This window comes from Pinus tabuliformis, chromosome J, assembly GCF_031772625.1.
Source record: "Pinus tabuliformis cultivar Carrire ecotype Pingquan chromosome J, CPIR1, whole genome shotgun sequence".
Lineage (NCBI taxonomy): Eukaryota > Viridiplantae > Streptophyta > Pinopsida > Pinales > Pinaceae > Pinus > Pinus tabuliformis.
The window spans coordinates 462,766,106-462,838,194 of NC_142295.1; positions in this window are offsets into that span (position 1 = coordinate 462,766,106).

Sequence of the window (72,089 nt, forward strand, 5' to 3'; positions counted from 1 at the left end):
TGACATGGAACAAATCATAATGAAACCAAGAACAACTCCATGCTAAATGCTTCAATCCATTTATTTCTTCAACGCATAAAATTTCAATTGTCATAAGAAAATTAAATGAGGTGCTTCCTGGTTACATTTTTCACGACCAGGTAAAGGTGATCATAATCAAGAAGCTTGCTTCTCTATCGTTCCTATATGGGTGATAATAAAGATGAACTCATAATTTAAGGTTAATATGAAAAATGCAAATCCATTTTCATGAAGTCCATTGTAGTTTAGGGGTTTTATCTATGAAGAAGATAAATTTTTGAGGAGAAATAATCATTAAAGATTATGCATGCATATTTCATTCAATGTGTTAATTTAAAGGTTTAAATTTCTTTGAATTTTTAAATGACATACATGAAATAAATATAAATGTAAATTTAAATGATATGTATGTAAGTGAAAATATACTCAAATTTTAATAAGCCATTATTAAAATTAACTTTGTTAGAATGAGATTATGAAGCTTACAATGGTACCACATACAAGTGACAGAATATGTAGCATATTGAAATAACATGTTCTCTCAAACCATGAATGCTAGAAAGATTTGGCCACTATATAGATCTTCATGAATACCTAAAGCAGCTAGAGAATGAGGGATATTTCATCTAATTGATTTTCATTATGATATGGATTCCCCATCCCATCCTTAATACAATGGGATAAAGGAAAACTTTATTTGGATACTTAGTAGAATCAATTTGATAGTCATATTTAACTTCTAAGGCATGCTATGTTGATATCAATCAATACTTCAGTAAGGATCAAGGCCCTACTCCTATACTTGCTTGTTTGAGTTTGTAACTGCTGTCAATGGTCCATAAATTATTGTGGATATTCCACTGGGCTATTTATGACAACATATTTGATGAAATTAAACTTAAAACCCAAATTCTACACTATGAGGGTTAATTTCTCCTTAGGTTTGTGGATTAGTTAATTATTCTGTTAATCTTATGTATAAAATAGATAATATATGTAGAAAATATGAAACCATGAAATAAAACTCAAAATCCACAATTGACAGAAGATATAACCTGGGAAACCCTTTCAAGAGAAAAAAAAACTGGAAGGTGAGGTTTCTTTACTTTCTTTCTCTTAATCTAAATGAATTTAAGTACAAATAAGTGAGTCTTGGGACTTGTGGGCTACTATAGTGTGCAAAACCTCTCTATTTTCTCTCTCCCTATCCAGTCTAAACTACTCCACTCATTTAGGAACAAAATGAACTCAAATAGAATGGAACCCATTTTCTCGCTAGTGGCTTGGCTATAACATAACTCGATAGCCTGCTAGTTTTTAAGGTTGACTGATTCAACTCTTAGCTAGATTTACAATAATGGGGGTTGGCATTGTAACACCCCCTCCCTAGTCTACCAAAAGTAACCATGCCAACTGGGGTAAACATGAGAAGAGAGGCTACTATTATTGGACTTGATCTCCTAGGTGACCTTAAGGAAGTGGAATCAACAAAACAAGACCTTACAGACCTCCCTTAGGTGCTTCAGGACCCCCAAGAGCCAATCCACCACTCCAAGTGCCCATTCCCTGAGTAAACCCAACATATTAATGAATTAGACCAAGAGTTGCTGTCATGACAAGGCATGCATGTGACTGTAAACCTATAGTGTCTCCTAGAGTGCTTACAAGGGAGAGATTGCAATCTCTCTCAGCTAGTTTTGTGTTAGATACTGCGAGATTTATGCCACTTTTTCAGGGCTAGTCTCCAAACCAATGCCTAGAACTTGATGAGACTTTCCAAGACATTAAATGACACCAAGGCAAAGCATATAACACAAAACTTGATCAAGGGCTTGACGTAACCAAGCCTAACCATGACAGACATTTTTCCAAACATTTAATATATATGTAGCCTATAGGTCTATGATACAAGACATAACATAAATGACTGAAACAACTTATGAAATATTACCAGAAGGATGAGCTCCTTCTCCAGTGAACTACTACATCATCAATTAGGTCTTGCGTCCATCCATTTAACAGTTACAACTAAATACATGAAATAACCATGACATGAACCAATCATTTAACCATGCTTATAACTAGCACAAAACCATGTAAATATCAGAGACAAGACATCCATTCAATCCACATATAAATTAGTGCAAAAGTAAGAGAATCTATCTCTTATTAAACGTAGGCAAGTCAGACCAGGTTCAGAACTTCCACGTACCACCAAACCATAGACATGGTTGAACCAAATCTCTCTTTCAGCCAGTCACCCTTGTTCCATATTCTGAGGATGAATGTGGGATCTCATACAACAACTAATCCAAGGACAATCAAGGGAATCTAGAGGTTAAACCACCTCCACCCTCATCAAGCCATGATCACACCAAAACTGATGCTTTTATCACAACCGAATAGAACTAGGAATGCCATATGGAATGCATCACTGTCCTTGAGGAATTTTCCATCTCCCTGTCTCTCAGGATTTATTGCAATCCAAACACCGATCAGTAGGCCGTAAACTGAGACTGCTCCCTCGGGCTTTACCGTGTATTCCACTAAAACGGGTCAAGGGATTCCTAGGCCTTTGGGAATGAACCTTGAGACCACCTCCACCCTGAAATCTGAAATACATTTGGCAATTCCAAAGCTCAAAAGCCGAAATAACATCCCAACACACCATGACATCCAGAAAAAGGGTAGGTGAAATTGAAATCCATTGTCATAACCCAACAAAACCATGACCCTGAAAATGAGAGAACCATACACCAACATTCAAGGCCATGTATGTCCAAACAAGGTAGGAAATCACACATGTGAAAGGTTACCTACAAGCATTCTTGTTGAAGCTTCTTGAGACTTTCTTTCCTTTCCTTGATCCTTGCTTTCTTTTCCTTTCCTTTCCTTGCTTTCCCTTTCCTTTTCTCCAAACTAGAGTGCTCCAAGAAAACTTTAAGTGACAAAGAGTGATAGAGAGAGAAGGAGAGAATAATGAGAGAGCTCCAAAGTGGAACTAGAAAAATCTTAGCACTGAGTAAGCCTAACATTGAGCAACCTACCAAATAATCCTCAGAAGCATTTTTATCAATGAGGCCTCTAATTTCTTCATTTTCCATTATTTTCCTTCATTTTCCTCCTCACATGAAACACATGACCTTTTACCTTCCTTTTCTCCTAATTTCCTTTATTTTCATAAATAAATGTGCCAAAAATACCTTTTGTTCCTTTTAATGCCTTTGCCTTAGCCTTTGCCAATTTTCCTTAGCCAAAACATGCATCCAGTGGTGCCCACTAGGATATCTTTGCCCAACATTCAACTTGGAATATTTTTCCCTTACTAGTGAGCTTGTTTTGCCTTTATTTACTTTATTAAATGAAAATTTCATGATGGCTATTACAGAACCCCCCCCTTTGGGGGAACACCGCCCTCGGTGTTAAACCACACCAAGACCTCAACAAAATTGCTGAAATGCAAACATACTTCCCATGGAGCTTTATAACTTAACTCATTGCAGTATTTACAATGAATGGCCTGCTCAAAATTAAAATATCATGGAAACATGACTAGATAATAACCATATTGCATACTGGAGCTTTTTAACACAACCCATTACAGTATTTACAATATGCACATTTTCTAAAACAACAAATAAAAGGATATGATGCCCGTATCAATCAACAGGGGAATCAAGAGGATCACACCTCCACCCTCAAATTAATACCAGGATTCACCTCCTTCCTAGGAAGTCCAAAATCCATTGTCACAGTCAAAGTTGCATCCAATGTCCAATGCTAGAGTCCTGTGCCACTTGTCCTCTCAGTCAACAGTTACCGACTCATTGTTCCAAGGCACACTCCTAATGTGCATTTGATTCCATTTCCAGTCTAATTACGAAAAGTAATATATCTACAACCTTCCCTTCTATGTTACAAAATCCCTTGGAAAATCTAATCACCACATTCTGTGCAGTCACTCACCTTCCAAGTTCCCTGGAATCCCTTATCCTAGGTGATCCATCCCTTGGCAAGGCTTCCTCGCATCAAAAGAGACAAAAACCAAGGCATATACCTCAAACCACCATACCAGTCATAGCATGCTCATGGCAATCAATGGACACTATTGGGTCCTAGTGTCCCACAATGGCCCTGCTCCTAAAGTACTCTGCTAGCATACTTATGAATATTCCAATTTATTTCGTTGATGTTGTTGATTGTTGTAGTCGATTTAAACCAACTAACTAGGCATGTTTATGCATTCCTGTTCCAAGCACATAATTTCCATTAGATTCAAATAAATCGAAATAACCTTAAATCATACCTCAATGGTAGTTTGTCAATAAGGTACATTTGCAATTCTATTCGCTTCCTATCACAACAAGTCAAACTAACTGTTTGATAAAAACATCATGTATAAACATATCCCATTTGGTTAGCTCAAAACAAAACCATCATAGATGAACATCATAAATCATATGTAACATTCATAAACTAGAATCATAGATCACATATAATGATCATACACCATAGTCAAAAATCACATCCATAATAAAACTGAAAAGAAAATACGTATTCAGATCCTTTAATCAACCCTAAGCTTCTACCTTTGTCCTTATTCTGTAAGCACTCTGGAGCAGTTACTACACCTGATAAACACCCAGTGCCGTCTTCTCAACCATGTGCACATACACATAGTATTGTATGTACATAACACAACATGTATGACATGTACATAATACCACATGTACACCGGTGCCATATGTACAATATGTACACAGTTCCACCTGTATACTAGAACACCTGCACAATGTGTGCACAACATCACATTTACATGACACCACTTTCACAACGTGTACACAACACCACATGTACACTACACCACCTGTACAACATGTACACAATACCACATGTACATAGCATGACATGCACGACATGTGCATGACACCACATGTACATAGCATCACATGCACAACATGTACACAACACCACATATACACTACACCACCTGTACAACGTGTACATAATACCACATGTACATAGCATGGCATGCACGACATGTGCATGACACCACATGTACATAGCATCACATGCACGACATGAACACAACACCACATGCACATAGCACCACATGTAGAACAAGTACACGGCACCACATGCTCAAAAAACCACTTGTACAATCATGTACCCAACACCATATGTACATAGCACCATATGTACAACATGCATAGAACACCATATGTACATAGCATTGCATATCCAACATGTACATAGCATCATTTGTACACAGTACTACATATCCAACATGTGCACAATACCATACGCACACCACACCACATATCTATCATGTACATAGCACCATCTATACCCAACACTGCATATGCAATATTCACACAACCCTATCTATACTATCTTGTACATAACATTGCATAAACAACATGTACACATGCTATGTATACACAACACCTGTGGCGCAACATCATAGATGAAACATGTACAACATATAAAAAATATGCACAACAATAGTAACTCACATCCAAAAGCACAATGTCTCTACCAAGAAACCTTGCTTCTAGTGTCTTATCCATGCTTGTCCCAACATGGTGCAAACCCCACTGCTTAATTTTACTTATGTGTCCTTCCACATTACCTGTCATAACATAAACATGGGCATAATAGAAACATACAATATCAATTCATATACACATGATATTGGCCTCATATATTTGTCATGACTACTCTTCCCACTTGATTCCTCATGAACCAAGAACCTCTTCCTATCATTCGCCTAGATAATCAATCGTTCATTAACAAGGACGATTCGTGATGACCCTATCAAACAATGACATAGATACATACATACATACATGCATATATAATCATTAGCATAAAAAAAACATCATCCTGTGAGACAACGACATACATACATACATGTATACACATATAAACATCAACATACTCATGATCACAACCTAATCACCATATAGCAGAAGATCTAGGTTAATATAACTTCCTTATCTGTGCACATCATGCACAACATTGCGAACCATAGTTCCCAAATTAGCCATGACATATGACACCTCAGATCCATTTACTTTACCTTTTATGGTTACCCTTCTCATGTTTTTATTTCCACCATCCATTTACCATTGTGGGCCAACTAGTCCAACCAACTGTCATAGTCTTACCATTCGCTATGCTTAGTCATGCACAGAGCTTCATCTAAGTCTTACCTTACCTGTTGGGTACCTTATGACTCTCCTCAAGCTCCACTAACTTTCCTCTTTCCTAACCAATTCCCAAGACTCAAAACATAAAAGGAAATACCAGGAAACAAATAAGAAGAAAATCATTAAAAAACATAACAACAATACAACACCGCACCAAAGTGGCATAGTTATGCACCAGACATGCACAAAATCATAAATCAAGTGCAACAATAGAAAAGGACTAAAAGCACAAGACTAAAAAAAACACAATCACTCGATCCCAATGGTCCCCAGTGCTTCCAAAGGAAAGCTCAACCTGAGCCTTCTTCAATATTCATGGAATCTCTCTTGCCATCCAACTCCCTGCATTATACTGCCATAAACACATAATTTCAGTGCATAAATAAGCATAGAAATACATCAATTACCTTATCTTGTCGTGCCAGGCTTGTTTTGTTGCAACTAAAGACATCCATACCATCTCTCAAGGGATTCCAATTATCTTGATGGATCCACTTGTAACTAGAGACTAGCTAATATAGCTTTCAAGTACATGTTCACTGTTATCACCAAAAAAAAGATCATCTAGCCTTAATTTACTATACGGATCGAAGTAAATGTAAGGCCAATTTTACCAAAGTAAAGTTGCTTTCACTCTAATAAATTACTTAATAAACCGCATTTATTAAGTAATTTATAATTGAACCCATGAAGAATAATTAAATAAATCACTATTTTTTAATTATCTTGTAGGAATAATTAATTAAACCATTGACTAATTAATATTCCTTGTCATATTTTCCCCAATTATGAAAAATAAATAGATAAATTATTAATTATCTTATTTTTCCCTAGGAATAATTAATTAATTATTATTCCTTGTTAAGTTTGACTAAATCCCTTAGGAATAATTAAATAAATCATTATTTGTTTATTATTCCTTAACCATACTTCTTGAGACGATAAATAAATCATTTATTTATTTATTATTTCTAAATAAAAATTTAATATTTTTTTCCTCCTAACCAAATATAATAAAATATTCCAAGTGGTTATTCCTAGAATGGGGTTAATAATATTTTATTATTGCTCATTATTCAAGGATAACTCAATATTTTGTTATAAATAGAAGGGTTTTCCATTCATTATTCACTTTTGATCATTTTCATTATTGCACTCACTATTGTAACTCTGATTATTATCACTGTCGCACACCATTTTTATTTTTCATTTGAGTTCCCATTGAGCTCAAACATTTTATTTGCTGGGTTTACACATTATAAAGGAGAGAGACTCTACAAAAGATGAAGGAATTTGATGATAGCCAAGAACCCATCTCATAGAGGGGGACTCGTAACATTTATTTGTTCACTTCACAAGTGTTGTTTAATAAAATATACTCTTTGTATATCTGGTTTCCATTGGATTATTAGAGTTACCCACATTTTTTAGTATTTCATTTTGTTGTTTAACTATGATTGTGGAATAGATTAGGAATTTAGCAGGTTTTGTTTCTATCATTGGTTGCAGATCTACAATGTTCAGTGACCATTTATATTGTTGAGATTGTTTGTCATCCACAATCTTAGGTGATATCTTTCCTTACACGTTTGAGAAGAAAACACTATAACATTCATGAATCTAGCACATATTGATTCGAACTTAAATAGGAACGCAACAACTTATAGATATAATCGTAAACACAAAGATGCAGCAGAAAAACAATTCATTTCATTAATAGAAAAGTATTGAACTATGCTTACAAATATAATGGAAATAAGATAGTTGTGGTGATGGTAGCTTATCTCTTAGAAGAGATGTGGCGGCTACATGCCTCCGAACTGAGTTAAAATGAGGGTCAAGGGCCTTTTTATTATTGAACAATAAGAGAAAACCCTCAATAAACAAAACCCTAACCCGAGGAGATGTGACACCAAGAGTTTATGGGCCCCGTTGGGGTTAGTTGGGCAGCCAACTTCCTCGGTGTGTAATTTGATCATATTATCTCTATTTTACATGTATGATACCTCGTTGGAAAGATCTCTCTAATGACTACAACAATTGGTGTGATTGCCATAGTAATATCTAGACAAATTTTTCCAAAAGAAATGTCGTTTAGGGCCTTAGAATAGCTCTGGAAGTTCAGGACCTGAAAAATTACCAGAAATAGTAAATTGTATTACAATTAAGGAAACTAAAAAACTGAAAGGAACAATGGTGAGGGTCCAAGTCGAATAATCAGGTGGCCACCAGTATACACCTATATTAGTTCTCCCCCCATAGGAAGCAATGGTCGCCATTGCGTTGAGTTCCTCCACAAGATGAGGAAACTTCTACTGAACCTGGTCCCTAGTGAGATGTTCTATAATCTTTGATGTGTACAGTAATAGTGGGAAGCATGGTCGAGGGTGGTCGACATTGAACTCTCGCTAAAAGACAAGGAATGGAGGAATGTTGTGCACCAAAGAATTGTTTCCCACATCCTTGGTAATGGTGTAAGGACCATATGGAAGTGGTCTGAGTTTTCGATGGGCTCTTGTAACACGTTGTTTCTGCAAATGCAACTAGACTTTGTTGCCCACCTGAAACTTGTGTGGCACCCGATGTTGATCATGTCGCTGCTTGTACTTGGCATTTTACACAATGGAGCAATGATATATCAACCCGTTGGGTAGAGTTTCTTCAAGAGTCAACTCAAACAAATGCTTGATCTAATAATGCAATGGTAAACCTGTGGTGAGGGGGATATCTTCGTCTATTCTTTCATGACCATATCCAACTGCTTCTCCTGCATGGAGGAACCCTTCCCAGGGGCCATGGATGTGGCTATTATCTTCCCCTTACATTGAGAGTGAACTAGAAAGAAAATAAATTTCCTAGTCTAGGAGATGATCTTATTGCATTTCTTGGTAGAGATCAAAGAGGTGGCAGTAGGTGGGGTTACCACTAGTATCCTGTATAATGTATTACCCAAAGAAATAATCATAGAGTGAGGTCTAGACTCATATACAGCATGTCGTTTCCATAAGTATGATTGTCCTAATAATACATCACAAACATTGAGAGGATAAACATCACACGATACCTCATCTTTGAAGGGCTTGATGCTATAGGGAAGGCGACACTACTGGTTGACTCTAAGACCTGGTTTTTGGTGAAGCCACCCAATGCTATATGACTATAGGTGTGGTATGGTCAGTAGGCCTAGCTGCTTCATGACCTTTGCTGAAATGAGGTTCTTTTGGCTGCCACTGTTGCCCATGAATTGTAGCGGCAAACCCTTCACCCACATTAGTGAGTAGAAAAGACGCTCCCCCTCCTCTAAATTGTCACGCTCATTCTTTTGGATCTTTACGATGGCAACAATGATGCTAGGCTCTGCATTAATAATATACTTTCCGTTGTCATTCCTCTTGTCAGGTTTTGACTTAGGGTTGACACATGCATCTGATTTTGAAGCCTCTAACTCGGTTACCAGCAACTGCTTGGTCTGACACTCACTTGTGTTGTGAGTGGGGCTCTTATGGAACTGACACCACTTTCCCATGTCCTACTTTGACTTCATGGTGGTGTTCATTTCTGGCAGCTTCAACAGGTTGTCTTTTGTCACCCCACCATCGCTTTGTCCTTTTTTCTTTAGATTCACAGATCCAAAGAATCTCTTCTTTTGTTTAAACTTATGCTCAATCTTGACAACATATTGGTACACTATGCCAAGTGAGAAGATGTCCAGAAAATCCATATCATCCAGGATGTACCTGTGTAGGCAGCCATAGTATTTAAGTACCAAATTCCACTCCGAATCCTTGATACCAAACTTTGTGTGAAGGGTATGAAAAATATTGGTAAACTCTGGCACATCTTGGTCCCTTCCTTTCTGTAGTGTGGTCCACTTTATGTATTTATCCTCATAACTTCCAACAACATAGTACTGATCATTGATGGCATCTTGGAATGAATTCCAAGTGGGTGCAACTAAAAACAGTGAGGCTATACTTTCATCCTTCTGCTCGCAGTAGGTTTCCCACTAGTCCTTGACATGGGGGGTAGCTTTGAGAAGTGCAAAAGTGATCTTTTCCCGACTAGAAAAATCATGAACAGAAAAATATCCTTCTAGCAGATTTAACCATTTATCTAGAACATCTGCATTTATCTGACCCTCAAATATGGGAATGTTAAAATTAACTTGTACCTCAAAGGGTTTGGTGCTTCTAAAGTAGCTGTTGGAAGTAGATGTGTTGCCCCTAGGTAGTCGCTGAAGGATTTGGGCAAAGTTGTCCATCATCATGATCCTTTGTCGCTCGAGGGCTCCTTCGAGCAATATTTTGATAGGATCTCTTGCCCCCTTGTCTTTATTTTCATCTGCCATGGGAGTTCATTGGGATTTGTGAGGCTGATCTGGCAAAGATTCAACCAGATCGAGCCCTAACTCCGTATATTTTGACCTCGTTGGGGACATGCAAAGAAAAATAGAGAAAGAGAATATTTATTTGATACCACTAATCTGAACTTAAATAGGAACACAACAACTTACAAATATAATCATAAACACAAATATGCAACAGAAAAGCACTTCATTTCATTAATAGAAAAGTATTGAACTATGCTTACAAACGCAATGGAAATAAGATAGATTGGGTGATGGTAGCTTATCTCTTAAAAGAGATGTGGCAGCTACATGCCTCTGAACTAAGTTACAATGAGGCTCAAGGACCATTTTATTATTGAACAATAAGATAAAACCCTAAACAACCAAAACCCTAACTTGAGGAGATGAAACACTAAGAGTTTATGGACCCTATTGGGGTTAGTTGGGCAGCGAACTTCCCGGGGTCATAAGTTGGTCATATTATATTTGTTTGACGTGTATGATACTTCGTTGGAAATATATCACTGAGGAATACAATTACCATTGCAACTTCCACAGCGATCGCTGCACAAATATTGCCAAAAAAATGTCGTTTAGGGCCTCAAAACGACTTCGGAAGTTCAAGACCCGAAAAGCTACAAAAAATAGTAAATTTTGCTACAATTAAGGAAACTAAAAAACAGAAAGGAACAATGGTGAGCATCGAAGTGGAATAGGTAGGCGTCCACCAATATCTACTTGTATCATAATGTCAACAAAATCAAGGTTAAGAAGACTCCTTGTATGCAAAGCACTCATTTGTTTGGAATTAGGGTTTCCAAACCTAGCCAAAGAAATTCTTTCCCAATTCCTTTCTTTTGCCTTTTTCCTTGCTGTAATCGAGGCTTACTATGTGATATCACATCACCCAACTATTAATTATATACACATATCAACTATTACCTTGTCACACTAATACCAAGCATGTTTCCTGCAACTGATCACACATGTCAACCACATGTTCCACAGATCATGACAATCATATCTTTCAATTCGAAATCAACCTTTATGAGGACTAACAATCATGGCATAATCCATAGTCAACTCATAGTCATCAGTAATGATACATAATGCTACAACTATCAACTACCATACTCAAGTACATGTGAGTTGTCTCAACTCATATGTATTAGCCCAATCATCTTAAAACAAGATCATTTGAACACATACTCATATTGTGCAATTCATCAAACATTCAACCAACTTGCAACATACCATGTTAAATAAATCAACTAGACATCAAACACTCAAACACCAAATAGATGTCATAATCAAACAGTCAAGCACAAGGTAGATGACATAAACAAGTTCATACCTTAATGTATCTCAAGGGAGGCAATATTGTCTATACAATCAATCTATTCATCATGATATAACTTCACGAGATATTAACTCAAACATAGATAAGATCATGATACCCAAAATAGTCACTAGCTGACATGTTTACATCATAACTCATACACAATTATCATTCACACATATGCAAAGTCAATCTATATTAGTACAACACCTTGTCACAAATATGTCAGCTCATACCTAAATATCATAACCATAACCATCTACATAGGCTAATCCAATTTAGCATGATACATATAACATCAAGGTATAAATGCTATAACCCTAATCATCAAGTTAACTATCATTCTCATCAACAACATATAACCTAATCATTAAGCTAACTGTCATATAACAACAACAAGTTAACCTATAACATACTCTTCAGCAACATATAACATAATCATCAGGCTCTCTAATATAAAACAACAATAGAAATACATACAACAATAGGTTACTATCATTAACAACTATTCGACACATGTGCATATGACTATACTAATCAACTATCATCTATCATGTATGTAACCATAACATCGAAAAGATGCACATAAACCTCACGTATATAAACCTAATGCATATAACAATCCTTAACTTACATACCTGCATGCCAAACATATAATACTTGTATGATGATCTGCTCCTACACCAGATTCTAAAGATGCAACCTCATTATGATGATATGCATCTCCTGTTCTATCTCAGCCAACACATTAGCATCATAACAGACCAATATCACCTTGATGACCTAAATTTCATACCATGACTTCACAAGGCATGTTTGACCTACTATTCATGCATAACTATAATTGAGACCATACATGCATGACCACAACCATTACTCCATTGTACACATTTCCTCATGCAACTATCAACTTGCAATTGCAATGCTTAATCAACTACACATATGCATAACTGAATGTAGTCGAACATAAGTGATCAAATCTTGTCATCAACCCCAAGACTGATGCATGTAATCAAATAACCAAGAATGCAACCCAACATACAAGGATTTAATCAAGATGCATATACTCATGTAACCATTCATATATTCCTGACGGTGCATTCCATAAAATAATAATCAAGTACCTCATTAAAACCTTACTACAACCATGATCAATCATTATGCAATTCAACAAGTACATGGAATGCAAGTGTAAGAGACACGTATGCAGCTAACATGCATGCATGACCAACACATTCACCCAAGGAGAGTGCAACCACACTCTGATACCAATTTGTTACACCCCCTCCCAGGTCTAACCAAAGTAACCATGCCAACTGGGCTAAACATGAGAAGAGAGGCTACTATGATTGGATTCGACCTCCTAGGTGACCTTAAGGAAGTGGAATTGACAAAAGAAGACCTTGCAGACCTCCCTTAGATGCTTTATGACCCCTAGGAGCTAATCCACAGGTGCCCATCCCCTGAGTTAACCTAACATTCCAATGAATTAGACCCAGAGTCACTCCCATGACAAGGCATGCATGTGAGTGTAAACCTATAGTCACTCGCACAATGCCTACAAGGGAGAGACTGCAATCTCTCTCAGCGATTTCTATGCCAAGTACTGCAAGATTTAAGCCACTTTTTCAAGGCTAGTCTCCAAACTAATTCCTAGAACTTGATGAGACTTTCCAAGATAGTAAATGACACCAAGGAAAAGCCTCTAACACAAAACTTGATCAAGGGCTTGAGCTAACCAAGCCTAACCATGACAGACATTTTTTCAAACACTTAATAAATATGCAACGTACAAGTCTATGATACAAGACAAAGCATAAATAACTGAAACAACTTATGAAACATAACCAGAAGGATCACCTCCTTCTCCAGTGAACTACTACATCATCAATTAGGTCTTGCATCCATCCATTTAATAGTTACTAGTAAATACATGAAATAACCATGACATGAACCAGTCACTTAACCATTCTTATAACCATCATAAAACCATGTAAATATCAGAGAGAAGACAACCATTAACTCACATATAAATTAGTGCAAAAGTAAGAGAACTTAGCTTTTATTAATCATAGGAAAATCTGACTAGGTTAGGACTTCCACATACCACCCGACCATAGACGTGGCTGAACCAAATCTCTTTTAGCTAGTCACCCCCGTGCCATATTCTAGGCATGATTGTGGGATCTCATAGCACAACCAATCCAAGAACAATCAAGGTAATCCAGAGGTTAAAACATCTCCACCCTCATCAAACCATAATCACACCAAAACCAGTGTTCCGGTCACAATCATCCCAAACGTGGAATTCCATCTGGAATCTATCACTATCCTTGAGGAAGTTTTCGTCTCCTTACCTCTCAAGCTTTACGACAATCCAAACTTAGATCACTGGGCCCTAAATTGAGACTGCTCCCTCAAGCTTTGCCATGTATCCCACCAAAACCAGTCAAGGGATTCCTAGGCCTTTGGGAATGAACCTTGACACCACCCCTGTAGGTTTTAACCTCATACAAAAGTTACTTGCATACGAATTCTAAACCACAGAAAATAAACAATGTGAGAGCATAACACATAAAACACATATACACAGAGATTTTCTCCTGGATCACAAAATCGGGTCTCCCAACTTGATTTTTCAGTATGTTCCTTTCAATGTTACAATACATATTTAGACATGCCGAAGCATCCAATACCATGTTTGAAAACCATGCACAAAACCATAGGTACCTCCGCCCAGCCTAATATATGATCCAAAAAAAAATTTCCCTTGGGCAATGCCCTAGACCCCGTAGTGGGGGGCTACCCGCCCTCCTCAAACACCCTGTGACCTGCCCTCTAACCATCTGGTTAACTGCATAGGCTAGTCATGGAAAGAATATAACACAGCCCAACAACCTCCGCCCCATATTCCAAAATCCATTTGGAAATTCCAAAGCTCAAAAGCCAAAATAACATCCCAACATACCATGGCATCTGGAAAAAGGATAGGCTAGGCTAAAATCCACTATCATAACCAGGCAAAACTATGTCCTCAATAGCAAGAGTACCATACACCAACATGCATGTCCAAACCAGTTGAGAAATCACACATGAAAAAGGTTACCTTCAAGTATTCTTGTTGAAGCTGCTTGAGTCTTACTTTCTTTTCATTGATCCTTGTTTTTCCTTTCCTTTCCATGATTTCCCTTTCCTTTTCTCGAAACTAGAGTGCTCCAAGAAAACTTTAAGTGACCAAGAGTGAGAGAGAGAGAGAGAAAGAGAATAATGGGAGAGCTCCAAACTTGAATTAGCAAAAGGTTAACACTGAGCAAGCCTAACACTAAGAAACCTGTCAACTGATCCTCATAAGCCTTTTTATCAATGAGGCCTCTAGTTTCTTCATTTTCCATTATTTTTCTTCATTTTCCTCCTCACGTGCAATCTATGACCTTTTACCTTCCTTTTCTCCTAATTTATTTTATGGTCATAAATAAATGTGCGAAAAATGCCTTTTTCCCTTTAATGCCTTTGCCTTAGCCTTTGCCAATTTTCCTTAGCAAAAACACACATCCAGTGATGTCCATTAGGATATATTTACCCAACAATCAACTTGGAATACATGTCCCTTTCCCATGCTCTTGTTTTTCCTTTATTTACTTTACTACATGAAAATTTCACCAGGGTTGTTACAGGCATGGCAACCTCTTGAAGCATGGTGGTAAAAATATGAAGGTCAACTTCTAGGTGGAATAACTTTTGCATAGGTACTCCAATCAAGTTGATTCTTGCATTGTGGGAAAGGAATTAGTGTGTATAATAGTTTTAGAGATTGCAATTCTTAATGAGAAAATTTTACCCCCCAAAAATGTCATTTGATGCCTCAAATTTATTACGAAAGGTTCTTGATCCTAATTCTCCAAACTAGAAGCCATCAATAAAAAACATCTTGTGGGTTGATTCCTCATTTTTTTCCACTCTAAAAAAATCAATATGGATGATAAATAATATAATTATCCAATCAACATCACACCTCTTCGTTTTTGGAGGCTTTCAGTCCCCAATATTGTCCGCTAAATGAGGCGAGGAAATATTTTGTCCACCTTCTCTCATGTGTACAATTTAGCTTTTCTTAGAAGATGTTGATGGACCTCCAAAATAGGTGAATCATAAGGTCCATCAATCCATTCTAGAACACATAAAAACTATGTTATCCCCACCTTTTTCATTTAATGATATATTTTCATAGCTTAATGGGTTCTTAGCAGAGTAAATGAGCTTTTTCATATTTTATCAGCCTTTACATGTTTATTATGTAGGATTTTATGAGATATTGCACATTATTCGAGAGATCAACCACTGGATATATTCTTGGGAAATGTACCTTGCTGTGGGAGAGCCTCAACTCAGTTGAGGGTATTTAGTGCTCCTTCATATTACTATGAAAATGACAAGGAGCAAGATCCACTTTTTTGGGTATTTTTGGAGGGAAAATAAATCCTCCTCTCAAGGAGGTTTCTCCTCAATCATTGTATAAATAAAAGGCTCAAGTAGCCCAGTAGACATGTAAAAATGAGCATGGAGAATAAGAGGAAAGATAATATTTATATTTCCAAACAAGTTTTGTAATTTTGTAATGTAAAAAAGGTTTCTTAGTTAATGGAAGTGGTGTTCTATTTCAAATTCTAGTTTGGATTATCTAGATCTTGGGGGGAGGCCCCCAAGATTTGAAAAATTGAAACGCCAGAAGAAAAGGAGGAGAATGCCCAATAAACAAAACCACAAATACAATTTTTATTAAAATGAAGAATAATTATAAAATGCTACATTGTGGCGGACCAACTGTCCTTTTACAAAATGTGACTTGTTACTTATAGTATTTTTTAGTTACAATACCACGAGTCAATTCCATGGGTGAATGAATACCATGGGTGGATGTCACAATACCATAGGTCAATTACATGGGTGAATGAATACCATGGGTGGATGTCACAATACCATGGGAAAATATTGTGGGTCAGTGAATACAATGGGTGGATGTCACTTAAAATACCATGGGTGGATGCCACATACAATACCATGGGTGGATGAATACCATGGGTTGATGCCATTTTCCATTCGGATCATTCCTCCCTCCTTAAGAAACAATGGTCCCTATTGCGTGAAGTTCCCTCCTGTGAAGCCTTTGTTGAATATGAAGAGCCATTGAAGAGAAGTGTTTTATGTGGTTAACCCATAACCATGATGAATGAAGATCCAAGGATAGAGATACCCTATAATGCTTGTGACCAGTTGTGATAGTGACAGTGTGCGACCTACCAAATGGACTTCGATGAAGTGTGGGTTTGTGAATGACCCATAACCATGATGAACAAAGATTTGATGAGAGAGATACCCTTTAATGCTTGTGACCAACTATGATACTAACAGTGTGTGGCCTAGAAAATGGACTTCGATGAAGCGTGGGTGTGTGGATGACCCATAACCATAACAAACTAAGATCTAAGGATAGAGCTACCCTGTAATGCTTGTGACCAACTGTGATACTAACAGTGTGCAGCCTAGCAAATGGACTTTGATGACAAGGATTTTGCGCGGTTGACCCATAACCATGATGTTGGTTGTTGATGAAGTAGCAAGTGCCTACATAGCCTGGGGTGGGAAGGCATGTCTCCAAATAACCCAAGCCAAATGATGTTATGTTGAAACTAGTGAATGTGAAGCAAATGCCTACTAAAGTGAGGTGGAAGGGCATGTCTCCAACGGGAACCCACTCTAAATGCAGCTCCAGAATTGAAATGGACATAACTGTGTCAATATAACTCAAAATATTTATTATAACCCACTTTTGGAAGTAGAAGGACCATTTTTCATCTTCCCATGTGTTGGAAATCCTTATCTGGACACTCTAGAATCTCATATTCGCTGCAATTTTTCCACCATCACAAAAGTTATGAAAAAATAGTTGATTTTAAATCAGCGATATCTCCCACATCTGAACTATGATTCAACCCATTTGTTTTTTGAAATTGGGTGAATTTTCAAGAGGATCTCAGATATACAATAATGTTTCTGAAATTCTCCACAAAAACTTCAAAAAAGTATAGGAGAGTCGTTGTCCACCAATTGTCGCCAGAAAAACATTCTACAAGATAATTGATTTTAAATCGTCGATATCTCTCTCATCTAGACTTTGATTCGACTGATTTTTTTTTTTGAATTTTGGTATTCTTCCATAAGGAATCCAGATATGTTATTTGTTTTTGTAAAAATTACACTAAATTTTTTAGACCCGATCTACAAACTCGTTGCCCAAAAAAGAAATCCTGCAAAAAATGAAAAAATAGAAATTCTTTCTTCTTGGCCCAAGAAAGTGCTCTATAGAGATCGCAATGCAGGCTTGAATTTTGTTGAATATTGCTGCAAAAATTTGAAATTGAAATATACATGAAACCCTCATTCCCATGGAATCATAACCTTCTCTGATACCACTGATCCAGATCTTGGAGGGAGGTCCCCAAGATCTAAATATTGAAATGGATTTTGGGCGAGAGGCCCCCAAGATCTGAAAAATTGAAATGCCGGAAGAAAAAGAGGAGAGTAACCAATAAAAAAACCACAAATAATTTTTTGATTAAAACGAAGAATAAGTGTAAAATGCTACATTGTGGCGGACCAACTGTCCTTTTACAAAATGCGACTTGTTACTTATAGTATTTTTTAGTTATATCACAGGTCAATTCCATGGGTGAATGAACACCATTGGTGGATGTCACAATACCACTGGTCAATTCCATGGGTGGATGTCACAATACCATAGGAAAATACCATGGGTCAATGAATACCATGGGTGGATGTCAGTTACAATACCATGGGTGGATAAATACCATGGGTAAATTCCATGGGTGGATGAATACCATGGGTTGATTCCATTTTCCATTTGGTTCATTGGATTTCCTCTAAGGTGCTCTAAGTTTTCTTGGGATGGGCCTACCTTAGGAGCTCCAAATCTCTTCTATTTTTTTTTATTAGTCTTATATTTTTATTTATTTTTTCAGCATTTATGAATGTTATGTTTTGATAGCACTCATGTATGGTTAATTTCAAGGTTTTCATGAACAACTCTTTCTTGCAAGTAATCTAAGTGTTTGGTTGTAGTATTGGCATTAGTTAATGTCATTTCCAATATTCATTTACTTCACTTTTTTTGATGTGACACATTTACTATTCATTGTTATCTCATTTACTATTGATTGTTTTCTTTTGTTGCGTAACCAATTTTGCAGCTATAGGAAACACACAGAGTTTAGTTTTTCTTCTAGAAATATGGTGATAGAATTGCAACTACTCAAGAAATTTAATCTAAATAAAGAGACAAAAATCTACTCTACTGCTATGCAGAAATTAATTCATCATTTAGAACAAAATTCAGAAACATGCATCAATCACATACACAAGTACACAAATTTATCTAGGGGAAACCAACTAGTAATAACCCCTTAGGCATGATTACATTAATTAGGTGATCGGAGAATGTATTACAATTTCGTTACCACTCTAAGTTGAACCTGCAAGTGAAAAAATGTTCTTACTATTCAATGAAAAGTTCTGACCCAGACAATTTCTACCTCCACCTAAGCTCCTATTCCTTGTGAAAATCATGAGGAAATTGACCTGTATTATTTAGGAATTTCCTCCAAATTGATTACATGTTCCCAAGGATTGATCAATGATTGCATGCAACACCTTTACACTTAAAACTAGTCTACAACTGGTGTTACACTGCGTTATAATCTCCACCATAGTAGAGCAATTCGAATTCCTTGCATGATTGAGCTATTTTTGGTTGATTGATCAATTAACTGGATGATATCTGAGTTAGACTTTTGTCCCATTGTGGAACTGACCTCCAACTAGTTCTATTAATTGTTAGAACTAGTTTAATAACATATAGCTTGAAATAACTAAACTGGATTGCTACAAATTAGCAATAAACACATTTAAAATGAACTCGAAGCCCACTAACTAGAATTTACTAAGCTAACTAAGTGACAAGAGCCATGCCACCTCAGTTAAATTCCTCCAAGTTGTTTACTAATGTGGAAATTTCGAATTTTCTGAATTTGACCAAGGTTAAGTTAAATTAGGTCATTCTTGCTACACTTCTCAACACTCCCTCTTAGTAAGAAAGGGATTGTCAACCACCCCTATCCTACACCTATGGAATTTGAACATCCCTCTTGACAAAGCCTTTGTCAAGACGTCAACATCTTATTCCTCTATTAGAATGTATTGTAGCAACATTATCCTCCTCTACAAACAATCTCATAAATGATGATATCGAATATCTATATGCTTGGATCGATCGTGGAATATCAGATTCTCAGAGAGCTTAATGTAACTCTGATTATCACAATAGGTCACATTTAGATCTATCTCTTCACCGAACAATCCCAAAAGTATCTCCCTTATCTAGATCACCTCACATGTTACTTGAATTACAACCATGTATTTAGCTTCTATTAAGATGAGCGCCACAGACCTCCGCTTCTTGGCACTTGCTCAACCAGGAAATTATTGTGGACCAAACACTAAAAATCCAACCTGATGTACTCTTTCAATTGGATGGATGTTGTTCCCAATCTGCATCTATAAAGCCACATAAATTCACTCCCTCTTTCCATTTGTACCATAATCCTATTGGAAATAATACTGAGAGGGGGGAGGTGAATCAGTATTATCAAGTCAATTATTTCCTTTTTCAAATTCAGATCATATACGCTACTTCAGTTAGTGAAAACCGCGTATATACGCAACTACGTATAAGGAAACCTGCGTATACCATGCAAACTTATAATTTACTTTATCTTACGGATGTTGATCATTAATCTGTGTATCAGAATCAAATAAACAGTAACCAGAAACAGTGAAACATAGCAGAAGACAATCACACACAAGAACACAGGATATAAGGTGGAAACCCAATGTGGGTGAAAACCACCTGCTGCAATTCGTCTCTATATTCTTTCTAATTAGAAACTTTTTTTACAATGATTCTATACTGGTGCAGTCCTTTACCAGTACGTAGACTACAACCTGCAGAGAGCTACAACCCTCTCTTATTCTCCAGCTTCTCCTGGAAGGGAGCTACAACCCCCTTATCTCTTGCACTAGCCAAGATACTAGTACATAGGTGTTGGCCTACAGAAGGCTACAACCTTCTCTTTCTTCTAGGGACCATGTTTCATAAATTTTTAGACTGGATCCATGAACATCAATCAATCATCAATAATTTCTACATCAGACAATTTCCTTTTCACCAATTAGAACTGAATCAAGTAGACACTTCTCTGGTAGCTATACCCAAAACACAGTAACAGTAACCATACACCAAATTCTGAACCCAGAACACTGCAGCAATAAACAGAAGCAACTAGAACACAACTCAAGAGATGTACGCTACTTTAATAACTAGAAACCTGCATGCATACGCTTCTGTGTTTGAACCAACCTGCGTATACGTCGTTTTTACTCACAGAACCAGCGTGTATACGCGCCTTCGCTTCACTGAACCTGCATATAGATCTATAAAGGATAATTCACTCTTTCAAATATTCAGACATTAATTAACCCAGATTACCAGATTTATAGATCAAGCATGCGCCACATATAACGGATCAAAATCATACAAAGATACTATTATTCAAGCCTTAATATTATGACCCATCAATATAACTTATCCTTCTCTTTGCGCTTAGGTTCCTCCTTCATTCAGATCAAGATCTGCACCATAACCCAATCACCCAATCACCAATATTCTAGATCTAGAACTTTATCAGATATTCAATAATTCTGATCATACTTTGCCAAAAGATCTCCTTCCTCTTTTATAGTCTTAGGCCTTTCACAATACCATGGTCCAAAACCATAATAAAACAATACCATGGACCCAATACTTGGGATCAAAACTTCGGATGAGATACCATGGCCCAAAACCATAGGTTCAATTACCAAGGACTAAATACTGCGGACCAAAAATAAGTTCTCCAACATGTACGCGCTTTTCCTTGCGTGAAAGTGCGTGCATATGCATACGCGACTTCGGAACGTCTAACCCGCGTGTATATGTGTCTTCTTCTAGGTGAACCTGCGTATATATATTTTTCTTCTTTTTGAGTGCCTAAACTATGATCTGTCACCAGAGTGAGTTGCCATCAAGGACAACACCTGTGCCATAGCTCCAAACCTGTGCCAAAATGCCAAAAATCTCCCCCTTTGGACTTGATGGCAAGCCCAAGATCCTCAAAGTCATTCTCCCCCTTTGTCATCAAGGGCAAAGGGTGGTGCTCCCCCTGAGTACATGCTGAAATCTCTGCGCTGCCGTGCTAACCATGCTCCGCCTGACTGTAGGAAAGATCTACAAAAAGTTGTTCTTCAAGAAGAACCATGACTTATACATCATAAAAGACCTTCGTTCACCAAAATACTCCATACATACATACATCACCCAACCATGTGGGGATCATACACCCAACCAAGTTGGGATATATCAGAAATTTACATATGACAACCAAGTATATTACATCATTCATCCCAGGCATAGTGGGGAAACCAAAATAGGTTGTTACATGACCTTGACACCATAAAAGAGATACATGACATAGACACGAAATATCTAGAGCAAGACTTATGAAAGTCACTAATAACTGATATCAACAGCATTTGTCAATCACTATTCAAATCAGCAACCATGTTTTCCTTCTGTTCTCCTTCTCCATTTGTTCCACCTGAGATCAACAGCTGTGAACCTGAAACAACAGCTTCTAATGTAATGCCAACAATGCATTATCAGAAGTTTACCTACTCACCCTGGACCTATGTCAGATGGTCTCTGTTAGACCCATATCAGACATTCTTCAACCAGAGTTTGTCCCCACTGATTTCTTTCAAACTGCCATATATGCGACTGTCTCTGCATAAACCGGCGTATGTACGCGGATCCTCCTCAGGCAACTCACGTACACCCATTTTTCTTTGAAACAGAAAAGTTTCAATAGCAAGATGATGCATCATCTACTCCCAACTTTTGTTTGGGGTATTCAAAAGTTTCCCTTGGCAGTGGTTTGGTGAGAATATCAGCAACTTGTTCCTTAGAGGGAACATACTCCAATTTGACCTTTTGTTCTAACACTTGTTCCGGGATAAAATGATACTTGATCGGTATGTGCTTAGTCTTTGAATGCATGACAGGATTCTTTGATATATTGATAGCACTTGTATTATCACATAAGATGGAGATAGGTGGAGTACAAGTGATTTGAAAATCCTGCAAAGTTTGCATCATCCAAAGCAGTTTTGTGCAACAAGATGCGGCAGCCACACAATCTGCTTCAGCTGTAGATAGAGCAATTGAACTCTATTTCTCGCTGAACCAAGATACTAATCTGGAACCCATAAAGAAAGCACCACCACTTGTGCTTTTTCTGTCATCCACGCTTACAGCCCAATCTGCATCTGTATAAGCATGAAGAGTGAGATCTGTATCTCTTGGATACCATAGGCCATAGTTTTGAGTTCCTTGAAGATACTTGAAAATTCTCTTTACTGCTTGAAGATGGGTTTCCTTAGGATTTGCCTGAAATCTTCCAACCATTCCCACTACATGCATGATGTCTAGTCGGGTACCTGTTAAATACAGCAGACTTCCAATCATGGATCTATAAGTTGGTTGATGCACTGCTGCTGATTCATCATTTGCACTGAGGCTGCATCCTAGAACCATAGGTGTACATACTGGTTTTGAATCTTCCATGCCATACTTCTTCAAAATCTGCTTGAGGTACTTGGTTTGAGATAAAAAGATACCGCCTTCATTTTGTTGGATTTGTAATCCAATAAAGTACATCAATTCTCCAAGCAAGGACATTTCAAATTCTTTCTGCATCACCAAGGCAAAGTTTTGACTCATAGCTTCTTCATTGCTGCCAAATATGATGTCATCAACATACACAACAAGTATTAGCAATTTGTTATTTTCAATTTTTATATAAAGATTGCTATCTGCTGATCCTTTTGAGAAACCTTGTTGATGAAGATATTTGTCCAGACGATAATACCAAGCCCTTGGAGCTTGTTTAAGACCATAGAGAGCCTTCTTAAGTCTACATACAAGTTTTGGATCATTTCCAAGGATGAATCCATCTGGTTGTTCAATATACACTTCTTCTTCTAAGTCTCCATTTAGAAAAGTTGATTTCACGTCCATTTGAAATACTTTGAATTTCTGAAAGCTTGAGAGAGCAAGGAACATTCGGATGGCCTCAAGTCTAGCAACGGGAGAAAAAGTTTCTTCAAAGTCTATTCCTTCTTGTTGAGCATACCCTTTACAAACAAGTCTGGCCTTGTTTCTAATAACTTCCCCATTTTCATTCAACTTGTTTTTGAATATCCATTTTGTCCCTATGACATTCTTATCTTTTGGTCTAGGAACCAACTCCCAAGTGTTATTCTTTTCAATCTGCTCAAGTTCTTCATCCATTGCCTTGACCCAGCATTCATCTTTGCATGCCTCTTTTACATTTTGTGGTTCAGTGGAGGAGAGAAATTCCAAATAGCTTGAGGATTCCGAAATTGTTCTTTTTGTTTGTATACCTGCCTCTTTCTGCCCCAAAATTTGAGATTATGGATGATTCTTCTGAACGTACCTGGATGGAGTCTTATCTTCTATCCTTATCTGTTCTTCTGGTGCCACTTGAGCTTCTTCTTCATCATAAGTCTGATTTGATGTTGAAGGATAGTCTTCATCATCTTCGAAATCTTCGGAATTCACTTGCCTAGGAATGTTTCCTTCTTCATCAACCACTACATCAATGCTTTCAACAATTTTTCCAAGCCTTTTATTGTAACACTTGTAAGCTTTGCTGTGGGGAGAGTAACCAAGAAGAATTCCTTCATCTGATCTAGGTTCAAACTTGCCAAGATTTTCATCAGTATTTTTGATATAGCATTTGCTTCCAAAAATTTTGAAATATTTTACGGAAGGAGTCTCACCATACCAGAGCTCATGAGGAGTTTGAGTGTTGTTCATCCGGACATTTGTCTTGTTGAGAATAACAACTGTAGCAAATGCGGCTTCACCCCAGAAGGTTGTGGGAGTTCCATACTCATCAAGCATAGCACGAGCCATTTGTTGAACCGCTATGTTCATCCTTTCCACTACTCCATTTTGCTGAGGAGTCTTAGCTGTAGAGAATCCCCTTCTTATTCCATGTTCTTCACAAAAATCAAAAAATTCATTCGAGGTAAATTCTCCTCCTCGATCAGACCTGAGGCATTTGATTCTATGATCTGATTTGTTCTCCACCAAGGCTTTGTACGATTTGAATTTTTCAAAGGCTTCATCTTTGTGCTTCATAAGTCCTATCCAACACATCCTGGAAAAATCATCAATGAATAATATAAAGTATTCTTCTCCTTGGGGTGACCTTTTCCTAGATGGACCACATACATCAGTATGGACAAGTTCAAGTGGCCTGCTAGCTGATCCTTCCTTCTCAGCGAAGTTAGATCTGGTTTGCTTACCAAAATGACACGATTTACATATTGCATTGTCTAGAATTCTGATGTCTGGAAGACCATGAACTGCCTGGTATTTGCATGCTTTCCTTATCTATGAGAAGCTAAGATGCCCCAATCTTCTGTGCCATAGCCAGTGTTCATCATTCTTGCTTAGATAGCATTGATGTTGTCCTTCTTTGAATATGTATAAATTATTTGGAGTTCTTATGCCTTCGATCACTGTTTTTCCTGTATGAAGATCACAAACACTACATCCATTTGATCGAAATATTACCTCAGTTCCTTGATCGCACATTTGACTGACACTGAGTAGATTATGTTTTAAGCCATCAACATACATAACATTTCCAGATTTGACCCTTTCTTTCAACTGAACAGAACCTTTACCTTTTATGAACGCAGGGGTGTAATTTCCAAATGATACCTTCTTCTCCTTCTCTAAGGCACAATATGACTAAAGATTTTCTTTATCACATGTCATATGTTTTGAACATCCATTGTCGATGTACCATTGGTTTTCCTGCCCTTTCACATATAAAGCTATACCACATCTCTCTGGTTGTGGTTCCTTCATTCTCCATGTTTTGGCACTTGAGGCTTGCTCCTTATGAGTTGTCTGCCGAAACATGCTCCTGCATTCAGAATCTTCATGACCGAAATTGTTACAAATAGAACATTCTATCTCATTATCAAGAGTAGAAAAGTTATTGTAGGTTCTTTTCATGATCCCAGTCATACTCCTCTGTTTTTGAGCTTTTCTAGTCATGATTGTCTTATAGGCAACACATTGAGCTGCTTTGTGACCAAAGTTATGACAAGAGAAACATTGGCCATTGAAGAAAATCCTGTGATTATCAAATCTACCAGCCAAATGATTGTAGTTTCTATCGACATCAATTCTTGAGGCAAATTGATCTAAATTTGAAACTACTTGTAAATGGTTTGCAAGGTATTCAATTCAGATATATACATATTTAAAAGATGTCCATGTCTTGCAGAAAGAAAACAAATGAAATTTTCAGCTGTTCATGACCCATTTAACCATAGCAGATTTATTTCCTTTTACTGTTTAACACACTAAAACGAATTTGTTCTGTAAAATAAATCAACCACAGATGCAAAAGAAGTTGATAAAGTAGTTCACCCCTTCTGGGCTACGTCTCCTGGGTCGAAAGCTCCCAAATGGGCTTGTCCTTGTTTTAATTAAATGCTCAAATTGAATATACAGCTCAATAGAAGCATCTACAAGTGGAATAGATGGTAAAAACGGATTCAGAACACTTGAATCCTTCAGGATTGACTACTGGTTCACCTCCAATGGATACCTGCAACCCTATACAGTGTTCCCAATACTGGGCCCTAGTGGCTCCTAAAACTTCCACGACTCAAAAATCTCTGTAAATGACCTCAGATGGCTGTAAGACCTGCACCAATCCTAGCCAAAGTTATGCCCAATTAAAGTTTCTCCAGTCTGCCCCTAAAAAACTCCAACTAACTGTAGTTGGAGGCCAGATAAGCCCGCCAATTTTGGCGGTCTGCCAATTCTGCCACCAAATCTGACCTGACCGTCGGATAACTATTGGGCTTTAACGTGCATGTGACTGAGTTAATGTAACTAGCAGTTCCCCTTGGATTCCGCACTGGTGGTTAGTGTTCTGGCCCTGGTTCTCGGCACAAGATCATATGGAATGGGGGCTGGCTGCTTAGGGGCTGGCCCCCTTCATTTCCCGCCCAACAAACAATTTAAAATTTAAATAAGCTTTGGTCCAAACAACATTCAAGTTCCACCGTTTGGCCCAACGGTAAGGCATGTCGCTTGTAATAGGGAGGTCGCGGGTTCGATCCTCCATCCATCCAAAATTTTGAAATGCGCTACAAACCTTGATGCTGACGTCACCTGAGGCCACGTGGCGGCCTCTGAGCCTGCCACGTGGCAGCTTGCTGTTGGCTGTTTGAATGAAATATTCCCTGGAATATTCCAAGGAATATTCTGTGGAATATCCTTTTTTTAATTTTTTTTGAAGAATTCAAATTTTCCAATGTTATTGAGAAATTCTTCTTTTTGCCATAACTTTCTCATACGGTGACCATTTTTCAAACCGTTCACGGCCCCCGAATCAGGAGGATGAGCACTTTCTATTCGTTCAACTTTGAACCAGTTCTGAGCATTTTAAATTTTGAGCATTTTACGACACTTAGGACATGAGCACCTGATCACGCCTCCCCATTGGGAAGCTTTTGGACCCCAAAAGCCTTCAAATACCTGTTAAAGAGGTGAGGGTACAGCTCCCTCACTCTGTCCACCTCCATCCACTTTGCCTTATTCGATTTGCTGCCTTTGAAACCAACTCGAACATAATCTACACTGCCCCTCCTTGAAGTGCATGTCCTTCTGTCAAGGATTGTATCTTCTTTCATCTCATCTAAGAATTCTGGCGAGAAATATTCTGTAGATGGCAGCTGAACAACACTTTCATGATCAACAATCAAAGGAGGTTCATACAAACGTAAGTTCTCCACATTGACAACAGAATACATTTGCATGTAGGAAGGCAAATCTAATTGAAAAGCATTATTTCCAACCTTCTTGAGGATTTTGAATGGACCATAACGAATAGGCTTCAACTTTTTACCTTTTCCTTGCATCCTTTCCTTACTAATGTACAATCATACCTCATCCCCTTCTTGAAACTTGTGATCGACTCTATGCTTGTCGTGTCTTTCCTTGTACTTTCCTTGACTCTTCTCAAGCTGTTCTTGAATTTGCTGATGTATTTGATGAATTCTTTCAATGAATGAACGGGCTTTGTCAATATCACTATGTCCCTCAATGGCAACATCTTTCTCAAGAATGAAATCAAGAGGTGATTTTGGCAAGTAACCAAAACAAGCTTCAAACGGTGAGGTGTTTGTGGAAGAGTGCTTGGCATGGTTGTAAGCATGCTGTATGTAGTGCAAATGTTCATCCCAAAGCTTGGGATGCTTGCTGCAATAACCTCTCAAGAGGTGCACAATGGTTCTGTTCACAACTTCTGTTTTTCCATCTGTTTGCAGATGGAAAGCAGTACTTTTCTTCAACTTTGTGTCCATCATCTCCCTTAGGTTAGACCAAAAATTCCCCACAAATTTGGAATCCCTGTCACTAATAATGGAAGTAGGCAAACCAAAGTGAATCCATACATGATGAAAAAATAATTCAGCAGTTTGTTCAGCAGTCATAGTTTTCTTACAAGGCATAAGTATACACATTTTGCTGAAACGATCAACTACTACATATAAATAATCATGCTGCTTTCTAGATTTTGGCAAACCTCCTACAAAATCCATAGAGATTCTCTCCCATGGTCTAGAAGGTACCGGCAAAAGAGTATACAAACCAAGCTTCCTATTACTAGGCTTGCTTGTAGCACATAATGAACAACCTCTTATGAATCTTGAAACAGAATCTACCATGCGAGGCCAATAGCAATACCTCTGTAGATGTGCAACTGTTTTGCTTGCCCCAAAATGGCCAACAATAAGAGAAGAATGAGCTTCTCTTATGACATTTATTCTCTCCCCCTGTGGTATACACAACTTGCCCAAATGAAACAGCAAATTGTTATGCATGTGATAGTCATTTTCCTCTACATGATTCCCTTTACTCAAGTTAGCATACACATCTTTAAGGTCATCATCAGATGCATATTGTTCTATGTAACTATCATGTACAATGGAATCATTCTTAAGCAAAGTAACAGCACCAATAATAGGCCTTGAAAGCATCTCAGCAACCTTATTCAAAGTACCTTTCTTGTACCTTATTACCAAATGGAACTGTCGCAAGAAGCCCATCCATCTGAAGTGTCGTGACTGTTGTAACTTGCTTTGTGATTGCAAGTATTGTAAGGGCTGATGGTCGGTATGTATAACAGTTTCTTTGCCCATCAAATAGTGTTTCCACTTTTTGATGCTTTGCACCAATGCATATAACTCCTTATCATATGTAGGATAATTTACAACAGCACCATTAAAAGTTTCAGAATGAAAAGCAATAGGCTTACCATGTTGTAGAAGAACTGCACCCATGGCATAATCACTAGCATCGGTTTGTATCTCAAATGGCTATCTCAAATCCGGTAATGCAAGGACGGGAGTTGAACTAATGTTCTCTTTCAAAGATTCGAAAGCTTTTTGCTGCTTGCCTCCCCATTGGAAAGCATGCTTCACACTTGTCACTGCATGCATAGGAGCTTCTATAGAAGAGAAGTTAGAGATGAACTTCCTCCAATATTGAGCTGCACCCAAAAAACTTTTTACCTTTGTTATGGATTTGGGAGTAGGCCAATTCACAATAGCCTCTATTTTAGCAGGATCTATTCTCAAAGTACCTCCTCCTACTATGTGTCCCAAATAAACCAAAGAAGTCTTTCCAAATTCACACTTTGACATTTTAAGAAATAACTGATTCTTCTTCAAAAGATCAAGTACTTTCCTAACATGCATGACATGATCTTCTCTAGACTTGCTGAAAATTAAGATGTCATCTAAGTAGATAATAATGAAATCATCAAGAAAAGGTCACAAGGCATCATCCATTACCTACATGAAAGTTGCAGGTGCGTTGCATAAACCAAATGGCATCACAAGCCACTCAAAGAGTCCTTGTTTGGTTTTAAAGGTTGTCTTCCAAATGTCACTTTCTTCAATTCTTACTTGATGATATCCACTGCGCAAGTCTAACTTAGTGAAATATCGAGCATCTTTCAGCTGGTCTAACAAATCATCTATCCTTGGGAGTGGGTAACAATTCTTTACCGTTATCTTGTTCAAGGCCCTGAAATCAACACACATACACCAAGTGCCATCTTTCTTTGGAATCAATACAATCGGTGACCCACATGGCGAAGTACTTGGCCTTATGAAACCCTTGTCCAACAAGTCCTTGATTTGCTTCTTTATTTCAGCATTCTCCATAATAGACATGCGGTACATGCCTATGTTTGGAAGAGGACAATCTAGATGCAAATGGATTTCATGTTGAATCTCCCTCTTAGGAGGCAAACCTGTTGGCTCCTGAAACATCTCATGATTTGCATCAACTACATCATACAATTCTAACTTAAGTTTTGGATCAAAATTGTCAAATGACTCATGATTCACATAAACCTTGGGCTTAATCATAAGAAGAACAAAATTCTTACTTGAATCGACCAGCCTTTTTACCTGTCTTGCATTCACCATCGCTATATTTGTCTTCTTGCGATGAGCTCTAACAATGAACTCCTTTCCATCTTTGAAAAGATGATATTTGTTTTCATGGCAATGAAAGATAGCTTTCGTGTCAAACAAGTAAGGACTTCCCAAAACAAGTCTTGCTATATCAAAAGGTACCACATCAAGTTCAACTGTGTCAATAAAATGTGCAGTAATTGCAAAGCGCAATGTGCACTTTCTTGAAACTTGTAAATTTTCATCCTTGCAAATCCGTCCAAGTGGATATGGCTTCGGATGTGGAACGGTCTCAAGTTTAAGCTGCTTTACCAAGTCCTCTTATATAAGGTTTTCTTGTGACCCACTATCAAAAAGTGTGTCAATTTTAGTATGTTTTGAAATCACCCTCACATGAAACAGTTCAATTCTGTCTTCCTCATTAGGAGCTTGTACATGGTAGTTTGAGGTACTAGTGCTGGCTTGAGTTGCAATTTCTTTTCCCTTCAAGTTTTTCAAACCCATGGCTACAATTTTGGTTTCATCACCTGAATCATCCCCTAAATCCTGTGGTGTAGATGTAGTAGCAGCAGTTTTCTGTTTCCCTTTGGATTTGTTAAATTGAGGTCTTTTTTCAGGATATAATTTCCAACAGTTTTTCTCCTCATGGCCTGGTTTAGAACAGTGTTTACAGATCACTTTCTCACTCTCCTGTTTGACAGATGCATTCTTTTTTCCCTTTCCCTTGGAGGTTTTCTCTTTGTTTTTCCCCTTGTGGTGCTTGTTTCTACCCTCTTCAAATGTTTTTTTTCCCCTTGCCTCTAAATGGGTAGCTTGGACACAAACCTCATCCAAGCTAGTAGGGTTAAACATCAAGATGGTGTGTCTAAGGTAGCTATGCAAGCCACCAATGTATTTCAGCAAGGTTTCCTGGGTCTGTAAATCTACCCCTAACAAGAGAGCTCTTCTCCTAAATTCTTGGGTGTAGTCTTGGACACTCTGACCCTTAAGTTGTCTAAAATTTTGCCAGTTCATAATGGCTTTCTGCATGTGAGCATGAGGATAAAACTGTTTTTTAATGGCTACCAGGAATTCAGGCCATGTTTTTTAATGGCTACCAGGAATTTAATCTCCTCTTTAGTCTTGGCCTCCCACCAGACCAATTCTGCTCCATCCATTCTCAAAGAAGCCAACTGAATCTTTGTGGCATCATCATGCATATTCTGGATCCTCACGTAAACTTCCAACTGCCTAATCCAGTTGTCAAGTTTTTCTGCATTCACTTCACCATTAAACATAGGTAATTCGAATTTTACATCAAGCTTCAAAAAAGGACTTTTTCCAGAGGATCTATGCTTATGAACAGAAGAAGAAGACGAGGATGAAGAGGAAGAAGGTGACGATGGGGGTGGTGGATCACCATTTCCTCCATGTCCTTTCTTGGAATGATCATCATCCTTCTTACCTCCTGAAGAGCCCTCTCATTCATGTGGATGTTTGGACCCTTCTCCAGCCAATTTCTCATTTCTTTCTTGGTACAATATCCTCACCATTTCAGTGAGGTCTAAGGAAGCCTTTCTGAAGACTCTTTCTTCTTCTTTTGGATCCATGTTTGCAGGAATTTCTCCTTCATGTGTAGATATTCTTGAAGCTTCTGCTGAGACTCTTGAGGGTGAAATTGAAGGTGGAGGTGATGGCTCTCTGGCCTTCCTTGACTGAGGATTCTCTCATTCTCTAGTCAACTGTCCTTCCCCTCTTTTAAGTTTCAACCTGGTAAGCATCAATACTTGCAAGACAGTTAGAATATCTTTGCATAAAAACAATCAAAAGACAACTACACCAGAGATTGACTGAAAGAGCATTTATCTACTTTGCAATTGTATAACAAGAGCATTTCGGAGGCTTCCTGGCTCGTTTTAGGCTTTGTCTATAGTTTATTTGACTGCTTTTGATACAAAGAAACAACAACAGAGCTCTGATACCAACTTGATCTGAATTTGAAACTACTTGTAAATGGTTTGCAAGGTATTCAATTTAGATATATACATATTTAAAAGATGTCCATGTCTTGCAGAAAGAAAACAAATGAAATTTTCAGCTGTTCATGACCCATTTAAGCATAGAAGATTTATTTCCTTTTACTGTTTAACACACTAAAATGAATTTGTTCTGCAAAATAAATCAACCATAGATGCAAAAGAAGTTGATAAAGCAGTTCACCCCTTCTGGGCTACGTCTGTTGGGTCAAAAGCTCCCAAATGGGTCTGTCCTTGTTTTAATTAAATGCTCAAGTTGAATATACAACTGAATAGAAGCATCTATAGGTGGAATAAATGGTAAAAACAGATTCCGAACACTTGAATCCTTCAGGATTGACTACTGGTTCACCTCCAATGGATACCTGCAACCCTATACAGTGTTCCCAATACTGGGCCCTAGTGGCTCCTAGAACTTCCACGACTCCAAAACCTCTGCAAATGACCTCAGATGGCTGTAAGACCTGCACCAATGGCTTCAGAAGGTCGAAGATACCCAAAATCAAAAAATAATTCGTCCAAAACTGCCTTTCCTAGCCAAGGTTATGCCCAATTAAAGTTTCTCCAGTCTGCCCCTAGAAAAACTCCAGCTAACTGTAGTTGGAGGCCAGATAAGCCCACCAATTTTGGCGGTCCACCAATTCCGCCACCAAATCTGACCTGACCGCCAGATAACTATTGGGCTTTAACGTGCATGTGACTGAGTTAATGTAACTGGCAGTTCCCCTTGGATTCCACGCTGGTGGTTAGTGTTCTGGCCCTGGTTCTCTACACAAGATCATATGGAATGGGAGCTGGCCGCTTAGGGGTTGGCCCCCTTCATTTCCCACCCAACAAACAATTTAAAATTCAAATAAGCTTTGGTCCAAACAACATTCAAGTTCCACTGTATGGCCCAACGATAAGGCATGTCGCTTGTAATAGGGAGGTCGCGGGTTCGTTCCTCCATCCATCCAAAATTTTGAAATGCACTACAAACCTTGATGCTGACGTCACCTGAGGCGACGTGGCAGCCTCTGAGCCTGCCACATGGTAGCTTGCTATTGGATGTTCAAATGGAATATTCCTTGGAATATTCTAAGGAATATTCTGTGGAATATCCTTTTTTAATTTTTTTTGAAAAATTCAAATTTTCCAATGTTATTAAGAAATTCTTCTTTTTGCCATAACTTTCTCATACGACGACCGTTTTTCGAACCGTTCACGGCGCTAGAATCAGCAAGATGAGAAATTTCCAGTCATTCAACTTTGAAATAGTTCTGAGCATTTTACGACACTTAGGACATGAGCACCTTATCACAAATTGAGAAGGTTTTACCTGTGGCTGGTTGTAGCTTCTATTTGTCCTTAAAGTAGATTTCCCCCGATTTACCTGGTAGTCTTTGTTCATTCTTGAGGTAAGTTGTCCCTGATTTACATGGTGATTTCCATTGGGTCTTTGTTCACTTCTCCCTGCTGCATCAAGATAACTTGTAGATGGTTTCTGTGCTTGAGTTGTTTCTTCATTATATCCCAGACTTGTCTTGATTAGTGGAGAATGTTGCACTTTGATAATCTCATTTAAAGTGTCAGATCCTTTAACAAATCTAAGATTAAGAGCTTTTGTTTTCTCAATCTCTTTTCTAAGTGCCACAATTTCACATTCTAACTTTTCATGATGTTTTTCTTTTTCAGCAAGTTGGAATTGAAGAGTATCTATGATCACATTCTTCTCTTCTAAACAAATTTTGAGTCTAGAAATCTCTTCATAAAGACCTTCTTCATCTATAGCATCCACAAAATCATCATCTTCAAAAGCCATTAAAAGTTTATTATTACAACCATGTTCATCTTCATCACTATTTGAAAGTCCATCACTACCTTCATGAGTGTAATAGCTTTTCTTGTTTACATTCTGTTTCTTGTTCCATCTAATAGGTTCCTTACCTTGTCAAGCTTATCTTTATGAGGACATTTGGTAGCATAGTGACCGACTCTTCCACAAGCAAAGCATTTGAAAGGTAACTTACCTCTGAATCTTGCAACACCCCATTGAAGGTTCTTGACAAAATTTGATTCTTCCTCTTCTTCTAACATATGTCCTAACTCATAGTAATCTCCTTTGCCTAAAGCCTTCAAAGTGGCTTCTCTCCTGTCTGATGGTCCTCCTTTCCTCATTTCGTAAGTAGTCAGAATTCCATGCAGCTGTGACATGGTAAGGTTTCGTAGATTCTCTTTTTCTTCTATTGCAGAAACATTAGATTCAAACTTCGAGGACAAAGATCTTAGAACCTTTTCAACCACAATAGCCTCTTTTATTTCTTCACCCAAGTTTTTCATACAATTAACAATCTCATCTACACGAAGGAAATAGTTAGCCACAATTTCATCATTGCGTATTCTGAGATTTTCATACTGAATTCTGAGGGTTTGAAGTTTTGCTCGTTTTACCTGTTCATCTCCTTCATAGCTCATAACAATCTTGCCCCATATTTCTTTTGCGGATTTATACTACATAGCCTTGATGAATTCTTATTGAGATAGACATCCTAATAGAGTATTGACAACCTTTGCATTTATTTCATATTGCTTCTTACCAGCCGAATCTGTAGGAGTTGTGGATGGAAAAGTGTACCCTGTATCTATGATATCCCAGACTTCTGTACCAAGGTATTGAAGATAGGCTATGACTCTTACCTTCCAATAGACGAAGTTGGTCCCATCAAAAATTGGTGGCCTGATTGATGCTTCTCTCTCATAGTTGCTCATGATGATGGATCTTCCTTCAAGCGATCAAGCTTCTTCAAAAGGACCTGCTCCGATACCAATTGTTGGAAATAATACTAGGAGGGGGGGGGGTGAATCAGTATTATTAAGTCAATTATTTCCTTTTTCAAATTTAGATCATATACGCTACTTTAGTTAGTGAAAACCGCGTATATACGCAACTACATATAAGGAAACCTGCGTATACCATGCAAACTTATAATTTACTTTATCTTACAGATGTTGATCATTAATCTATGTATCAGAATCAAATAAATAGTAACTAGAAACAGTGAAACAGAGCAGAAGATAATCACACACAAGAACACAAGATATAAGGTGGAAACCCAATGTGGGTGAAAACCACCTGCTGCAATTTGTCTCTATCTTCTTTTTAATTAGAAACTTCTTTTTACAATGATTCTATATTGGTGCAGTCCTTTACCAATACACAGGCTGCAACCTGCAGAGAGCTACAACCCTCTCTCGTTCTCCAGCTTCTCCTGGAAGGGAGCTACAACCCCCTTAGCTCTTGCACTAGCCAAGATACTAGTACGTAGGTGCTGGCCTACAGAAGGCTACAACCTTCTCTTTCTTCCAGGGACCACGTTTCATAAATTTTTAGACTGGATCCATGAACATCAACCAATCATCAAGAATTTCTGCCTCAAACAATCTCCTTTTCACCAATTAGAACTGAATCAAGTAGACACTTCTCTAACAGTTGTACCCAAAACACAATAACAGTAACCATACACCAAATTCTGAACCCAGAACACTGCAGCAATAAACAGAAGCAGCTATAACATAACTCAAGACATGTACGCTACTTTAATAACCAGAAACCTACGTGCATATGCTTCTGTGTTTGAACCAACCTGCGTATATGCTGTTTTTACTCACACAACCAGTGTGTATACGTGCCTTCGCTTCATTGAACCTGCGTACCAATCTATAAAGGATAATTCACTCTTTCAAATATTCAGACATTAATTAACCCAGATTACCAGATTTATAGATCAAGCATGCGCCACACATAACGGATCAAAATCATACAAAGATACTATTATTCAAGCCTTAAGATTATGACCCATCAATGGCGCTTAGGTTCCTCCTTCATTCAGATCCAGATCTACACCATAACCCAATCACCAATATTCCAGATCTAGCACTTTATCAGATATTCAATAATTCAGATCATATTTTGCCAAAAGATCTCCTTCCTCTTTTATCGTCTTAGGCCTTTCACAATACCATGGTCCAAAACCATAATAAAATAATACCATGGACCCAATACTTGGGATCAACACTTCTGACGAGATACTATGGCCCAAAACCATAGGTTCAATTACCAAGGACTAAATACCACGGACCAAAAATAAGTTCTCCAACATGTACGTGCTTTTCCTTGCGTGAAAGTGCGTGTATACGCATACGCGACTTCAAAACATCTAACCCGCATGTGATCTGTCACCAGAGTGAGTTGCCATCAAGGACAACACCTGTGCCATAGCTCCAAACCTGTGCCAAAATGCCAACAAATCCATAGTGGCTCAGTAGGTTTTTTTGCATAACACATATTTGGTCTTGTGTTTACAAGATACATCAATGAACCCACTAGCTGCTAGTTAATGGTAGCATCAACCTCTTCACCTAAAGTGGAATTTTCCTTCCTCTAGGTGGTTGCTACAGGTGTCTCCATGGGATTACAACTATCCATGCAAAATATTTGTATTATCTCAACGACATACCTTCCTTGAAACATAAATAATTCCCCATCACCTTGCCATACTTCCATCCTAAGGAAGTAGCGCATGAGACCCATGTCTTTCATCTAAAATCCTCTTACAAGGTCCTCCTTACAAGAGTTTATCAACTTCTCATCAACGTATACAATGATAATACATTTACCTTCTACAAAAATATGATATAGGTTTGCATCTGCTTCACTTTTGGTGAAGCCCAATCCAATGAGATAACTATCAATCTGAGTGTACCAAGCTTAAGGTGCCTATTTGAGGCTTGTTGATCATTTATTAATTATGCAAAGGGGGCCCATCCTTGATCTTTTTACTTTCCTTGAGTTTATTACTTTGATCGTCAATCCTTGATCTTCTTACTTTGATATTCGATCCTTGAGTTTCTTACTTTGATCTTCGATCCTTGATATTATGAGTTTGCTTGATCTTCTTAATTTGATCTTCGATCCTTGAGTTTCTTTCTTTCCTTGTAGGTGGGGTATCCTAATGAGGGGCCTTGATGGGGCCCCCAAGCCTTGAGCCTTCATTGATCTTCGATCCATCCTTGATCCTTCCTTGATTTTTGATGGTAAGAGGCCAATATCGAATGTTCTGAAGAAAAGCCGACAGTAACTTTTCCACCAATAGCTTGCTATTTTTTCTAAATATCCTACCCTTAAGTGATGCTTAAGGCCCCCATCCTGGGGGGGTCCTTTTGTTTTGAAAATGACATTTGGGGGGGGGTGTACTTTTACAATGCTCACCTGAGACTACACACATGAGGCTCTCAATAAAATGTCTCAAATCCTTCTGGTTGCTCAATATACACTTCCTAATCAATAATAACAATGAGAACTATTGTTTTTACATCCATCTTATTGATCTTCCACCCCATATGTGCAACCATTGCAAGAATTGATCTAATTGATGAATATGTTGCTATGGGAGCAAATGTTTCCTCATAGTAAATTTCCTGGACTTGAGAGAAACCTTTGGCCAAAAATATGGCCTTATACTTCTCTATGCTTCCATTTTTTGCATTCTTAACCTTGAAGGTCCATCTCAAACCCACAACTGATTTATATTCTAGACATGGTACCACTTCCCAAATAACGTTCTTCATGATAGATTCATATTATTCCACCATTGCATCAACCCAAACTCGTTTCTAAACTTCTTCCTCGAAAGAGGATAACTCAGAATCTATAAGGTTTGTCATTAGATCCATGTAGCTAGCATACCTCTTAGGTGACCTCCTTTTTCTGCACAAATTTCAAGGAGCTCCCACATTCTCCCTCACATCCTGCACAAATATATCATCTTCCCTAGTTCTCTTTCTACCTTCTTTAGATGGTTATGCTTGAGTGGATGTCTCTAGTTTGCCTCCTCTCTTCTCCATTTATGGCTGCTCTATAACTTCTTTAGGATCCTTCTTTGCAGTGAAAATCTCCTCTTCTAGTGGGATTTGAAATTTCATCTCAAGGGAGCATCTCATTTCTTTCTCCTCATCAAAATTTACATCCCTTCACACAACTATTATTCTGAGGGAAGGTAATTACAACTGGCAATTGTGTGGAGTTTCGGTGTAACCCGCAATAACTCCCAACTCTATTGTTGGCTCATGTTTCTTCCTCGAATATTTTTAGACATGGTAGTAAATTGAGGCTCCAAAAATTCTAAAATGAGACACATCTAGCTTTCTCTTGGAGAAAGCATCCTTTGGTGTAATTATACCAAGAATCTGCTGAGGACTCTAATTCTTCAAGTACAATGTTGTGTTACATGCCTCTACCCACAAATGCAATGGTAGGCCTTGGTCATGTAGCAAAGCTTTTGCAACTTTGAAAATGCTATGGTTCTTCCTCTCATCTACCACATTCTTCTCTAGGTTGTGGGGATAAGTCGGCTCTCTTCAAATTCATTCTTTGGCACAAAAGTTCTTGAAGTAATTCGAAACATACTCACCTACATTGTCGCTCCTGAGAGCCTTCACCTTCTTTTTGGTCTCTTTCTCAAATAGTTCCTTGAATTCTATAAATTTTGAGAATGTCTCATCCTTCTTCCGCATGAAGAAGATCCAACACTTTCTTAAAACATCATCAATAAAAATAAAAAATTATTTATGTATAGTAGTGGAGGTTGTCGAGAAGGGTCCACAAACATCAAAGTGGACTCCCTCTAAGAATACATTTGCTTTGTTGTCTTGATCACGGAATATGGATTTTACATACTTCCCTAAGGTACAACCCTTGCAGACATCCTACGGCTCAAGTGATCCTTTAGGGAGGCCAATGGTTATTTGTTGCATAATTTTAAGGGAACTATGGTGAAAATGGCCTAATCACCTATGTTAGAGGTCATCAACATCATGAATTTGAACTTTATTTTCCTTATTGATTAATGCAACACAATATTCAACATCAAGTTTATACAAGTTCTTCACATGAACCCTGATATGTTTCACTTTCCCAGTAGTTATGTGTCTCAGAAAGGCTTTCCCTTTACTGAAGATCACATCATAGCCATGGTCTTCAAAAAATGCTATAGACATGAGGTTATTTTTCAGGCCTAGTACAAACCTGACATCTTTGAGGTGAAGAGGGGATCCTGACTCCCTCTTAAAGGTTACTGTACCAATCCTAGTAGAATTGCACCTTTCATCATCCCTAAGCTCAATATGAATATGTAGATATTTCTCCTCCACATCACAAAAAAAATCTACACCCTAGCATGTGGAACGAGGCACCTAACTCCAAGTACCACACACTCCCCATTATAATGTTGGCCATGCATGTAATGAGGGTGAAGTCTAGCTCAAATTGTGAAGCCAATGCTCCACCTCTCGCTCCTCCTAAGTTCTTCTGCTAGACTTTTTGTGTGCGCACTTTGTATCATAGTGTCTATATTCATGATAATTGAAGTATTTTATTTTGGACAAGTATTTATTCTTGCCCTGTTGACTATATTCTAGTTTGGTTCTAGATTTCTTCCCTTTTCTCTTCTTTCCCTTTCCAGCCAATGCAAAATTTTCTTCATCCTCTACCTTAGATGAACTTCAATCTTTGGTATTTCGCTTGATTTCTTCTTGTAACAAATTGGACCTTAATCATTGACAATTTGGTAATTTATCCCTCCTATTCACCGAGTCTTGGTAGCTATGCTATCTTTTAGGAATGCCTAGAAGAGCTAGGCTCACCAATTCATCTTCTGCAACGTTCACAAAAACCCCTCCTAGCTCTACATGAACTTGTTCAAATCTGGTGAGATACTGCAAAATAATATCATTCTTTTGCTTCATAATATTTCAAAGTTTGTCTTTGAGGGCTAGTTTTATATGGAAACTGGTATTCTAAAATAGCTTAGTCAGTGCCTTCCACATTGTGAAAGGAGTTTATTTTCCATGGACATTTTACACAATGTGGTCTCTCACCCCCTCTAGGATTATTCTCCTCGCTTTGGATATTTATTTCTTCCATTAGCTAGGTTTTGCGCATTAAATTATCCTAGTTTTGAAATGTTCATCTTCACATATTCCAACAATTCATTGTCATCAAGCACTACCTCCATGCGATCCTTCCAAGAAATGAAATTTGAGTTGCCTTCAAAGGCATACTCTAATCTCAATCCATTGCAGGCCATTCTCCCAACTCTAAGGAAATCATGCTACATTGAAGCTATAAATTCGAGCCTCCTGAGGAAAAAATCCAAAATTCTTGCTCTATTATGAATCACGTTGTGATACCATGTAGAATTATGGTGATAGAGTGGCAACTTCTCAAGAAATTTAATCTAAATCTAGAGACACAATTCTAATCTATTGATCCACAAAAATTAATTCATAATTTTAAACAACATTCACAAACATGCATCAATCACATACACAAGTACACAAATTTATCTAGCGGAAACCAACTGGTAAAAACCCCTTAAGTTCGCTTACATTAATAAGATGAATAGAGTATGTATTACAATTTGTGCTCTATCTGATCTCAACCTGCAAGTGAATAACTCTTCTCATTGCTTAACGAAAATCTCTAACCCAAACTTAGTCAAATTCTTCCTCCACCTAAGCTCCCATTTTCTAGCACAAATCCTAGGGAAATTGGCCCATATTAATCGGGTGTTCAAATTTTAGCTCAAAAATTAAAGTACCAGAAATTATTAAAACCAGTGTCAAGTCAAAGTGCTTGTCGTTTTGACGACATTCATTTCACCTCAACCTCACACCGCATTCTCAAGTTATTACATTTTGATTGTTTGGCCCAACAACTAAAAAAGGAACAAGTTGTTAACTGGGAAGTTGACTAGGATTCCGTACTACTAACATCACCCAAAGTGACTATACAAGTATGGACCAACCGGGTGTCACCAAGTGGCAGGTTTTGGTTTATCGATTTTTGGTTGTTTGTGATGGGTTGGGTGTGGACCAATGAAATGATGCCACGTGGCCCAATCATGGGCTGCTAGGTGGTACCTTCAGGGTGTATTTAAATTTTGGGTATGGTGGGACAAAGCCTCAGGTGGGACTCAAAAACCAAACCTCTAGGGAAGAAATTGAGATCTTCGTTGTTAGTCCATGTGGTGGGTCTTATTATACTAAGGCAAAAACATTTATTTAAGGCTTTAATCATCATCAATTGGGAGAAGTGGTCGGGTTGCCATCCCTGGTCATGGAATTGACATATGAACCTCGTTGTTAAGGATGGGACTCGACAAAAACATTGGCCCCTAGTCACTCGACTCACCATGAGACCGCAGGCTCTGGAGCAAAAGGCACTAACATGTGAGGGGCTTGGTGGAGCCCTAGCCCCTGGTTTCATTGGTTGCATAGGACCCTGGGTGAGTGAATATGCACAAAGATAAGGGGGCCAGCCCCAGCGTCTTATGGCTACCCATGTGACCCGATGTGTTTATGACAAGGGCCCGACGGGAAGGGTAGGTTGTTGGCTCGACTCTCGGTCCCATGGCCTGAACGTGACCACGACCCTGACTTTTAGGTGTTAGACTGTTGGCGGAGAGACTTACGGCCCAACGTATGGCCACATGGCCTAACTTTACACACATAGGGGTTATTGGGAAATTTAATTATCAACCAAATTGCACTGTCTAAGGGTGAAATTGACAACTCGTTAGCGAAAAACAAAGAATATTTGTAGGACAATAACAAAAAAAACTACATGGAGAGCTAGTAGAGCTATATATTTGTGCGTTTTTTTCCTTTTGGAGCTCAAGAAGAGTCCACGTAGGGGATTTTGGACATTCTAGATCCAATGGTGACCTATATTTGTTGATTTGAGCATATCTAAAGGAAATTTTTGCAAGTTCAATTTCTTGATTGTATGGATCAATTAGTGTTTTATAGTTATTGAAGGTGTTTGAGCATGTTGAAGGCTTTGTAGGAGTTTTTCTTACATTCATAATTTTATTGCAACAATTATTACTTGCAAGGTTCAACTCTTCTACACTTTTCTCACTATGTCATGTTGAGGAAAGTTTTCTATTTGTCCTTCAATGTGGGTTTTAAGTGCTTATATGCTCATATATGCTAATTCTCATTTGGAGTATAGGGGCTTTGTAGGATACTTTTGGATGTGGAGTCTGATTATATTCTTTATTTAGAGGTATCACTGCATTGGACCCTAGTTTGTAATGTGGTGGCAATGTTGCCTGTAATATTGGCACTACAAGGGGGGGTTCAGGAAGGGGAAACTGTGATCTTTGGGAGCCCCCCCTTTGCGGGGGATCAGGGGCAATGATCTGATGGTAGAAGTTATGTTTAATTTAGGATTTTTTTCCCTAGAAGGAAACCCCTCACTATATATGAGAGAATTTTATTGCATCTATGTATATCGGTATTTTGAGTGACAAAGGGAGTGGACATTGTATGAGAGTGAAGACGGAATTACAACGGATATACTATAGGTTGTATCTCTTTAGTTTGCTAGATAATATAAAAGGAAGGACTGGCTGTTTCCCATGGACGTATCCCAAATTGGGTGAACCACATATATCCGTGTCTCTCTTGTTTTATGTGTTTTTTGTGTTTATATTTTTGCAATATATTTTATGTGTTCCATTGCTCTGTAATATATAATTTTCTAACAGAGACACCTTGTTTTGTTGATGTTTTCATGATGACTGTATGTTTCCATGCTATTTTATGTGAGAGTTATTGGAGGAGAAAATTTCCTTGAGCGGGAAATAGCCACATGTTTATCAACAAACTTTTATGTACTCCTTTTTCCAATAAATATATGGAGCAGTCTAGCTATGCTGGCAAGCCCGGAGATGTAGCGCAGGAGGGGTGAACTCTATCACCAAATCGTTTTTTGTACTCTTCATGTATGCATGTATGATGGATGTGATGTTGTGTTGCTTATGATCAATTTTACATGTGAAAAGTAACTCATAACTTAAAGAGACCTTTTGGAAAACTTGTTTTCTGTTAAGACCCATTTTTCCTTACAAAGAGTTGGAATGGTCCTTGTTCGTTTTTGGAGAAGATGAAATTAACTACCTCCTCCATTTTTAGATCAATTGGTATCAGAGCCTCATCTCACCAATCTACAAGAATGGAAAAAATGAGTCTCCAAGAGCTAGAGGATATTAATTTGGCTCTTCGTATGGAGAACACTAAGTTGAGAAGAACGCTAGAAATGGCTAAAGAGGACGTTAGTGTCGGTAACTTCATCCCTCCATCAGAGATCAAATTCTCTTGTTGCATTACATATTAGGTGTCTTTCTCAGTCAGCTGCATTCGATTAGGAGCATGGATCATCTGACAGTAGTGGCTTGTTATACATTTTCCCTCATGTCCTTTACCTGCTAGCCCATTTCCATTCATCAAGATCATCTGCAGTCACTTTTTGTCTTTAAATTTGCAAGAGTCATTTCTAGGGTTTCAGTTTCATTAGGTCTACGTTTTCATCAAAAAGGTCTTCAAAATGTCCAATAGAAGCCAGCAAGCACATGAGGAGGTTGAATAAAGTTCTGGTACCAATAAAATACATAATCTCATGCTCAGAAATGTATTTTTCCTCATAACCCTGTTTTGAGGAAAAACATAGTATTTTAGGTTTTTGTTGTATAAATTCATGTAATTTCATTTCTCTTATATGTAAATCACTTCAGTGGAAACCCTGGTCACCTTGCCAAGCTTGAGTAGCTCCATCCCCTGCAAGGCAAACAAAAAATCAAGTCATTCAGTTCATCAAAGGCACAAATAAAATAAACTGCCCAAAAACAGAGTTGAAAAAGTAAGTCACATTGCAAACATTATAAAAGTGGGTTTTATGAAGGAAAAATCAAAAGCTCTTGTATATAAATCATTTTTACAATTCAAAAAGCTCATTGGCACTCAAAGAAGAAATATTGAGCAAAGTGAAGGTTGTGTTGGAGAAAGGAAGCGAAAACGCAGCAAAGAATTCAGGTTTTGGAGGCGCGGTGCATACAAGTGGCATGGTGCATTGGGTTTCCCTCCACAGTGTTAAATTTATACTGGTGCGGCGCATATATTAAGTGCGGTGCGTTGGTTTTGTGGTGCGGCACATAGAGCTGCCAAGCCCAATTTCATCATTAACTCCCTCAAATTGCCAAAATTTCTCAAGTCTTCTAGTGTGAAAGTAAGTCAAGCCCTTTTCCTTGCTAGTCGAAGAGGTTTTCTTAAAAATTTATGGTGGTTGTGTGAAAAAACTCAAACCCTACACCCTTGAAATTTCTAAAAAAAAACAATTGCCTAGGGTTTGCATTTGTCATTTTGCTGCCAAGTTCACTCCACCACTCCCTCACTTTTGATCCCTCCATTTGTTTCCCAATTTCATCCACTCATTCCCTGACTTCCATATTCCTAAAACAAAAGGTCATTCACCCCTATCCCCAATTCTTATTCTCCCAAATCCTAACTACAAAATCCCCAAACCCTAATTGTTATCCCTAAGCTTACACACTATTCCCTAAACTCCCTATTTCCCAAAAAAGCTGTCATAATATTCCCAAAACCCCTCATACCCTCTCCCTCCATAGTCCCTCATATATTTTTACCCTTGGTGGAAGAAAACTAAAATCACCATAAATATCTTCACATTCATCAAGAAAACTCACACATTAGCAAGCATGGAATCTGATCCTTCATATGACCGAGATGAAGAGACACACAGTGACTCTCCTACAGAAATGCATGCACCAAGGAGACCTCACAAGGGTGGCAAACATATACGAGAGGAGCCTACTTCACTTGCTGAGCTGCAGGCCTGCCCTCTTGCTATCACATGCTTCCAACACCAATCCTGTTATTAGTTCTGTGAGATGGTTGCTAGAGTCCAGTATCATCATGAGTTAGCCCGGTTGTTTGTGCTTCATCTACATAATGGCCAAGCCACTCTAGCTGGTATGGCATTCACTTTGACACCAGAGTCTATTTCTCTAGCAATCGACATTCTTAATGTCGAAGAGCAGTGGAATAAAGGGTAGCAGATTGACAGGGAACATTATGAACCATACATCAAGCCTGGTTATTTGAGACAACTCAGCAAAGCTTTTCCCTTTCTGTACCTGAAAGACTCATATGCTCCCTTGATGAAACTCATAATGAAGTATTTCAGCTGTGAGGGCTGGTTTTCTTGCCTATATTCTTATCATATCAAATTGTTTAAGCAATTTACCAGGGTGAGAATGATGAATCTACCCTACTTCATGAGCCGAAATATTGAGAAGATGACCACCCTAGTACAACAAAAGACTCCTTAACAGCAGTTTAACAGTATATACCATTTTGCACTCATCAAAATTGTGGTCATGCATCAGCTTGGTTTGCAGGGCATCTCATGGGAGGATTTCATTTCTCATGAGTTCTTCACAACTCCTCAGGTACCTCCAGAGACTTTTCATGAGACAGGTGGACCTTCTCATCAGCAGGAGGGTCATGAGACACAGACCGCTAGTGTGTCGGTGTTTGTCACCTATCAAAAGGGAACTAGACGGTTGTTTGCAGCAGAAAAACAACTATCATCTCCACCCGGGGTGGAAGGGGTCTCACAGCAGGTTCTGGATAAGGGCAAGAGGCCATTACATGATGAGGGGCCTTCAGGTGAGTAGGAGACTGATTTCATTCTCATTCAGGATGATGACACAGATTTGGGCCCACAAAGCTCAAAGCTCAAGGAGGTCATCCAAGAGCAACATGCGGACATCAATGCTTTGTCCCTCAACTTGGAAAGAGCCGAGTGGATAATAAAGTACCTGGAGCAAAGAAACAAGCAACTATAGGATCAACAAACCATAATGGAGCTAAGAAACATACGAGAAAATTGGCAAGTTTCCAAAAGGAGGAAAGCCAAGTTAACAACACTTGAGTAAGAAATCAATGTTGATCATCAATCCTGGTTGAAGAGGACTAATATCCACTTGGAGAGGATGTGGAGAAGGCCATCAATGAGAAAAATATGTTGAGAAACATGGCATATCACTATTTTTCAAGGAACATGATGTGCCAAGTTAGAATCAAGAACTTGAAGGCCAAGTTAAAGAAGAGATCGAGGAGGCAAAAAGCGCAAGATAGACTTTAGATCTTAGTTGAGGCTTCCTTGGCCCAAAACAACACTTGATGGAGAACACTCAGCCCAAATTTCAAAAAATTTGGGACACTTTTTTCATTTTTGAAATTTTTGGGCTAAAACACAGAATTTTCTGCCCAATGCACTGCGCCACCTGGCGCTTGCTTTTGATGGAGGCCTCCAAATGATAAAAACTTAGCGTCTTTGGATTTTTCTTGGAAAAATATGCATGCCTAACAATGGCCAAGAGATTTTGACAGGTTTTGAGCCCCCAAAAAGGTTAAAAACACCCAAAAAATGACCTTATTGCCCCTATTTTGACACACATGAAGCAGTGTTGGGAGAACTCAGTTTTGGAGGGGAAAATGGAGGCCAAATTCAAAAATTCCACTTGCTCTAGAAAGAAGATGGGTAGACCTTTCCAGCAAGAACACTTGGAGAAAATTTGGAGATCGGTAAAGCCTCCAAAAGTGGCTTCAAACAGGAGCTATGCATACAGAAGTCAGCGTGGCGCAATGGGGAAATTTTGCTCAGTTTGACCAAGTATACTCTGTTTTTCGCCTACTTCCTTGACAGCTTGACTTTTCTCTTCCTTAATGTCAAAATTATGATGTAATTTAATGTAAATTGATGGATCTTGATGTAATTATGTCAAATTTTCACTCATGGAGGTAGATTCATCTATCATAAAGTACTTTGCAACTGAATGAATCAGTTCCCTAGTTTCTAGAGGCAAGCTGTTCCACTGCCTAATTTGTAGTTCTCAGTTTAGAATTAGTTGGAACAGCTCCTAAACTCATGAGCTCGACCCCCGGAGGATAGGATGAGTTTTTGTTTGCCTATAACTTGTGATTTTTCAGTCATTAGCATGGTTAGACTTTTGAGAAAGCTTGGAGCTTCACTGTATACATTTTCTCAGTAGTTTTGACTAAGTAATAGACCAGGGTTTGTAACACTCTATGGGATTCATGTGGCATGTTGCCTTGATATTGTGTTTCCTTCTGTAAATGTAAGTTTATATGTGTTTTATGTATGCCATTATCTCTCTTCCTTCTTCTTAACTAAAAGAAACAAGGATAAGGGTAGAATCCATTGAAATTGCAGTGCTCTACCTAGGGTTTTCTAAGTTATTGATGTTTTCAGCTATTTGAAGAGGATCCCTGAGGTTTTCTTGCCCTCTTCAACTCCTCACCTATCTAAATCTCTCCATTTCATTCAATTTGAAGTATCAAATCACTTGCCTACCTTTCCCCATTGAGACCTCTACAAAACTGAGCCTCATTCCCAAGACCCAAAATTTTCCTTTGCATTTGAGCCAACAAAACATCTTTAAATTCAATCAAAATCTTTTGCACACATACCTAGCCTAAGATTAGTATTCATATCAGTCATCTCAAGCCCTCATTGATCATATTTTGCTGATATTGACAAGGAGAGAGCCCTCTCCTAACCTGGTAGGGCTAGCTACTAGGTTAAGCATGGTTTCATGTTACCCTAGATCTTTCCTTTCTCAGCTTGAGGTAGATTTAGGCCCTAATAGAGGAGAAGAGGCATATGCATCTTCAGTTGTAGCATGTGCTTGAGGAAGATGTTGTTGAAAGTTCCACTCTTGTGACATCAAATGAAACATCCAAAATGAATCCAGTATGTGGGCATGGCTCACACAATATTTACGAACATTATGAGGAAGATGTTGCATGTTTATTTTGCAAACATCTCCAAGATTTTCACCATATGCCAGTTGGTAAAAGTGGGTGACTAGAGTCATAAGCATTTTCGTCATCATCATCAGAAGGTGAAAACATGAATGACAAGTTTAAGGAGGTAATAAGCATTTCAAGTACAATTCCTTGTGTTTATGTTCATAATACCTCTTTTACAGCATTTCAGCAACATATTGAAGGCATTGGTATAAAGGTACTTTCTAAAATGGGTTATGAAGGAGGAGACCTTGGCATCAATGTCCAAGGGATCACCAATCCAATCTCAATTGAAGAGAGACCAAAGTATCAAGAATTGCGATATGGTCAAAGGGAGTTTGGAGAATAGTATAAAGTGTTTGAGGCACAACAATCATCTGAGGATGAGCTATCACACCAATATGGGGGTGAAAGTTTTCATTTTTCTCCCAAGAAACTTGAATGCTTGAAGGGACCTTGCATGCAATCGTCCACCCCACATCATCAAAGCTACGGCTCGAGAGATAAGTATAAATCTCATGGGTGTTTTCCAAATGATGGTAATTTTGACTACTTGTGGAACATATACCCTTGTACTTTCTGTGATGCATTTGACCATTGTGTGGTTTTATGTGAGAAATTCATGGTAATGGTTAAAAGAATGGATCAGATTCTAGGCATCAAGCATGATGTATCTCCTATGCATGAGAGGACTTCTTTGTCGACAAGCAAGAGAAATTCTTTTGTACACATTACAATATGCATGGGCTTGGAAATGAACGATGTTGGAAACTACAACCAGAGATTCATTCCAAGAAGGGAAAAGAGATTGTGAAACCTAATTAAAGGGAAGCAACAGGTGGCAAAGAGGACTCACAATGATCCTAAAGTAGCCTTCAAGGCAAAGTTGATGCGAAAGAGAACCCATAAGCCTAGAAGAGGTAGAGATTGGGTAGATTATTTGTAAAGTTTCTTTGTAAATTTGTAATTACTTGTTGTTGTTTACCTATTTGGGTACTTTCATAAAAGAAAAATAATAGCCACTATGTGCAAAAAGTATGTGTTTTTCATTGATGTTATGTATTGGCTTGTTTATAAGTCCATATGTTTAAGAACTTTTAGAATTTACAAGTTGTCATCTAAGTTTTTCTACAAGTTTGTCATGTACTCAAAGATGCAAGCATTCAAGATGAAACTTGTTGTGAATAGAATCTTTGTTTTAATATTGTACAAGATTACTATGTTTTTGTAGGAAAAGCCAATTATGTCATTGAAAATTTTGCAGCAACGTATTTTTGTGTACAAGCTCAGTTTGAGGATGGTAAAGCAAGTTCTATGGTGCTTCTGATTTCCAAGATGGATTCAAGTTTGTCTTCAATAGTTGAACTTCAAGATGAAGTTGTTTTGAGCCATGCAAATATGAGATTAAAGAGAATGTTCAGATTCCACTCATCAGTGTTTTTTTCCTGCATCAGCGATAAGAATTTTTGGCTTGATTCTTAATAGGACAGTAGGTCTTCATGAAGAAGATAGGTGAAATGCCTTGATTGGGGCTTGAAGGGAACCTATTGAAAAGTGAACATTTTGGATTGAGTGATTTTCAGTTTCAGCATCATTTTATTTACTAGGAGAAGTAAATGTTTGGAGTCCAAAAGTTCCTAGTGGGGAGGTGTGTTCAGGTGATCAAATTTTATCTCAAGAAAGAAATTTCCCAAAAATTATTGAAGCTAGTGTCAATTCGAAGTTCTCATCATTCTAAATCCAAAAAAGATCATTTCACCTCAATCTAACATTGTATGCTCAAGTTATTTTGTTATGATTGTTTGACCCAACAACTAAAAAAGGAGCAGGTTGCTGACTGGGCTGTTGACTGGGATTCTATAATACTAACATCACCCATGGTGACTGTACAAGTACAGAACAACCTGGTGTCACAAAGCGGCAGGTTATAGTTCATCAGTTTTTTGTTGTTTGTGATTGGTTGGGTGTGGACCAATGAAATGGTGCCACGTGGCCTAATCATGAGTTTCAATGTGGCACCTTCATTATGTATTAGAATTTTGGGTATGCTCGGAAAGAGCCTCGGGAAGGACTCGAAGCACTAACCTCCGGGATAGCAGTGCAGAGCGTTTTCATTAGGCCACATAGTGGGTCTTATTATACTAAGGCCAAAACCTTTATTTAAGGTTTCAATCAGCGCCATTTGGGAGAAGGAGCCAGGCTGCCAGCCTTGGCCCCCAGTCATGGCATTGACATATGAACCTTGATGTATAAGAATGGGGCTCAGTAGAGGCACCAACCCCTCTTCACTCGACGTGCCACGAGACCATAGGATCCAAAGGAAAAGGTGCTGACAAGTGAGGGGTTGGGTGGATCCCTAGCCCCTGGTTTCATTGGCTCGACAAGACCTTGAGTGAGTGAACAAGTGATAAGAAATAGGTGAAGAGATAAGGGTACTAACCCTAGGGTCTTATGGTCACCCATGTGACCTCCACGTGTTCATGATGGGGGTAAGCATTAAGGCCCAACCTGCAACTAGATGACCCATGTGGCCTGGTTTTTCACACATGGGGGTTATTGGGCAATTTAATTTTACAACAAATTACACCATCGAAGGGCGAATTTGTTACCTCATCAGCGGAAACCAAGGTGGATTTGTAGGATAGTTAGACTTTTAGTCCAATTTGTAGGAAAAATAACAACAAAAATTACATGGACAATTGGTAGAGCTATATCTTTGTGAGTTTTTGTCCTTTTGGTGCTCAAGAAGAGTCTACCTAGGGTTTTTGGAAATTCTAAATCCAATGGTGACCTCTATTTGTTGGTTTGAGAAAATCTAAAGGAACATTTTGCAGGTTCAAATTCACGGTTGTATGGATCAATTAATGTTTTGGAGCAGTTCTTGAAGGTGTTTAAACATGGAGAAGTCTTTGTAGGAGTTTTTCTTACCTTCAAAAGTTTGTTGTAGAAGCTGTTACTTGTAGGGTTCAAATCTTCTATACTTTTCTCACTATGTCTTTTTTAGGAAAGTTTTCTATTTGTCCTTCAATGTCGAATTGAAGTGCTTATATGCTCATATATACTCATTTCCAGTTGTATTATAGTGTCTTTGTAGGAGACACCTTGTGTTGTTGATGTTTTCATGATGATTGTATGTTGTCATTTGATTCAAATGGAAAATGGCATCAACCCATGGTATTCATCCACCAATGTTATTCATCCACCCATGGAATTTACCCATGGTATTGTAAGTGGCATCCACCCATGGTATTGTAAGTGACATCCACCCATGGTATTCATTCACCCATGGTATTTTCCCATGGTATTGCGACATCCACCCATGGTATTCATTCACCCATGGAATTTACTCGTGTTATTGTAACCGAAAAATACTATAAGTAACAAGTCGCATTTTGTAAAAGGATAGTTTGTCTGCAACAATGTATATTTTACATTTATTCTCCATTTTAATAAAAAAATTCTTTGTGGTTTTTCTTATTGGGAATTCTCTTTTTCTTCTATCGTTTTAGTTTTTCAGATCTTGGTGGCCTCTTCCCCAAAATCCATTTCAATCTTTTACATATTGGGGGCCTCCCCCCAACATCCAGATCATCATTCTATTTTATGTGAGAGTTATTTACAGGAGAACATTTCCTTTAAGGTTAAATAAACACATGTTTATCAGCAATATTTTATGTACTCCTTTTTCCAGTGAATATATGGAGCACTCTAGCTATGTTGGTAGGCCTAGAGGTGTAGCCCAGGAGGGGTGAAGTCTGTCCATAAATCCTTTGTTGTAATCTTCATGTATGCATGTATGAATTATGTGATGTTGCATATCTTATGATCAACATTACATGTGAACATTAACTCATAACTTGAAGAGACCTTTTTGAAAACTTGTTTTGTGTTAGGACCCATTTTTCCTTGCAAAACATTGGAACGATCCTTGTTTTTTTCGAAGAATATGAATTGACTACCTCCTCCATTTTAAGATCGCCTATTCATTAGGAATTTCCTCCAAATTTATTGTGCAATTCCCAGGGATTGTTCACTGATTGCATGCAACACCTATACACTCAAAACTAGTCTACAACTAATGTTACACTACCTTGTAATCTCCACCACAACTGAGATATTTGAATTCCTTGCATTCATGAGCTATTTTCGATTGACTAATCAGGTAACTTGATGATCTCTTAGTTAGACTGTTGTCCCACTACAAAACTGGCATCCCACTAGTTCTACTAGTTGTTAGAACTAGTTTAAGTGAACTAGAAATAACTAAACAAAATTGCTACAAATTAGAAATAAACACATGAAAATTGAACTCCAAGTTGACTAACTCGAATATAATAAGCTAACTGAGTGACAAGAGCCATGTCACCTCAGTTAGCTGTCTCCAAATTGTCCACTGATGTGAAAATTTTGAATTTTCTCAATTTGGCCAAGGCTAAGTGTTAAGAGGAAAAGTGTCTATATAGAACTGCTCTATCCCACTAAGGTGTGACAGCTACCTTAGAAACAAATAGTGAAAAACTAATTTCGTTTTTCCTTTATGAATTATAGATAGAGAGGAACAGAAAGACCAACCTCTGTCTTGCACTAATCTCCTGATTTGATTCCTCTCTTCTTTGATAGTCTTCAGCTACCTGCTCCCTTGCACGCCCAGCTTCACAAAGTACCTGTAAGATCATAGAAGCATAGAACTATACAAATACATGGATCTATAATCATAAATAATCTAGGATCAGATGTAAATTGACCATACAAATGTAGCAAGCATCAATGACACAAAAGCATGGAGGAAAACTTGAATAGCTTTTATTGATAAATAAGAAAAGAGCCAAGAGGAGTTACAACCATTTGTTCTGACCCAGCATCAACCTCCTAGCAAAGAAGCCCCTCTTCACCTCAAACAAAGCTTAGATCACCTAACAATCTGATGTTTGCCTTAAGAAACCAACAACAATTCCTTACAATATGCAAAATTCCAGCCTCTGGATCTCTGGGATGAGGGATCCATATATAGATGTTTGTAATGGAGATGAGTCAACTCATGATTTGATTAGTTTCTTCCCTCTGATAGTTCTTGCTTCCACTTGGAGATTGATGGCATCTTACTCATCCTTGGTCGAATTCAGTGAGGCAAGTGTCACAGGAGAAGATTCTGGAAGCTTCCATTGCCTCTCCACCTCGCGGAATGACACTGCCATTTGTCATTTCTCACCCATCGCACCCCACAGAAGGGATTTTTGAAATACAATGCACCCACACACTGTATTTAGGTGAGATGCAACACACTTAGCCAGTGGAGCAGCTGAAATGATCCTATTTTGACCAATTCTGAGCAGTTTTTCATGGAGAACTTCTGGGAGAAGCTATAATCTGTTGACCTTGTTCCTTTAGGAGTTAGAACAACACTTTTAGGGACTTAGGAGCCCTTGGTTTATGGACATTTAATGCTTGGGGTTGTAGGGCCCAAAAATGTCTATAACAGTTGCCCCCTAAAGCATGAGGTCATTAATCTTTTGATGTCGGGTGAAATGCTTTATTATGACGATCCGAAGTTCTTTCAGTGCTGGGAGGAGACCTGTAATAAGATACAATACAATAGATTATCTTCATAATATTTTCATGATCTAGCTGAGGCGGGCATTCCCATGCTCAACTTTATAAATTCATTTTCATGTACATAGGACAGACAATCGTCTGAGTGTAGACTGATGATTCTGATAGAGCCATCATCCTTTTGATTGGATGATTATATGTGCAGCAATGATGTACATTTGATGTCTTTATTTCCCTGAATATATATCACAGCCCGAATGGATGAAACTAGATCTGGGGTCTTCAATCTCGTTCGATCTTCACTCGGAGTACAAGTCAATTCATGTGAGAAATGTTTTGAAGTTGAACATGGAAAGACATCACTTGATTACTAGCCAATGATGTAAACTGTTAACAAGCGCGAGAGGAATCACCGATAATGACAATGACCCTCAAGGTACTGCAGTACAATTTACGTGGTGTGAATAAAGGAGTTGGTGCCGAACACCACACAAAATCTTTCGGTCGAAGGCCATTGATGTAAACCTGTCGCCGGAAGTGAGAAACTTGCCATTGAGGCATGCCAGCTTCAAAGTACTGAATGGGGTGTTCCTAGATCAACTTCTTGGATAATGAGCTGATGTCGACAAGAAGTGATCTGTCACAGGAGGGCCTTAATGAATCCCACATCAATGACACAGAATGGAGCAAATGATTTTAATGGAAGTGAAAACGATCTGGTGATATAAGGTTCAGGGTGGCGGTCATGAAAGAATGTAATATAAATGTATGGTAGTGGGTGAGACACAGGTGAATTCTCTGAATGACTTCTCTTGAACATATCGGCGACACTGATGTGATGGATTGGTAGCATTAACCCCAAATATGGATGGTATGATGGGACCATGGTGATTTGACCGGTGAATGAAACAACCCAACCCGACTCGGACGCGGAGTGGAAGTGTCATGTTCAAGAGCGACTTGCTACCAACAAAGTTTCTTCAAGTTTTCTTCCCAATTTTCCCTAGTCATTGCTGACCAGTACCTCTTTATTTTTGTCAAGCTTGAGGAGGATAACATATGCTTGTTCTATAATTTTCCCTTCGGGCAAACCCATCGCTATGTTTTAACGAGCCTAGCAATAGTGAAACTCGTTCTCGTCTATAGACAAGTTTGTCGCTATTACACTTTTAACGAGTTTAACGACAAAGATAACTCGATCCTTTTCAATTTTAGAGAGTCTGAAAAAGAACGTAAAGGGAACTCCAAGATTCCTTTTTCGTCATCTAATCCCTTAAGTCCGAAAAAGTATAGAACAATACAGAAGGGATGAATTTTTGATACTTTTAACGAGCTGAACAAAACAAGCGTTCGATCTTTTTGTGTAATAATCCCTCAGGTCCAAAAAGATTAAAATCTAGACGAGGTATAGCACTTCCTGTCCCTTTAACGAGCTGGAGAGGCCAATGACTCGGCAATCTTTTCATATTTTACGAGTCAGTTGAAAAGAGCTTAAAGGAGACTTGTCTTTTGAGGAATGAGTGATAAAATGGGTAGCAGCTGATTCTAGGTAAGGTTTGGAATTTTCCAATCACGGCAGTGTCACAAGGATGGCTAGTGAGATCACTCTTCGTAGCTGTTCCTCAAAATGGGTAAACAATCAAATGGGGGTGAATGATCGGCCAATGCAAAAGTGGAGGCGATGGTGCAAACACGACCAAGGCTTTAAGGGCTGAAGTACTACATTCACGATGGTTATTTACTGGTGAATAGTTCATTTTTTAACGAGCTTAAACGTGGGGGGAAACATTTGCTCATGGCTTATGTTTATTTTTTAACGAGCTTGAACTATGTGCTAAAACTGCTCGATTAATCCAGTCGTGTGATAAGAATGTCTCATATAAAACGGCAATTTTTAGAGTTTTGCCCCACATCCTTTCTTTATCCAAGTTAGGAAACGACCAATCCTACGAGTTTAAAGGGTTAGAGGACCTACAAATTTAAAAAAATAAATAGTCGCTCTTCGCTTGCAAGCCAAAAGGTTTGCATACCCCCAGGCATAAAACAGAGTTTCAAGGTTACCCCTTCTTTAGTCTGTTAAAACATTTGTTTTACCAAGAGTGGCCTACCTCTTACAGGTTACCCAAAGATCGTTCTATTCACAGTGCAAACAAAACACTTCTTCAGCGATGTCTACTGAAATAGACAAAGGTGAGTGAAGGAGGCTACTCCACTCACATAACTTTGACAAGAGAATCTTGTTCTATAATAACCCCCTCTTCCAATCACGGACAAGAGTACAAACTAGTCATATTCTCTCGCGGAAACCTACCCTATACCCGAAGTTTTCCTGCCGAAGCAGACCAGGGTGCATGCCCCCTGGGTTTCAGTCATGTCCCCCCGAATCACTCGCGCTCATCGGGTGGATGGACTGGAGATTGAGACATTTCTTGTGTGAGAAGACCATTCAGGGATGGTATATGACTATTTGCTCTGTATGATCCGGGAAATGAAAGCTGGTCTACGAGCTTGACCACTCTTCCTTTGTGCGAAAAACACATTACTCTAAAGTGTGAGGAGACAATTGCTCCCATGCAATGAATATAGTCTCATCCAAGGAGTAGATTGTAATCCAGGGGTCCTTGGACTACCATTACGTTCATGTGAATGGTTTTCCCTCTCAATGTTATGGGCACATCGGGAAGGATCCCTAACGGTCGACTGGTTCCTTTATCAAAACCTGTTAGATTTCTCATCTCAGGCAAAAGCGATGGCGAACCAAGCGCTTTCCAAGCAGTTGAGGAAAGGATACTCATAGAAGCCCCCTCATCTATGATGGTACCAGCCATAACCATTCTATATATTTGAAAAATGATTCGGAATGGTACACTAGCTGGTAAACGGGGTCTGCCTAGTTTATTCCAGTCGAAGGAGACAACTAGGTTGCTTGGAGGTGGGACCGAATAGACGGCCAGGTACGACTCTGACAAACTTCCTTCCTGCAGTAAAGGAACGGGTAAATTGCCCCCATGTTCGTTGGAGTCTGTGCTTATGAAAAGAATTTGGATGATGTCATCCTTGTTCTCTTCAGTGACTGTATCATCTGAAGATGGAACCTCTGAAGGCAAGACCGGGTCAACTTCCGCCTCGACCTCTTGAATTTCATCTGGTATGGGTTCAGATGGTTTATTTTCAACGATAGATGCTTTAGCTGACCACCTGAGCGGGCCAGCCGGATTTTCAACTAGTGACGGACTCGGTAAGAGTTTTTTATATCCAGCAGGAAGTCGTAACGGTGAAACTGGACGATCGTCCAAAACTCTTTTAGCTTCGTCTAAGAAGGGACAATGGTGGATGGCATGATCGCCTTCGCACAGTTTACAAGGAAATCTATATTTTCCTTTTTGTCCTGGGGCTTCACTTTCACTAGTTGACGGTGTGTTTTCAACATGACCATCAGAGGTTGACGACACTGGGTTGTGCAAACGAGGAGAGCAGTCCCTTAAGATCCGAGGGATGCAAGGACAATCTCTGTGAGAGTGGGCTCCTTTGCAAATGACACATGGCGATTTAGGCCTGGTCGGTGCAGTGTGTGGATTTTCGCTAGACGACGCTCGTTTGCCCCCATTCGCTTTTGGCTCCTTCTTCTTCTTGTCTTTCTTCTTCTTTTTCTTTTCCTTCTCAAGTACTTGACTTTTGGCTTTACCAGCCCCATCAAGCGAAGAGGAAGGAGGAGAGGAAGAATTAGAGGAAGTAGAAGGTTGGTGGGTAACTCTGGACTCGTCTAGTCGCTGATTCGATTATTCAGGAATTGTGGTGTTCTGAACGACAGAGGTTGAGAAGAGCCATACAGGCAAACCAATTGTCAGTCCTGGAAGCGACAATGTGGCCATATAGGGTGCACCAACATCTCCCCAAGAGGAGAAGGGACTAGGATTTCCTCCAAGCGGAATTCCTTGGTTGGTGGATTCCATTTTTCTCAACTCAAGATCAACGTAGGAAGGGTAATGAATATTCCGTTTAAAATAAATTTTAGACGCTTTGACACAACTTGTTTTTTCAATTTTTAAGAGTCGAGAAAAAACAAAAGATGACTCTAGTCTCCTTCGATTTTTAATGAGCCTAAAGTGACAAGTGCTCAGATGGACCTTTTCTATTAAGGACTCTGAAAAGGAACGAAAGGGACTGCTCTGGAAATCTAGGTAAAGGGATTACCAAACCAATCACAAAACTGCAGAATACTTTTTACGGTACGGCAGTCAATCTTCCCGAATGATGTGTTCAGTGCATTGCGATCGATAGGGCGGCAGACACGACTTCCTATGGATAAAGGATTAAGCCTATTGGCGTCTCCCAAAATATACTCGACGGTACGTGGGAGCACAAGTCCGTACTGGCACTTATCGTCCCAAAGTGGAGGAATCACCCAACCATCAGTGAGAACAACAGTTACCAGGCTTTACGACGCTGGAATACGTCTCTAGCCTAGACTTCTAAATGTTGTGCGTTAAGTTCCAAAGTGTTGTTAGATTCATTGAATTTATTTTAAGTTGATCTTGTTTATGAAGTTTGCCTTTTAGGTTCACCGCGAGATGTAGATGTAATTCCTAAAATGCAATCTAAGATGATAAACAAACTTTTTATCTTCTTTGTGCAATGAAAATCCTAGCTACTAAGGAAAAGAAAGACAGAATCTTTTCACAAAGAGCAAAGAGCACACTCTAAATGCACTTTCCTAAATCAAGCCAATCAGACTGTCTATATGCAAATGCACATGCATGTATTTGTTTTCGACTTTCTTAGTATATGAATGCTAAAAGGAAAGTTGATGCACAAATCTGAATTTCTTTTCAAGCGACAAATATCAGCAAGTTTCTTTTCGAAATCAAAAAATGGAGACAATCACAACACTTTACGATTTTGAACTGAATACTTGTTCTCGACACTAGAAAATTACAAATTCAGACCAAAAGCAATAGTAACAGGATAGTCGACCATCAACCGTAATCAAACTTTTTCCTACGATTGAAATCGACACTTGCGACAGTTTCAAATCAAAGGACGACAGTACGATTATGCTACTTTTGCAAAGGAGAACTGTAAATGACTCAACAAACACACAAAAATAGCTACAGTTCTTTTGTACAAAGGAGGCGGAATAACAGCAAGGAAAAGGGGTTTCAAACAGACATATAATGATCACAGGAAACAAAATTCAGGAGTAGAACTAGAAAGAATGAATCACAAAAGCCAAAACTACACAGAGCTAGTCTGATCAGCGCACCTGTAACACAGAGAATTTGAAATGCAGCACAGCTTGTCCACTCGGGAAGTGCACTGAAATTCAGATTCTCTGAACAGTACCTGTGTTGGGCTAGAAACGAGACTCTGTTCGGGTTCCGGGTCACAGTTTGCAGTTCAGTTCTTGGGTTTTGGCCGAGCAAAAAGCAATCATTAATGAAACAATCAGGGGTAGATCTAAGGAGGATCTAAGAGCTATCACAAGGACAATCAGATAGTTTGTGAATTAGTTGTTTAAATCATAAACAGATCTAGTAGATGGATTGAAGTAGCAGTTATCTACTTTTCATTTGTTATGGAAAATGCAGTTCGAATGCTACTTGTAAGTTTATGAAACAAACAACAAAGAATGATAAACAAACAAACTAATTAGCTCCCCAGTGGAGTCGCCATTTTGTTACAGGGAAAAGTGTCTATATAGAACTGCTCTATCCCACTAAGGTGTGACAGCTACCTTAGAAACAAATAGAGAAAAACTACTTTCATTTTTCCTTTATGAATTATAGATAGAGAGGAACATAAAGACCAACCTCTGTCTTGCGCTAATCTCCTGATTTGATTCCTCTCTTCTTTGATAGTCTTCAGCTACCTGCTCCCTTGCACGCCCAGCTTCACAAAGTACCTGTAAGATCACATAAGCATAGAACTATACAAAGACATGGATCTATAATCATAAACAATCTAGGATCAGATGTAAATTGACCATACAAATGTAGCAAGCATCAATGACACAAAAGCATGGAGGAAAACTTGAATAACTTTTATTGATAAACAAGAAAAGAGCCAAGAGGAGTTACAACCAGCTGTTCTGACCCAGCATCAACCTCCCAGCAAAGAAGCCCCTCTTCACCTCAAACAAAGCTTAGATCACCCAACAATCTAATGTTTGCCTCAAGAAACCAACAACAATTCCTTACAATATGCAAAATTCCAGCCTCCGGATCTCTGGGATGAGGGATCCATATATAGATGTTTGTAATGGAGATGAGTCATCTCGTGATTTGATTAGTGTCTTCCCTCTAATAGTTCTTGCTTCCACTTGGAGATTGATGGTCTCTTACTCATCCTTGGTCGAATTCAGTGAGGCAAGTGTCACAGGAGAAGATTCTGGAAGCTTCCATTGCCTCTCCACCTCGCGGAATGACACTGCCATTTGTCATTTCTAGCCCATCGCACCCCACAGAAGGGATTTTTGAAATGCAACGCACCCACACAGTGTATTTAGGTGAGATGCAACGCACTTAGCCAGTGGAGTAGCTGAAATGATCCTATTCTGACCAATTCTGAGCAGTTTTTCATGGAGAACTTCTGGGAGAAGCTGTAATCTGTTGACCTTGTTTTTTTAGGGGTTAGAACAACACTTTTACATACTTAAGAGCCCTTGGTTTATGGACATTTCATGCTTGGGGTTGTAGGGCCCAAAAATGTCTATAACACTAAGTCAAGTTCAACCTTTCTTGCTACACTTCTCAACACTCCCTCTCAGCAAGAAAGGGATTACCAACCACCCCTATCCCGCACCAGTGGAATTTGAAATTCCCTCTTGACAAAGCCGTTGTCAAGATGTCATCATCTTGTTCCTCTATCAGAATGTATTCTAGCAACATTATCCTCCTCTTCACATGGTCCCATAAATGATGATATGAGATATCTATATGCTTGGATCGATGATGAAATACCATATTCTCAAAGAGATTAGTGCAACTTTTATTATCAAAATAGATCACATTTGGATCTATATCCTGACCAAACAATTCGACAAGTACCTTTCTCATCCAACTGACTTGTAACGAGTCCAGAGATGAGTCAACTCATGATTTGATTAGTTTCTTCCCTCTGATAGTTCTTGCTTCCACTTGGAGATTGATGGCCTCTTACTCATCCTTGGTCGAATTCAGTGAGGCAAGTGTCACAGGAGAAGATTCTGGAAGCTTTCATTGCCTCTCCACCTCGCGGAATGACACTGCCATTTGTCATTTCTCACCCATCGCACCCCACAGAAGGGATTTTTGAACTGCAATGCACCCACACAGTGTATTTAGGTGAGATGCAACACACTTAGCCAGTGGAGCAGCTAGAATGATCCTATTTTCACCAATTCTGAGCAGTTTTTCATGGAGAACTTCTGGGAGAAGCTATAATCTGTTGACCTTGTTCCTTTAGGGGTTAGAACAACACTTTTAGGGACTTAGGAGCCCTTGGTTTATGGACATTTAATGCTTGGGGTTGTAGGGCCCAAAAATGTCTATAACAGTTGCCCCCTAAAGCATGAGGTCATTAATCTTTTAATGTCGGGTGAAATGCTTTATTATGAGGATCCGAAGTTCTTTCAGTGCTGGGAGGAGACCTGTAATAAGATACAATACAATACATTATCTTCATAATATTTTCATGATCTAGCTGAGGTGGGCATTCCCATGCTCAACTTTATAAATTCATTTTCATGTACATAGGACAGACAATCGTCTGAGTGTAGACTGATGATTCTGATAGAGCCATCATCCTTTTGATTGGATGATTATATGTGCAGCAATGATGTACATTTGATGTCTTTATTTCCCTGAATATATATCGCAGCCCGGATGGATGAAACTAGATCTGGGGTCTTCAATCTCGTTCGATCTTCACTCGGAGTACAAGTCAATTCATGTGAGAAATGTTTTGAAGTTGAACATGGAAAGACATCACTTGATTACTAGCCAATGATGTAAACTGTTAACAAGCGCGAGAGGAATCACCGATAATGACAATGACCCTCAAGGTACTGCAGTACAATTTACGTGGTGTGAATAAAGGACTTGGTGTCGAACACCACGCAAAATCTTTCGGTTGAAGGCCATTGATGTAAACCTGTCGCCGGAAGTGAGAAACTTGCCATTGAGGCATGCCAGCTTCAAAGTACTGAATGGGGTGTTCCTAGATCAACTTCTTGGATAATGAGCTGATGTCGACAAGAAGTGATCCGTCACAGGAGGGCCTTAATGAATCCCACATCAATGACACAGAATGGAGCAAATGATTTTAATGGAAGTGAAAACGATCTGGTGATATAAGGTTCAGGGTGGCGGTCATGAAAAAATGTAATATAAATGTATGGTAGTGGGTGAGACACAGGTGAATTCTCTGAATGATTTCTCTTGAACATATCGGCGACACTGATGTGATGGATTGGTAGCATTAACCCCAAATATGGATGGTATGATGGGACCATGGTGATGTGACTGGTGAATGAAACAACCCAACCCGACTCGGACGCGGAGTGGAAGTGTCATGTTCAAGAGCGACTTGCTACCAACAAAGTTTCTTCAAGTTTTCTTCGCAATTTTCCCTAGTCATTGCTGACCAGTACCTCTTTATTTTTGTCAAGCTTGAGGAGGATAACATATGCTTGTTCTATAATTTGCCCTTTGGGCAAACCCATCGCTATGTTTTAACGAGCCTAGCAATAGTGAAACTCGTTCTCGTCTATAGACAAGTTTGTCGCTATTACACTTTTAACGAGTTTAACGACAAAGATAACTCGGTCCTTTTCAATTTTAGAGAGTCTGAAAAAGAACGTAAAGGGAACTCCAAGATTCCTTTTTCGTCATCTAATCCCTTAAGTCCGAAAAAGTATAGAACAATACAGAAGGGATGAATTTTTGATACTTTTAACGAGCTGAACAAAACAAGCGTTCGATCTTTTTGTGTAATAATCCCTCAGGTCCAAAAAGATTAAAATCTAGACGAGGTATAGCACTTCCTGTCCCTTTAACGAGCTGGAGAGGCCAATGACTCGGCAATCTTTTCATATTTTACGAGTCAGTTGAAAAGAGCTTAAAGGAGACTTGTCTTTTGAGGAATGAGTGATAAAATGGGTAGCATCTGATTCTAGGTAAGGTTTGGAATTTTCCAATCACGGCAGTGTCACAAGGATGGCTAGTGAGATCACTCTTCGCAGCTGTTCCTCAAAATGGGTAAACAATCAAATGGGGGTGAATGATCGGCCAATGCAAAAGTGGAGGCGATGGTGCAAACACGACCAAGGCTTTAAGGGCTGAAGTACTACATTCACGATGGTTATTTACCGGTGAATAGTTCATTTTTTAACGAGCTTAAACGTGGGGGGAAACATTTGCTCATGGCTTATGTTTATTTTTTAACGAGCTTGAACTATGTGCTAAAACTGCTCGATTAATCCAGTCGTGTGATAAGAATGTCTCATATAAAACAACAATTTTTAGAGTTTTGCCCCACATCCTTTCTTTATCCAAGTTAGGAAACGACCAATCCTACGAGTTTAAAGGGTTAGAGGACCTACAAATTTAAAAAAATAAATAGTCGCTCTTCGCTTGCAAGCCAAAAGGTTTGCATACCCCCAGGCATAAAACAGAGTTTCAAGGTTACCCCTTCTTTAGTCTGTTAAAACATTTGTTTTACCAAGAGTGGCCTACCTCTTACAGGTTACCCAAAGATCGTTCTATTCACAGCGCAAACAAAACACTTCTTCAGCGATGTCTACTGAAATAGACAAAGGTGAGTGAAGGAGGCTACTCCACTCACATAACTTTGACAAGAGAATCTTATTCTAGAATAACCCCCTCTTCCAATCACGGACGGGAGTACAAACTAGTCATATTCTCTCACGGAAACCTACCCTATACCCGAAGTTTTCCTGCCGAAGCAGACCAGGGTGCATGCCCCCTGGGTTTCAGTCATGTCCCCCCGAATCACTCGAGCTCATCGGGTGGATGGACTGGAGATTGAGACATTTCTTGTGTGAAAAGACCATTCAGCGATGGTATATGACTATTTGCTCTGTATGATCCGGGAAATGAAAGCTGGTCTACGAGCTTGACCACTCTTCCTTTGTGCGAAAAACACATTACTCTAAAGAGTGAGGAGACAATTGCTCCCATGCAATGAATATAGTCTCATCCAAGGAGTAGATTGTAATCCAGGGGTCCTTGGACTACCATTACGTTCATGTGAATGGTTTTCCCTCTCAATGTTATGGGCACATCGGGAAGGATCTCTAATGGTCGACTGGTTCCTTTATCAAAACCTGTTAGGTTTCTCATCTCAGGCAAAAGTGATGGCGAACCAAGCGCTTTCCAAGCAGTTGAGGAAAGGATACTCATAGAAGCCCCCTCATCTATGATGGTACCAGCCATAACCATTCTATATATTTGAAAAATGATTCGGAATGGTACACTAGCTGGTAAACGGGGTCTGCCTAGTTTATTCCAGTCGAAGGAGACAGCTAGGTTGCTTGGAGGTGGGACCGAATAGACGGTCGGGTACGACTCTGACAAACTTCCTTCCTGCAGTAAAGGAACGGGTAAATTGCCCCCATGTTCATTGGAGTCTGTGCTTATGAAAAGAATTTGGATGATGTCATCCTTGTTCTCTTCAGTGACTGTATCATCTGAAGATGGAACCTCTGAAGGCAAGACCGGGTCAACTTCCACCTCGACCTCTTGACTTTCATCTGGTATGGGTTCAGATGGTTTATTTTCAACGATAGATGCTTTAGCCGACCACCTGAGCGGGCCAGCCGGATTTTCAACTAGTGACGGACTCGGTAAGAGTTTTTTATATCCAGCAGGAAGTCGTAACGGTGAAACTGGACGATCGTCCAAAACTCTTTTAGCTTCGTCTAAGAAGGGACAATGGTGGACGGCATGATCGCCTTCGCACAGTTTACAAGGAAATCTATATTTTCCTTTTTGTCCTGGGGCTTCACTTTCACTAGTTGACGGTGTGTTTTCAACATGACCATCAGAGGTTGACGACACCGGGTTGTGCAAACGAGGAGAGCAGTCCCTTAAGATCCGAGGGATGCAAGGACAATCTCTGTGAGAGTGGGCTCCTTTGCAAATGACACATGGCGATTTAGGCCTGGTCGGTGCAGTGTGTGGATTTTCGCTAGACGACGCTCGTTTGCTCCCATTCGCTTTTGGCTCCTTCTTCTTCTTGTCTTTCTTCTTCTTTTTCTTTTCCTTCTCAAGTACTTGACTTTTGGCTTTACCAGCCCCATCAAGCGAAGAGGAAGGAGGAGAGGAAGAATTAGAGGAAGTAGAAGGTTGGTGGGTAACTCTGGACTCGTCTAGTCACTGACTTGTAACAGTGGATTCAACTTCTGTTGAGATGAGCACCACATACCTCTACTTCCTACTATACAAGGAAATTGTTGTGAACCCAACACTGAAAAGTCCACCTGATGTACTCTTTTGGTGAGATGGACTTCCTTCCAAATCCACATTTATGAAGCCACACAAATTCACTCCCTTCGTCTGTATGTACCATAATTATTATTAGGTAGTGCCTCTAAGGTAATAGAAAACATACTTAGCTTCCTTCAAATACAAGTTGGTTACCCTAACCATAGGTTGGCTCGCTAGTTAACTGCATAGCACATATCTGGTCATTTGTTCACAAGATAAATCAGTGAACCCACTAGTCGCTGGAAAATGGTAACTTAACATCATCATCTGAAGTTCCATTCTCCTTCCTCTAGTTGGTCGCTAGAGCTGTCTTCGTGTACTTACAACTCTGCATTTGACATATTTGCAGTATCCTAGTGGCGTACTTGCCTTGAGACACAAACAATTCCCCATCACATTGCCATACTTCTACCTCAAGGGGGTAGTGCATGAGACCCATGTCTTTCATCTCAAATTTCCTTGCAACGCACTCCTTGCAAAAGTTGATCAATGGCTCATCACCTATCAATATTAAATCATCAACATATAAAAAAATGATAGGAAATTTACCTTCTACGAAAATGTGATAGAGGTTCACATCTGCTTCACTTTTGGTGAAACCCAATCTAGTGAGATAGTTATAAATTTGAGTGTACCAAGCTTGGGGTGCCTGTTTGAGACTGTACAATGCTGGCTTGAGTCTGCACACATGAGACTCTCGATAAAATGTGTCAAATCCTTCTATTTTCTCGATGTACACTTCCTCTTATTAACATCATTGGAAAATATTTTTTCTACATCCATCTAGTGCATCTTCCACCCCATATGTGAAGCCAGTGCAAGAATTGATCTAATGGATGGATACCTTGCTACTAGAGCAAAGGTTTCGTCATAGTCAATTCCCTCAAGTTGAGAGAATCCTTTGGCCACAAATCAGGCCTTATACTTCTCTGTACTTTTGTCTGATACATGCCTAACCTTGAAGATCCTTTTCTAACACAGAACTGATTTATCTATCGACCTCCTCCTCATCTCGTGAAAAAATAAGAAACACAGTAGCAAGTTCTTTTAAAAAATACAAAAAAATGAAACAAACTATTTTCTTCTATTCTCTGGAAAATTAGGGATATGACATGAATTTCTAACCAAAACCCCCACTTCCACTACCAGCAAACCTTTTTCAGCTAATTGTGATCTTCTTGCCTTGTCCAAATGGAGCTTTGAGGCACTTTTTGTGAATAAGAAAGGATCTTTGAGGAGCTTGCAGAAGGAAAAAGGCGTACACACCCCACCAAATCTATGGAGAAAGATAGACAACTAGACGTGTTTACATTTTCCAATAGAGAAATAGATAAACAAGCTAGAATTGAAAACATTAATCCATATGTTCTCCCACACTATGGTTTGGTTACAAAGGTTCCTAATAGTTTCATGTTTAAGTTTGTTGTGGTATGCAATACTTATGATTATACCACTGAAGAGCATAAGCTCAAATTGTTTCTTTCCATTTTGAAGGATGCAACCCTTCAAGGATTCATGAGCCTAAAAGGAAATAACAACACCACATGGGAAAAAATGCATAAATTCTTCAACAAAAAATATCAAGATTATTACAAAGCAAGGGATACCAGAAATGAAATATTCAGAATGATCCAAGGAGAAAATGAGTGTTTGGAAGACCTTGAGGAGAGATTCCAGTTGAGTTATATAAGGTTGCATAATTTCATCTTGGATTCATACTCCTCGAAGCTAGTTATGATACGAGGAGTTAGGGAAGATCTAATGGAAATACTTAAATTGCTGGTCAATGGAGACATATACCAACTAACTTATGATGACATTAAATAGGTATTCAAAAATCATTCGAGGCCTACTAGAAAGAGAGGTAGAGCAAGCAAAATCTTGGTAAGTCCTTCCTCCCCTTTCCTAATTACTATGAATAAACTAGGAGGTATGCTAGAGGACATGAATAATGAGATATTACATACGTTTTCCATGTAGACAGACACCTTACATATCAAGAGAAAATAGGAGGAAGTAGAAAAGGCAGGGTTCATATTTCCCCCCCAATGCACTAAAATACATCCTAGGAATGAATATCCTTTAAATATCATAGATGTATGCTTTCTATATGAGGAGAGCCATTCCAATGATAAATGTACATCTTTTCTAGGTCTAAAGGCTATGTACCAAGGAAAAGATTGGAGCATGGAGTAATTTTGATTTGTTAACCAAAGATGACATGAGATCTAAGGCAATTCCAACAAGGTATGAACTTCTCTTCTCCTTTCAATACTAATTACAATGTTCATTGTCAACCATGGTGCCCTCTTAACACTTCACCCTAGCCTATGCCCACTCCCTATCAATATCCTTCTCAAAATGTTGTTCCTCCCTTCCATCCATATCCTAATCGACCTCCTCAATGGGGTAATCCATAACATGGATGTACACCTTAGGTGGCCTAACCACTTGCCTTGTTGCCTCCTCCTTAGCAATAAAAAGTATCTAAGAAATTTCCTCCAAAGCAACCCTAGATGACTACCCAACTGAATCCAAATCCCAATAATAAGTAGGCTCAACCAGTCTACAATGGAGAAACTATCTGCCAAACTTATGTAATATAAATCCAGGAAATCAACCTTAGGTTAGGGAAGGTCCTTCAAGGTTCCCATCACCCTTTTGTAATAGAAAATTCCAAGGAAGACAAGGATGATTTTGTAACTTAGGTCACCCGACAAAAACCTCCCTATCTTGAAAGGTTGACAATCCAAAAGGAACACACCCTAGAAGAAGTTGAACTTCTGGGAGAATTAAAGAATCTACACGTTGAGATTCCTCTCCTCCAAGCCATCAAAGATGTTCCTATCTATAAAAGGTTCAATAAAGAGGAATGCCTCAGAAATCCTGTAGGAAAGAAAAGGGATGCCACTACTATTAATGTCATAGGGAGGTTATTCAATCTAATGCTTGGGAGAGTAATCATCCCCAAGTACCTACATCTTTGAAGTCTAGTAGCAGATGTGCACATAAATGAAATTCTATTTCCAAACAATATAATTTACTTAAGATGTACAATCAATGTCATGACTGAGGAAACCATGTCTAGACTTAAACTCTAGGGATCTCTATGAAATACCACTATTGTACTACACCTTGTTGAGAGATCCACAATAGCACCAGAAGGTATCATAAAGGATGTAATGGTATCTATTAACTCTTGGGAGTATCGCATAGAATTTCTTCTCCTCCAGCCTAAAACAAAGTTTAATGGTTGTCCACTCATCTTAGGGAGACCATGGTTAGCTACTGTTGAATCATACATTAGTTTCCTGGCTAGAAATATGACCATCACCAATGGGAAATCCCAAAAATAGCTTGTATTATACCCACCATCTCAAGATCTTATTAAGAATGAATTTCCCATATGGGTAGAGGAAGAAGAGGAAGAGGACTCTTACCTGTCATCATCCAAGCCTATGTGTATATTAGAAACCACCCTTGGTGAAACACATGATGATGAATATAGTTTAATTAATAATTTTCCGCAAAACCAATATCCCGCAGCCATGAATATTAATGGGGTAAAGAAAGAAGCATTCCTAGGATAGCCTAGTAGTTCCCAAGGAATTCCATGGGAAAATTTGTTGACTACTAGTTTTGAGCAAAACAACATAAAAAAATTAGAAATCAACCCCTCTGAAATGTTGAAAGTAAACCTGTCACTTTCATCTAATCAAGAGGTTTAACTGCTCACTATCTTAAAATAGAATATTGATGCATTTGCATTGAAATACAAGGGGATGAAACGATTACAACCTTCAATGTGCGCTCACCATATATGCATGAAAGAGGACCACATGCTTATTGACCAACCTAAAAGGTGAATAAACCCCACATTAAAATATATTGTGAAAGAAGAATTGTAGAAATTACTCTAGTTATTGTCCTGACGGAAAATGGAAGGTGTAGAATTTGTGTTCACTACAAAGAAGTTAGGAAGGCCACAAGGAAGGATCATTTTCCCTTTCCCTTCATTGAACAAGTCCTTCATGTGCTTGCGGAGGAAATGTTATTTTCATTTTTGGATGGATTCAGTGGCTACAATTAAATCCAAATCAGTCCTAAGATCAAGATGAGATCAAATTCACATGTCCTTAGAGGATTTTTTCTTATAAAAGCCTCCCATTTGGCTTGTGCAATTCCACTATCACTTTCCAACGAGATGTTCTTAGTCTATTCTCTACTCTTGTGCATGATTTGGTAGAAATGTAGATAGATAACTTCACGCCGTATGAGGATGATTTCCAAAAAAATCTCTCAAAATTGAGCAAGGTCTTCAAAAAAATGTGAAGAGATTAACCTACCCTTGATAAAAAACAAATACATATTCCTAATGAATAAAAGAATTGTTTTAGGACATTTCCTCCCTAAATAATTATGATTGAAAAACATTATATTCCTCAAAAGGAAAAAGAAAATAAAATCTTCATAACCCTTATTAAATACTATCACATATTAAAAAAACCATTAATATTAGTTCTTCTTTATTGAAACAAAAAACAATAATATTGCTTCTCCTTTATTTTCACCTTTGTTTTCATTCTTGACCAAAGATGTTGACTTTTATTGGACAGCATGTTGAAAAACATGCAAGAGTATATTAAATAAAAACTATCTACGATATAAAAAGTTGTTTAATTAAGTAAAAGTCCTTGAATGTTACCGCATCCTTCGAGCTATTTATTCCCATACTATATCAACTTTCCAGATTTAAAAAAAATATATAAAATTAAGTACACAAGTCTCAAAAATGTTATAGATCATATTGAAATTTTTTATGAATAAGGTATTAAAAATTATATTAAAAATTTACAAATCAGATTGAATTTTTTTATCAATAAGTATTAAAATTTATATTAATAAACGATGAAAAATAACATACCATTGCTTAATTTTTTTATAAAATTTTATATAATTATTTAATATTATTGTTTATAAATAAAAATAATATATTTATAATATAAATTTAATTTTTTATATTTAATGTCTATTTAAACAAATAGATGACTTATTTTTTTACTTATATTATTAATTAGGGTAATCATATAAATTAAATAGCTGTTAAATGTCCATATAAATATAGATATAAAAATATTTATGTTGTTGTCTATTTCACATTGTCAAAATTAAAAAAGAAAAAAAAAATCTTAAAATTTAACTACATTATAATTTTATTAAAATTATTATCACTATTATTATAAATTAAAAAAATAATTAATCTATGAGTTGAACATATATACGTCTAAGAAAATATGTGATAACATCTAGAGGGATCAAATCTCTTTTTATCTCAGGAGATTAGATGGATCTAGGCCATTTTGATTATATATATATATATATACACAACATTGCAACATCTCTTCCATTCTGGGTTGGAGAGGTCCTCTGGCCGCAATGATTGGCCATTATTATGGTTTATTAACACCAAATGCCCAAAAAACAATAAGTAATAAGTAAGGTTCATATGCCATATGTTATATAACATTTTCTTGAATTAATCAGTGTACCTAAAATTGTTATAAACGACATAACTATTTTCAAGATAAATCTCAACCTTTGATTTATCGATACTTGTAAAAACATTATTCTATGATTTTTAAATCCTTACCATCCACTTAATAATTATTGATAATTAAATCAAAATTTTGGAAGCTTTATTTCAAAATACATATGCCTATCCATTTAACAACATGTGGAAAAACCATTAAGACACACTTACTTTGTTATATTATAATAATTGTTTTTGTTAAGTGGCATATATTTTTTAGTTATTTATTTAAGTAACCACTTAACTCATGTTTTGTCATTTTTGTTGGAATTTACGATAAAATTTATAATGAAACATTGGTGTTATATTATATAAAATATGTTTTTGATCACATAAATAGATTCAATCTTTAAAAAAATTATTATAGCATTTTAATTAAGTAGATTTCACAATTCAAGGTTGTAATTCTAACCAATCCCTTCCAAACTTTAAACAAAAATAATTAGGTTAAAACATTAAATTGGAAAGAGTACTTGAAAAAAGGCTAAAACATAGAAGATTTGAGTTACTATACTACTTTTTGTAATTTTTAGTGATAAATGTTTTTCCAATTTCATGGCACGGAGAGGCACTCTCCAACCCAATATAGAAAAAATCTTGTAACGTTCTATCATGTTATGTAAAAACAAAAATAAATACAAAAATAATCATACATTAAAATAAAGAAACCCATAATATTCACAAGTATACATAATAATCTTAACTCATAATTTTCCCATAATATTATTAAAAAGCCTAAAATATAATAAGCCTAAAATTCTAATAAATTTCTTTTCTTTTTAAAATATATTTAATTAAGACTGTGAGTCACCAATCTATCTCCACAAATTATAATCGCCATTTCTAATATTTCATAATTAAACATTTAAACATAACAATAATGAGAATCAGAGTTAAACATTTAAACTTGACAGTAATGAGAATCAGATAATGACCTTTTCCAGCTCACATTCCATGGATTTTCATTGAAGCCATATTTCATGGTTAAACATTGAATCTTAATAATAATGAGAATTAAATTTGTT